At 48.6% G+C, this 67,616-nt stretch overlaps 5 protein-coding genes across 5 annotated transcripts; all 5 read left to right on the top strand.

Moving 5' to 3' along the window:
* Window positions 1-24,924: 24,924 nt before the first annotated feature.
* LOC149353099 (polyadenylate-binding protein-interacting protein 1-like) lies at window positions 24,925-26,409 on the top strand. The gene has a single exon (XM_089577289.1). The coding sequence runs from the start codon at window positions 24,925-24,927 to the stop codon at window positions 26,116-26,118; it is 1,194 nt and encodes a 397-aa protein (XP_089433415.1). The 3' UTR covers window positions 26,119-26,409.
* Window positions 26,410-34,559: 8,150 nt separating this feature from the next.
* Window positions 34,560-35,775, top strand: LOC149353098 (polyadenylate-binding protein-interacting protein 1-like). Its single transcript, XM_089577288.1, has one exon. It carries the CDS (start codon window positions 34,560-34,562, stop codon window positions 35,751-35,753), a length of 1,194 nt encoding a protein of 397 aa, XP_089433414.1. The 3' UTR covers window positions 35,754-35,775.
* An 8,426-nt stretch (window positions 35,776-44,201) lies between these two features.
* Window positions 44,202-45,531, top strand: LOC149353097 (polyadenylate-binding protein-interacting protein 1-like). The gene has a single exon (XM_089577287.1). The coding sequence runs from the start codon at window positions 44,202-44,204 to the stop codon at window positions 45,393-45,395; it is 1,194 nt and encodes a 397-aa protein (XP_089433413.1). The 3' UTR covers window positions 45,396-45,531.
* An 8,305-nt stretch (window positions 45,532-53,836) lies between these two features.
* On the top strand, window positions 53,837-55,163 carry LOC149353096 (polyadenylate-binding protein-interacting protein 1-like). Its single transcript, XM_089577286.1, has one exon. It carries the CDS (start codon window positions 53,837-53,839, stop codon window positions 55,028-55,030), a length of 1,194 nt encoding a protein of 397 aa, XP_089433412.1. The 3' UTR covers window positions 55,031-55,163.
* Window positions 55,164-63,479: 8,316 nt separating this feature from the next.
* On the top strand, window positions 63,480-64,752 carry LOC149353095 (polyadenylate-binding protein-interacting protein 1-like). Its single transcript, XM_089577285.1, has one exon. It carries the CDS (start codon window positions 63,480-63,482, stop codon window positions 64,671-64,673), a length of 1,194 nt encoding a protein of 397 aa, XP_089433411.1. The 3' UTR covers window positions 64,674-64,752.
* The last annotated feature ends 2,864 nt before the right edge of the window (window positions 64,753-67,616 follow it).

Genomic DNA, 67,616 nt, shown 5'->3' with positions numbered 1-67,616 from the left:
AGAGCCACGGACGCGGGAAATATTCAAATGAAACCTGTAAAACACGTAATTGATTTACTAGCACCTTGTCTTACCCATATTTTCAATATTTGTTTGTTGGCGGGAATTTTTCCGCAAAGCATGTCAATTGTAAAAGTAAAAGTTGTATTTAAAAAGGGTAACAGAAATGATTTGTCCAACTACCGTCCTATATCGATCCTGTGTTTTCTAAGGGTTTGGAGAAAATAATTTTGAAACGCCTGACTTCTTTCACTGACCGCTTTAACTTGATCAGCTCCTCACAGTATGGTTTTCGCAAAAACAAACCTACTGAGCTCTCACTACTGGCCCAAAAGGAATTCATTTTAGGAAAATTTGAATGCAGAAATATGGTACTTATTCCTCGATAAAATCTATTAAAACAGGTGTACCGCAGGGAAGCATACTGGGACCGTTTCTGTTCATCCTTTATATCAATGAGGTAGACCGCATGGATGAAACAGCCCATCATATAATCTGTGCTGATGATACGAGTTTGTTGTTTTCAGGTGAATCATGTGCAGATTTAGCTAGCCGAGCAAATAGCGCACTGTCCAAAATTTATGCATTATGCAAATTTATGCAAAAAGAGCCCCAGGTGACCGAATTTAACCCCGAGCCCTCCACTCTGGCGTCTCTCATAGCACATAGAGGTGCAGCTTTGGGACGCTAAACCTTCCAATACTAAGCCCATGCCACTTCCCCTTGTCTGTTTCCACGCTTCTCAATCAAGTACGGTACGATTAGCCTCGTTAGCGATGCTCATGATAAGAGATGACCATGTTAGGTTTTGCGCTACATCACCATCATCAGCTCAACTACGGCCACTTTAGGGCAAACGCCTCTCTCATATCTCTCCAATGAACACTGTCCTCTGCCAGCTGCGGCCATCTTATCCCCGCAAACTTCTTAATCTCATCCGCCGACATTGCTTTCTACCGCCACTTGCTACGCTTGCCTTGTCTTGGAACCCACTCCGTTACCCTTAAGGACTAGCGGTTATCTTGCCTTCGCACTGCATGCCCTGCCCAAGCCAATTTCTTCCTCCTGATTTTGACTAGGATGTCATTAACCCGCGCTTGTTCCCTGACCCACTCTGCCCTCTTCCTGTCTCTTAACGTTACGCCTATTACTTTATCCCTTACTTAGGTTGAACCTTTTTCGTTATCGTCCACGTTTCTGCCCCATACGTGAGTACCGGCATAGTCCTTCAATGCTTTTGTACCGGTAAGATACAGCTGTTTTAATACTTTTCTCTTGAGGGGTACTGGTAAACTACTATTCATGATCTGAGAGAACCTGCCAAATGCGCTCGGACCCACCCCATTCTTATTCTTCTAGTTATTTCCCGCCCATGATTCGGATCAGCGGACACTACTTGCCCTAAGTAGGCGTATTCTCTTACCACTTCTAGCACCTCGCTACCAATTGTAAACTGCTGTTCCGTTAAGAGGCTGTTGAACATTACTTTGGTTTTCTGCATATTAATTTTTAGACCCCCGCTCTGCTCTGCCGGTCTAACTCATCGATCATGCTTTGTAGTTCTTTTCCTGAGTGACTTAGCAAGGCAATGTGATCAGCGCATCACATATTACTAAGGTATTCTTCATTAACTCTTATCCCCATTTGCTCCCAATCCAAGCGTCTGAATACTTCCTCAAGTAATACTTCCTGAATCAAGAAATGTGACAACAATAAGAAATTCAATGTGCAAACAAGCAGGAACCAAAACTACACAGCGCGGTGGGCAATCTCAAGTCCAGCCATCGCAACATCCTCTCCGAGAACTGGATGTGTTTAGTGCCCACTCTGACCGTCGTGGGCACTCAAAACAAGCGTTTGTGTTTGTTGCCGACTCAAAGGTTGCACAAGTCTTCCCATTCATTCTTTCATTGAAAACTTACTTATGGTAGCAAAAAGTAGTCTGAATAGGCGCCGACGCCATGCTGCATATGAAAGTAACCAACATTTGTACCACTTGTCGGCATGCAAAATCAAGTTACCGGAGAGACAAAGTTTTGGGCGTCTACACAGGGGACTTGAGAAGAGGGTGCCAGACATGGACCTTCGGGCAGCTGTTCCGCCGACAGATCGGTGTCCAAAATCTTTACGTGCGAGCGGCGAAGCAGAGCCGCGTGGCTTTGAAATAGCAGTATGACTGCACACAGTCGTTCCTAGAGGTTCTTCTCTCTAGCAGTATTCTTGCTCAAAACCACAAGTTTGCTAATTACCAATGCGCACGTCATGTTAGTGCCGAGAAGAACGCCTCTGCTTTCTTTTTTAATGATGTGAGGTAGCAACCTGGTTCAGTTGCTCTAATCTCTTCGTGTCTATGCTAACCCTTCGAACCAATCATTAAACTTGGAACACAGAATCTTTTCATGCCTTTTGCATCTCAAGCACCGCGCAAAATAGCCCGAGGACTATCAGACAGACTTTAAAAAAGACTGGACTCACGATGTATCAGGAAAAATGAATAAACGAACATAAACGGGACTGGGAATCGAAGCAAAAAAAAAACTGCTATTTCCACACCTCCACACAGCCGAACGACGGAGTTGACGTATGCGATTGTGGGACATGCTTCCTGAGGCGGGAGGCGCTGTAGTCGCTGAATGCGCTTGAGGTGGTTGGTAATCACGCCTTCCCCGCCGACCCCGGATCCATGACGCATCATGCATGCATCCATGGCGTCGTCACGCGTTCCCAACCAGAGCGGCGATCACGCGTCCCGCTCGCTGGCTGCCGGCACGGTGTGCGTCTCGCCCTGTGCGCCTTGGCTTCACGCATGAGCTCGGCAGCTGCAGGAGCCAGGAGCAGATCGGGAAGCAACGTCCCGCTAGCAAGCATTTATTTTTATGTTACAAGTATTGCGAGAAAAAAAATGCCGAAGATTACGTTACTTCCTAATGCGAAATTTGAACGCAGCTCATCAGCTGTTTCAGCTTTTCGATATATTGAACCAAAGAATTCGAGCAAGACATGTATGTGCAATTACAGACAACTTGTTATTTTTCGCACATATTCCTTCTTCAATAAACACTACACTAACAGTTCTTGATTGTCATAAAGGAAGATTTGTGGTCGGAGAAATAGATGGATATATGCTCGACTTGCTGCACCAATGCCTGGTTCTCATACCGAGGTCTGCGCAAGTATTCCGCGAGGTTGTCACAGCTGTGGGAGCCGTTACGAGCGAGAGGAACGGGATGTTCTCACGCATAAGTGGTAAGAAATTCCTGTTTGTATTTATATCTACATTAAAGTCCCCACCCATCCTGCCACCCTGGCAGGTGCCAGTTAATGGCTGATCACGAGAGTTCGCTCACCGTTGTCAGCGCTAACGCATGCAGCCCACATCTCCCTCTCATCACCCCACGTACCTTTAAGGGCGATTCAGGCGTCCGCTGACCCAGGGAGCCAGTTATGCTTACTTCCTTTCCTTAAAATGGCACAAGGTTGTCAACAGTGCCAATGCATGCAGTCCATATCTGTCACTGCCACGTAGCTTAAAGCAAGATTGAGGTGTCCACTGTTCCAAGAGGGAAGTTATGCGTCTTTCCTCTGCTTTCCATGCTCCCGCTCCATTGGTTTCGCAGCTTAAAGCGCGACTAAGGTGTCCACTGCTATAGTTACAACGGCGACGGCGACGCCGCGAAACGCAGAAACGGGCGCCAAAGAGCTATGCTAAAAAAAAACAAAAAAAAAAAACAAAGTACCTAAAGTTGAGCGGCTCAGCGTATACAAGACGTTGACAAGGACGGCAACATGCGAACGTCGCTGTAACGACTTGCCGTCGCATGCGAGCGCCCATTTTTCGTGAGGCAGCCTCGCCTCAATCATGGGCGTCGCATGCAAAAGCGGCAGGGGGAGCGAGCAGGGAGCATACGAGACACGACCGTCCTTTCCGGAAAGCCTCTGTGGCCTGTATTTTTCAACTAATGAAGTGAATTTAGTATATGAGAGCGCTATCCCCCGGTCCACTGTCCAAGAACCTATACAAATACATTCACCCCCGGAAACAAGCCGCTGCCTCACCACGTCACGGGAATGGTACGCCTTGTTGCTGTATAGATTGCGCCTTCCGCTCTGTCGTTGCAGCAATGATGTCTTCGAAATTTGCGACTTGCGGCATCCACGTGCCACGGTATTACGCTTTTGAAACGGTGCATATAATCGCGGGCCGCACGTCGCCGTTTATCTAGGGCTCTCGTCGCTGCAGCGTCGCCAGTCAGCACTCTCCCGGCACGCCGGCTCGGAACTATTCACGACAGACCCTCCGTGTCCAGTGCCTTTGGGCGCGTATAATTAAGGTGGTACCGCGAAAAAAAGCAACGAATGCGTTAGCGGCACTGATTCGCGTCGGGGCGCCAGACGTCGGGTCCTTACTTGCCCATATGCAAACGTTAACGCTCAGTGACAAGTTGAAAGCGCAGTTACGGACTTTCTCCTCCCCTCATAGTTTCCACAGTGTAGAATAGGGCAGTTTAGTCGCAAAAGCACAGGCAAACATCTTTTCTGCTTCCCTAAGGCAACATTAGCTATGCGCATCCAATGGCCCTCTCCTTTGTGGCCCGCTGCCAGGCTCCTGTAATGAGATCCCTAACGCCAGATACATTCTCTGGCATTGTAAGCCCGTCAGCCAAATCCTAAAAGCATCAGAATCTAAAAAGCTCGCGCGCTTTCCCAGCAAAATTTAAATGGAGTGAAATAGGCTGGCGAGCTTCTTCCCGCCCGCGCCGCGGTGCTCGCTGCTTCAGAGCAGGTGGAAGAGTGAAGGTCACGTGACAAGTGCGTAACAGAATGACATGAACTGGTAGGTATTACAGCGCGCGATCTTCGAAAGGCGTCGAAAGCGATACGGCTATCACTAACGGCCAGCTACAAATATATAATTACAACCAGGCGCCGAACTGTGATAGTTAAAAGGTTAACTGGTAAAAATTACTTATTGAACTCACTAGTTAGCATGATTCAACTCTTTATTGATGTCCGCCAACAACGGTATTGTAATGGCTCAGAAGCCGCCTATCAGAAAGGCTTTTTTAGAGCGCAGCTCTTTGGTTTCGCGTCGTCGTCGGCGTTGTCGTCGGCCTCGTAACCAGCTCCGCCCCCCTTTCATCCCCCCAGCGCTAGCAGCGACCGACTGATACCGCTGGATGCCGCTGACGCCGCTAGAGAGTCAAGATAACGTGACTGCATAGAACACCGTCGCCGCCATGCAGAAAGAGGAAGAAAGGGTCCCCCCCCCCCCCCCTGTTCTTGTGTGGCGGATAGGGTGCTCTTCAGTTGCCGACGCGCCGGTTATTTCACGTAGGCTCCGGCACGTCGACGAATACGTGACCACCTTCGCACGGCTAGACCTGGTTCTTAGCGCTGCGGAAGCGAGGGTATCATATTGTTTGTGTCGGCATCGGCGGCGTTGTCCCTGAAACCAACTCCGCAGCTGGGGTTGACACTATCGAAAAGGTGAAACAGCTTATTTGCTGCGCTCAAATTTCGCATTAGGAAGTAACGTAATCGTCGGTATTTTTTTTTTAATTCTGGTTCATCTTCGCTGAAAGAGCCTGTATAGTGAGCCACGATGAAAAACGCGTCCAGTTAACAACGATGGTCGAACTCAAATTCGGGGAAATTTCCTGTCAAATAGATAACACATTGGCATGGCCTGAAGCGCGTACGCCAAAACAACCGTGGCCAAAACTGCAAAAGAGCTCGTTGTTGGGCTGTCTGGCGCATAAGGGTAAATACCAAACAGATACATGCGCTTCAAAAGAGCCAAATGCGCCGATTCAAATGGACCGATTCTCAAAGTAGTTCGTGCGTCCAAGTATGTGAGACTGGTTCGAGATTTACGGGAGGACTTAAGTTTCATAAGCTGTCGTCGCAGGCCAGCCCCGGTGGCACTCACGAACTAACCTTACAAACAGCCTGAAAGAACCGAAGTCTTGCGAAGAGATCCATGAACCCGTCCCCTGAATTTACAAACTCAGTCTGACTTTAAAATAACCTAAGCATTCTCTGACGAGCAGACGCAGCTAGCAAGTAACTACATGACAGGCTCCTGTTCTTTTTTTTTTTTTCTGCAGCAAGAAATAACAAGAAGTACGGAGTTGAATAGGTGCTTGCCTGTCTCCGGCGTTGCGTTTTTTCTTTACATGAAAAACTTCCAAAAGTTTACGTGCCGTCTTTCTTTTTTTGTTTAATTTTCGCTGCAGCAAAGAAATCAGTTTACGCGTGCAGGCGCGAGCGAACGGTCACACTCATGGAAAGCGCATCGCTTGTTTTCGAGGACGTCGTTGAGCGAGTTAATGCGGAGCTGAAGGGAAAAGAAGATATGCCATATCTAACCGCCATTTTTTTTTTTTTGTGACGCTATGGCTCAACTTGCGCGCAAATATTTGGTGGCACTCTTATCTTCGGAAGATTCGATTCGGCCACTGATACTTGCGCCTCGGCTGGCAATGGGCAACACATGCGAGTGGATGATAAAGCAGCTCTGGAACGGCGCGAACGCTGGCTGCTTGAAAGTGTGCAAAAAATAACAATTAATAGCTTACGAGGATAGCTATTAATTGTTATTTTTTGCATATTATCGAATGAGACGCTTTATCGAATGAGACGCTTTCCGCGACGCTCGTAACCAGGACGGGAGAAAGGCAGAAATCACAAACATAGAACAATGGGCGGAGGAACTCGATCCGCAGGGATGCTAATTAAGTATGTGACTAAAACGCTCGACGACAACGCGGAACTTGAAGTACTAGACAGCCGCCTTCTTCATATGTGGGAGGCCAAAGCTAGTATGGAAAAGCGATTAAAGAGACAAAAGTGGAATCGCAATCTCTGAAGACGCCTAGCGCGCCACAACAAAGAGATTGAAGCATATGCACTTAGACTCTGCGATCAGAACTGGGAAACAACGTGTGGCCATCTTGAGGGCAATATCGGCCTCGCCAAAACATGGAACCTCCTTCGGCACCTCCTCGATCCAGAAGGCAGTAAATTAACACAGCGACAAAATTTATAGAAATTAGGTTATAAATTTGAAGGTTCGGACCAGGAACTCCTCGATACAATTCGTTGTCGATATATAGGCTCCACCACCAAAACTTCCTTACCGCGCTATGAGGGTAAATCCAACAGCGAACTAGACGCCGCTATTCACGAATTCGAGGTTCGAGCAGAAATACTAAAACTGAAAACCAAATCAGCCCCCGGACCCGATGGTGTAACCAACAAAATGCTAAGAAACCTAGGTGACAAATCTATAACAGCTCTGACCAATTTTATGCAAGAATGCTGGGAGAAGGGTGAGACTCCCAAACAGTGGAAAACCGCTAAGGTAATTTTCATACCTAAGCCAGGGAAACCGCTCAATCTAGAAAAACTAAGGCCTATATCCCTCACATCTTGTGTTGGAAAACTGATGGAACATGTCATACAAACGCGACTAAACAATTTCATGGAAGACAACGACTTATACCCCCATTCGATGATATGTTTTAGATCGCATTTGTCCACGCAAGATGTCATGATACAGCTCAAACATGACATATTAGACACTAAGTCGATCGATGCGAAAGTAATAGTGGGACTTGACCTCACTAAAGCTTTCGATAATGTAAAACACGAGGCGATACTAGAAAACCTGGCTCTTTTAAACGTCGGGGAGCGAACATACAACTACATAGCAAATTTCTTTTCGGGCAGGATAGCGCGCATCCACTTTGGTGAAAGTCAGTCTCAAGACATACAATTGGGCAGCATAGGCACCCCTCAGGGTTCGGTACTTCCCCTCTTCTCTTCAACGTGGCCATGATACGGCTCCCGAAGAGGCTGGAGGGGATAGATGGCTTGAATTTCTGCATGTATGCGGACGACATCACCATGTGGATGACCCGTGGACACGACGCACACATCGAAAGTACGCGACAGAAGGCCATAAATGAAGTAGAAAACTATGTCAGCCGTAGGGGTTTGCAATGCTCGCCGCAGAAGTCTGAACTTCTTTTTTATCGACTTTTGCATCAAAGACAAACTAGAACCATCCCTAACATCAAATTACAAACTCAAGGGGCGGAGATTCCTCATGTTGAAAAAAATCAGAATTTTAGGAATGATTATACAAAGCAACTGGTATAACGGTGATGCAATAACTAAGATGGAAAACTGCGCGCAACAAACGATGCGACTCATACAGCGGATTGCCAACAGGAGACACGGCATGAAAGAGCAGAATCTCCTACGGCTGGTACAGGCGTTCGTAGTTAGCCGTATCTCGTATGCTGCCCCCTTCCTTGATCTTAAAGTTTCAGAAAAGGAAAAGATAAATGGAATTATCAGGCGGTGCACGAAACAAGCTCTAGGATTGCCCATCCGTACATCCACTCACCGCCTCCTAGAGCTAGGCATGCATAATACCCTGGAAGAAATTACGGAAGCAGTGAGAACGTCCCAAACCGAACGCTTAGCCGAGACCACAACCGGCAGGGTCATTCTAGAAAAACTCAATCTGAGCCGAGATAGCAGAACAACCGCCAAAGTTGACATGCTCGGAGAAATTCGGGACAATATAGTTGTACCCCCATTACCCAGAAATATGCATCCTATTCATCACTCAGTGCGCCGGGCCAAACGGGCAGAGGCGCTAGAGAAACGCTTCCGCTCCCACAAAGACGAGGACGTGGTCTACGTGGATGCCGCTGAGTATGGTAAGAACACGATGACCGTCGCGGTCGTCAATAATAAACAACTCCTCAAAATAAGTGCCTCCTTACTCTCGGGTAACCCAGAGACTGCAGAAGAAGCTGCCATAGCACTGGCTTGTGTAGGAAGCGAGGTACATCATCAGTGACTCCAAAGTTGTCATTCTAAATATCAGCAGGGGCCGGGTCTCCCCTCTAACGAATACAATCCTAAGCCATCATGTAATAGACAGGAAAATTACACTAGTCTGGACACCAACACATGCATCCCTGCCTGGTAATGAGACGGCCCACAAGTTCGCCCGAGGCTTTTCCTTCCGGGCGGATCCGAGTGAGGTGGTCTTTACAGACAGGGATCGCATGGTGACCTACAGAGAAATTACACAGCACTATCGTTCGCAACGAGCTAGACTTCCTCCAGCGGATAGATCCTTGTCCAGATACCAAGCCATCAACTGGCGCCGGTTACAAACTTACACCTTTCCAAACCCGGCCCTCTGGAGTCTTATGTACCCAGGGCAATTTTCAGACAAATGCGCAAACAGCGAACTTAAGGCCACCTTGGACCACATACTATGGGAATGTCCTCATGCCTCCCGGGAGGGACGACATATAAACACGAAAGATCAATGGGAGACCTTACTACTGAGCTCCGACTCGGCGACTCAGCTACAACTTGTCCGACTGGCCGAAGCCGCCGCCGAGAGTCAAGACCTTTCGGCCGTCGTCTAGGCGGGTAGCCCTCTGGCTACCCTCTGTCTGTTGGACATTAAAAGTTTTCCTATCCTATCCTTACGAGGATAGAGGGGCGGGCTAATGGTATGCACCTTTTCTAACAGTTGTTATAATTATTACCTATGAGGTCAGTGACATTGTTGTTCTTCGATGTCAAAAGTTTTGTGCCACTGTCTGTAAAGAAAGAAAAGTAAATTGAGGTCAGTGACATTGTTGTTCTTCGATGTCAAAAGTTTTGTGCCACTGTCTGTAAAGAAAGAAAATGACTGAGCATGATTTGGCTTACTGTGTTTAAAAATGGAATTATTGATTTGCTTTTTATTCCGATCGTTGCATATGCCGGACCGACTGCATTATTAAAAAATATTCTTAAAAACGTTGTGTATAATTCTTCCATATTTCCACTGCAAATATTTACCGGAAACTAGAACTCCCAAAACTTCAAATGTTTGTTCACTGAAATAGCTGTCCTTAAACATTATTGAAATTCTGCATTTAAACAGCGGGATAGACTTCCGTATAACAAAAAAGAAAAAAATATTTACACTTTATTTGTACAACAGTTTTTGTGCGCTTTGTGTTAAAAAATAAATGAACGATATAGACGTTGTACCATAACTCATGCTTTGAATGTTAACGGTTACGTGAGCAATATTCATATATAATTCATATATATTTATAACACAATATTACAACTTGAATGATAGTACCAGCCATGAAGCGCTAAAGGAACTGTAGGAGCACGGCAGCACCACTATACCTCGACAATCACTCCGACTTATACTCGTATAACTACCTACCTGCAGAACGTAGAATTATGTGAAATAAGACAGCCGCTAACACGGTGAACGTACAAAGTAGGGGGCTATCTGACGCATCACAGACGAAAAATCTTTGCAGTCCTACGTCAAAAATCACCTCTCGCCCTATGAGAGCTCAAAAGGGACATTCGGGAAGATGTACAAAGGCTTTTTTTTTTTTTTGGGGGGGGGGGAGGCATTTCAGGCATACCGCAGCTTTATTGAGAGCCCCTTTCAGAGCCCCTTTCAAAAAAATTTACGCCGCGGTTACGGCAGTGTAACGCTGAATTGCGTCCCGGACATCACGCTTGTCCAGCAGCAGGGTCTGTTATCGCCGGCTTTCATATCGTATATGAGGGAGGGAACGCTACGTAGCCGTTCTATTCCGGAGCATGCCGTCAGCTCCCTCGCATCGTACAACTGGGTTGTTGTCGTGACTATTCTTTATTAAGGACACTGTCTTCTGAAACAAGGCTGAATGATGGGCCTGTCTGTATGCAATGTTGGCGAGTATTTTTGCCAGCCAAAAAAAAAAAAAAACTGGTAGGGTTTTGACGTAGTTAAGCTGAGTTGACGCGCGAAAGCATGTGTTCAGCCTGGTTGGCTCATGGTTTTGCTTATAGCTGGGTCGTCGACACGTCTGGCGACATTAGACTCAGGTTAAGCTGATCTGATCTGTTTTCGCCGCAGATGGAAGTTGATGAAGACGACGACGTGCAGTGCACAGCGCGAGAGTGTGTCGCAGTTTAACAGGAGGCGTGATGGGCTGCGGCGATGGCATAGTCCTCTCGTGAACTGGCCAGCGAAGCTCATCTGTTCGCTCCGCCGCGGGCTCGGATCCCAGTCGCGGCAATATTTTTTTTATCTATGCTATAGTACTCTTCGCACAAGCCCACAAACATCTCAAGATCTTGCTCGGGGTTTACCCATCGGAACAGCGCTTTCGTACTAAAATCCAAGTTGTGCCGTATTTGCACAGAGTGGCGTACAATACAAAAAAATAAAAGAGTGGTCATATGCCAAGGCATTAACGCGGTTTTTTCTGCGCCAGCAAGACTTTCATGTCTATGCGCACGAACTACCCCTGGCGGAAGGAACAAACGCTGCACTACAAGACGTAGACTGCGAAACTGTAGTAATCTGTAAGATTCCGCAGACTTGCGGAAAATTTTACATAGAACAGACGGGTGACTGTGGAAAAACAGTTGCGCAAGCACCGGACAAAAACTTGGCCCGGAGAGGACGGCAGTTTTGCACGACCTTGTGGCAGATATCCCATGAAATGTTCCCCGCGTTTTGAGGACGTTTCTATTTTAGGCCATGGAAAAACAAGAAAGGCCGGTGAAATCTTTGAGGCCTCCCAGATAGCGAAACGTGGCGATGCTTGTATCAGTTCCTCATCTCCAGCGCTCATATCTAAGGACTTGTTATTTGTTTTTTGAATGACTGTGTAGATTACATGGCCTGGCTTGGCGCGCGCGTGGCTGTTACTGAGCGGTCTGTGTTCAATAAAAATTTCAGCACGTTCTGGCGAGTGCCCCGCCATGAAAGGCGGGCACGCGCAGGCCATCTCACATGTGTGCCTCCTCTCGCAGCTCTGCGTGATGCGGACATCAATGCGTCGAGGATCTCGTGGTCGTTGTTGTTGTTGACTTAGCAAAAGAGGGCACATGGCCATGCACACTGGGGAATCGGCCAAGATTCAGGAGGCGAATATAGCTATGTGAGCCACTACAAAAGCCCCTAACACTCTTTCTTCCCATGTTCCTCTTTTTTACTGCTCTGTCCCATTTTTGCATGCATTCGCTGTTTCTGATGCTCCGTCTCCACAGTGCTCTGTCAACTAATAACCCATTTCTTCTTGAGCACTCCGCGCTTAGATCCCCCTCCACATTGCTTTGCCGTCTCTCCCTAGGTCGTCCTCTGGTGCTCTTCCTACCAAGGTCTAGCTTCATCACCTTCCTTCCAATGCATGCGTCGTTCTTTCTTTACTTTACCAAACCATCGCAGCCCTCCTTCTAGGCAGATGTCAATGTAAAAAAAAAAAGGACATTCATGGAGGTAAGGAAAAATGGCCTAGGAAATGGTAAAAAATGGCCTAGGAAGAAATTGCCCTAAAGCTCCCAAGGCATCATAACCCACGGTTCCGACGGCTGAGGTTGCCATCGAAAGATCAGCCATGTCAGTTCCGATTGCTATGGCTGGCAATCGGAGCTGGCAATCTCGTTCTGACTGCTGGAGTTGTAGCCTTCAATACAACGGGTAACATCCTGTCCTTCGTCTCCTCATCTTTTTGTGCGTGCACTTGTAGCGCGACGTCGTTTTCAAAAATTCAAAAGCATGAGACAACGTTGCTTATTGAATTAAGAAGTGTAAGCGGGCGTCACCAAACGTCACGTAGCCACAATAAAATTAAGCGTATCGCGAAACTAAAGATATTGGTGCGTGTGGCGGAGTGCAGTGCAACAGCTATCAACGTACAGTTGCAACTTGTGGAAATCACTTTGCGGTATTTTAAGCAGTCGCTGTTGATACCCTGCCTTGGAATTGGTCTTTTGGCGTGGCACGGGTCTTCTGAGTAAATTAATAGCAGCAGCTGCACGGTATATATGCTATTTTGATTTATGTTTCCATGCAGAAGCTATAGGCGAGTAAACCGGGCGAACGGCGTGGAAATTTCCACTCGACCTCTACAGATGGACGTCAGAGGACAATTCTGAAGCGAAGAACAGGAGGCTCGGAAGCATGCGCTCTCACAGCCTCCCAACAGCGTGGACACCATCGACGCCTTACGTTCTGAAGAACCAACCATGACCGTGAAGATGGCTCATGGACGAGTCGGTGCTTCGTTGACATGCAACTCTGTATCCAGGGCTAATGTGCGCAAAAATATAAACTTTTCTGCATGCTGTTTGGCATAAAATCCGGCTAACTCTCTTTTGACTTTCTTGTACAAAAGTGTTCCCGCGACATTTTTTTTTCACTAGGGGCCATTTTTCCTACAGGCCGTTTCTTAGGGAGCATTTTTTTCCCGGGGACATTTCTTCCTTTTACTGGAACGTTTTTTCCTACATCCGTTTTGTTGAGCTGACGTCAAAGTTAAAAGGTTTTTGTCACGAAAAAAAAAATTTTACCGCAGCTAAACCAAGTAGACGTGCGAAAGTATGTGTTCATCCCTTACAAAAAAGTTTTAGACAGTCTATGGAGTGTCTATAGACTTCTGTCTATAAAGTCTATAGATTGTCTATAGACAAATCCTAGACAACAGTTTATAGGCAATACCAATACCATAGACAGTCTATAGACAATATATAGATGTATGGCCATACACTTTTAGCAGACTTTTGTCTATACACGGTTTATAGACTATGAATAGACAAAAAAAACAATATCTATAGGAAGTCAATAGAGTCAATAAGAAGTCTATAGACCGTCTATAGACCATTTTTATAAGTCTGGTTGGCTCATGGTTTTGCTTTGGTGGGTCGACGGCACGTGTGGCGACGAATTTAGACTCAGGTTGAGTTGATCTGATCTGTTCCCGCCGCAGATGGAAATTGATGAAGACGACGAGGATCAATGCACAGCGCGAGAGCGCGGCAGTTCAATTAACGCGAGGCGTGATCAGCTGCGACGGTAGCCCAGCGCTTTCGCGCATTGGCCAGCGAAGCTGATCTGTTCGCGCCGCCGCGCGTTAGAAACCCAGTCACGGCGATGTTTATGTCATTTCTGCACCCTCAAGTTCATGCAAAACCCAAGATTCTCGTTAGGGTTTCACCCCGTGAAGCAGTGTTTTCGCATTGAAAACATGTCTCCAGTAATGCAGCCAATATAACTGAGACAAAACCCAGGAGATGTTGCTATTCTTAAACTGCTACAGGCGATGAAACATGGTTTCACCATCAAGTTCCAGAGACCACACAAGAGTTCATGCAATGCAAGCACAACGGGACACCAACCCTAAGAAAATTTCGTAAGCAGCAGTCAGCTGAAAAGATCAGAGCAACGGTTTTTTTTATTATTATTATTGCGAAAGCAATACTACGCCAGGTCTAACCGCTCGGCGCGTGGTCCGTGGCCCGTGACCCCCCTGCTTTCAAAAACGAATTGGCCAACATGGGTGGCACATTCTCTACCGTTGGCTGCGATAGAAACAGCCACCGGCCAGTGCAGTGGTGGATCATTTAACCGCTGCGCTACTGCGATGGTAGTGGTATGAGGACTCGCCGCATCTATGAATATTAAGTAGAGAATGAGCAATTCTGCATTTATGGACGTTAACCCACTACAGCTATCGAGTCATAACCTTAAGACGAAGTTTAAGTGTCCTCTCCAACTGAAGAATGAACACCTGCTTTCGCACATCTACTCGGTTTAACTATGTTAAGCCCGTACTACTTTTTTTTATACAGAAGACGTTTTATTACTACTCGTAGAATTCATGCCACAGAAGACAGTTAATGTGGACACCTGTGCTTCAATAATGAAGGAATTACGTCAGACAAAGAGAAACGCCGTGTAAAGTTATCGGCAGGTGTCTTCACGTCAATGCACCAGCTCTGAACTCTCGTCAGTCATAAGCTGCTATTAGAAAATGCGGCTCCATGGAGATTAACCACCTACCATACAGTCCACACCTGGTTTCCAGTAATTACTTTGTTTCGTAATCTGAATACATTTCTGCGCAGGCAACGATTTCCTGACGATAATGCAGTCAAAGAGGAGGTAATAGGGTTCTTGCAGCAGCAGGAAGTCTCCTTCTATTCTGAGCGCATGCGATCAGTACTGGCGAAGTGGAATAAGCGTGTTCAAGTGAACGGGAATGACACTGAAAATCAGTAAGTTGAATTTTCTCAAAATTTTTCGTTCTAATATTTAGTTCGATAACTTATTGAACACCTTTGTGCCTAAACGCTTGATAACTGATCTTGACAACATCCAAACCTGGTGCGAAAAATTACACGTCTTTAAAAATTAAGAAATCATCTCTTATCTTCCATCACAGACAGTCTCACCCGATGCGCAAATATACTCTCTCTGGCTCCGACCTCAGCTCGGTAACTTCTTACAGATATTCGGGAATAAACTTATCTGCCGATTTTTCTTGGCCCGATCACACAACGAAACTGACCAATGAAGCTAACCGCGTCCTCGACTATTTACCGCAACCTTCGATTAGCCCCTCCTTCCGTAAAATTCCTTGCATACTGCACCTTCAGCAAACAAGGGAGTGGAAAGAGGTGCTCCTCGCTACGGTATGCATGATGGAAGTCAACAGTCATCGAAACCTAGGAGCGTAGCGGATGTCCTTTTTTTGTAATTTGTAGTTTTTTTCATCAGTGGGAGATTAAAAGTTCAGGGGGCACTTGACTGTCTAAAGTGCGTAGAGGCGAAAACGTTTTCCGCACCACTTTGACTGCCTCTGTGGCAATGGTGACGTCACCACTGGATGACGTCACACATAATTAAGTACTAATTACTAACTAATGACAAATTAACAATTAATGGCCAATTACTGATTAATGACGCTTAAACTTCGCCTTTAGGAGTGAAACGCGACAGCGTGTTGTAGCGTTGCCAGGGGGTCCACGGAACGCCACCGCCCGTTCGGCGCGATGCCTTGCCCTTTGAACGCAACGCTTTTCGAGGAAAGGAAATGGCGCAGCAATAGACGATATGCGAAATGCGCAGCGCCATCTCTCGGCGCTCCGAGAACTAAGTCCTCCGTGTTGGTTCGGTACAGAAAACGAAACCGCGGCCCTGCGGTGGGTTAAAACGGCTGCGCTTCGTTTGAAAAGTGGAATGACGATGCGCTCTTACGCTATGCTGTCCACTATGCAAAGAAACTACGATGCGTGCCAGAACTAGGTGCGTTCCAGCTTTTCGCTTTTCTATTTTTTCTTTACTCTGTCCCAACGTTTTAGTAGCTGCAAATGCCATGTGAGGTATCGTGTGTCAGCAAGCCATTCAGTGCACAGCTTGCGCTTTCTGCGCTGATTTTTCACAAAGCTTTCTAGGTGATTTGCGTTTACATTAAGATACGAACCACATCCTTTGTTGCCTCTGATCAAAATTAGAAGATGATATAGTGCATTTATTAACTCTCCGGTTGGGCGTGAATATATGTAGACGCATATTTGAACAACGTAATAGAGAAGATAATTTTTTTGAGAGAGCCTACGCCTGTGTTCCTCAAGCGTGTATTCCAGTCGCGAAGAAGCACGTTCATTAATTTGCAGGTAAATCGCGGCCATGGGCACTCAGTGCGCTCCATCTAAAAACCTCGATTGCTCATGCCGTGGCGTACTAGGCGCACTCGAAGAACCACACGCACATTACTGCTTTTGTTACGTGTTCAATTATGTTTTTCCCGTGTTCTATTAGTTTTGGAAGGGCTAGCAATCTCTCTGGACCATGGGGTTGTTGCAAGGTCCCACACATTGTTTTCTTATAATGTCGTACGTGATCGCGCCCGCATATGCTATGCGCGTTAACGCGTCTTTGTGAGGCAATACATCCTACGTACAAAAACTGAGGAGCGAATGCTTTATTTTTTGAGGATTCCGATACATGCGATATCTCCGACGGCGAAAGTCTGAAAAAAAAAAGCTACTTTATTGTGAAGGCGGGACGCATTTCCAAGCTAGAAAGTACGTGCAACATTGTACTGAAAACTCTTCAGGCCATCAGATTTTATCGTTGTGGCAAGCTGCAACAGCTTGCTTCGCAACAAAGAAATTTGTGTAGGTTTGGGAGGAAGCGAATTAAGTGTCGGAGGCAACCGAACATGCGAATTTCACCCCCGCATACACAGCTTGACCAGCGTATCGAGTCCGTGCAGGCACCTACAGGAATCACATTACGCAGCTGGTCGAGGGTCCTGTGTGAATATACGGCTCGAGATCTCCGAACGTGTTGCCCGTTACAACGGCTCAAGCCATGACCCCCGCGAGGCTGGGGTCCACAATGTCTATATCGCACTTGAAGAGTCGGGTCGGACATGGTTCGAAAGCCATGAAGTCTAGTTCACATGCCGGGAGGCCTTCTGCCGAAATCTGATAGCCACTTTCCAGAATGCAGACCGCCGAGAGTGAGCAGAAGCTGCGTTACACTCGCGCAACCAGCGCCCGAACGACAGTGTACGCATGTACTACGAGGACATGACCCGCCTTTTTAAACGCGCGGATGCCAACATGGCGGAAGACAAGAAGCTTCGCCCCCTCATGCGGGGTGTCAAGCAAGAGCTTTTCGCGGGACTCGTGCGCAGCCCACCGCGCACTGTGGCAGAGTTTCTCACCGAGGCGGCCACTATGGAGAAGACGCTTGAACAGCGAGCCCGCCAGTATACGATCACGCCGTCAACACCTTTGGGCCTGATCCCATCTGTATGCCTCTCGGTAGCGACGCGACCTTTCTACGCGAGCTGGTCGTCTGTCGTCAGAGAGGAACTGCAGGCCTTCCAGATGCCGTCCGATACGTTATCTTCCCCGCCATTGAGTGAAGTCGTCCGGGACGAGGTGCGCCTGGCAGGAAAACAGCATCCAATTTCTGAGGTTCCTCGCCGACTTGATGCAAGGCCCATGTATGCGTCCGTCCTACGTCAGGCCTCTGGGTACGACTTCAATGCCGCGACTCCAGCAGTGCTCCCGCCGAGCTCCCCTCGTGGCCACGCTCCACCAGCCTACAGCGACCGCGAAAGAGTGAAGTGTGGCGTGCCCCGGATCGCCGACCCCTCTGCTATATCACTGTGGCGAGGCGGGTCACCTCTACAGGGCGTGCCCATACCGCCGCGTGGGGCTGCGTGGTTTCGCGCCGGACGACCCGTGTCCACAGAACGGGGAACGACCACATGAGATAGCATCTCACCTGCCGTCGCGCGAGAATCACATCACGTCAGGCCATCGGGAGGCTCTATCCCCGTCACCGAGGCGCTACCGTTCTCCAAGCCTCCGTCAAGCCGAAGGCTACTCCGGACACCTTTCTCTAGTCGGCGCCGGGCAGCTGATTCCAGCGGCCTCTGGAGGCAAGGCTGCTGATGCCAGGACTTGTGAAGATCCTCCTACGCCACTAGCACGCGACGATGTTTCTCTGGCGCCTTCCTGCATGACTTCGCTGTGTTGCCTCAAGTGTGCGCCCTGAAGACAGGCCCTCAAGACCAGGCTCCACCATGCCCTGCCCTTCCGTCCGTCAGAATCAATCCGGACTTGGCGCCTGAGCAGAAGACTCTTCTCTCGGCGCTTCTAACCAACATCGCGGATTGTCTTGCCACAAGCTCCAGGGTCGGTCGTACGCCTGTCATAAAGCATCGCATCAGCACCGACGAGACCACACCACCCGTATGCCAGCGCCCATACCGCGTTTTCTCGACGGAACGCGAAGCCATTCAAAAGGCAAGTCGACGAAATGCTCGCCGACGTTGTCATTCAAGCGTCGACAAGCTCATGGGCACCACCGGTGGTCCTCGTCAAAAAGAAAGACAACACCTTGAGATTTTGTGTCGATTACCGTAAACTGAGCAACGGGACCAAAAAAGATGTTTACCTGCTCCCTAAGATTGATGATGCACTGGACAGACTATGTGATGCCAGGTTCTTTTCTTCCTTAGATCTCAAATAGATAGAGGTGGACGAGCGAGACCGCGAGAAAACTGCTTTTGTGACGCCTGATGGCCTATACGAATTTAAGGTGCTCCCGTTCGGACTATACTCAGCGCCGGTAACTTTCCAACGCATGATGGACACTGTCTTGTCTGGGCTCAAGTGGCAGACGTGCCTCGTATACCTGGACGATGTCGTCATTTTCTCGCCCACCTTCGAGCAACACTTGGAGCAGCTGCGCACAGTGCTCCGGGCGCTCCAATGTGCGCAACTTACGGTCAAGCCTGAGAAATGCTATTTCGGTTTTGAGGAATTTTGCTTTCTCGGGCATGTCAGCGCGCGCGGTATTCTCCCAGATCCCGCCAAGACCGCTGCTGTCTCCAGTTTCCCACGCTCCGCTGACAAAAAGACTCGAACGGTTTTTGGGGCTGTGTTCTTGCTATCGACGATCCGTCCAACATTTCTCCAGAATAACTGAACCCTTAAAGGCGCACTGAAGAGGAATCTGAACTCGTCTTTTCACCGCGGGAAATCGATATATGCGTTCCGAGAAGTCTTAGAAACTTCGAATTATTGTCTTGTACGGCCGATTTCCCTAATTTAAATCGGATTAGACATCCCGGCTCCCGCCTTTATTTGAACTCGCCGCAGACGGTAGGAGGAGTCAACTAACGCGTGGAGTGCCTTTCAGGAAGTCACGTGGTGACCTCGTTTTCGCTTTTATTTTGTTTTTTTTTAGGTTTTCGTGAATAAATAGATATAGTAAGAGGCTACATAGCCGCAAGTTAGGCCCGCGGAAATGAAAAATACGCGTGGACTCTGCTTTCGCCGATCGGTATACCGATGTATCCTTCCGCCGATGGCAAAGCGACAAGCCGCCACGGGACTGGCTGAAAGGTTGGTTACTCCTCCTACGGTCTGCGGCGAGTTCGAAAAAAGGCGGGAGCCGGGACGTTTAACCCGATTTAAATTATGGAAATCGGCCGCATAGGACAATAATTCGAAGTTTCTAAGAATGCTCGGAACGTGTAGATAGAGTTCCCGCGGTAAAAAGACGACTTCAGATTCCTCTTTAATGCACTTTTAACAGCGCTGACCAGAGACGACACACCCTTCTTGCGGGGAAGCGACAAAGAGGATGCTTTCGTGGAGATCCGCCGCCGCCTGCAACGTCCACCGATACTCGCCCATTTCGATGACGCCGCAGCAACCGACATACACACCGATGCCAGCAACGTAGGCCTTGGGCCGGTCCTGGTACAGTGGCAGGACGATGCCGAACGAATCATCGCTTACGCAAGCCGTGCACTTTCGCGCTCAGAATGCAGATATTCAAAGACTGAGAAAGAATATCTTGCGGTACTCTGGGCCATCAGTAAGTACCGCCCATACCTCTACGGAAGACTCTTTCGCGTCGTCAGTGACCACCACTCGTTACGATGGTAGGCCAGCCTAAAAGACCCATCTGGGCGAGTTGGCGAGGTGGCGCCTCCGTTTACAGGAGTACGACGTAACGGTCGCGTACAAGTCGGAGCGGAAGCACGAAGATGCGGGTTGTTTATCACGCTCGCCAGTGGACCTGGCTTCCCCGAAAATCATTGAAGACTTCCCTCTCCTTGGTGCTATTAGCGCAACCGATATGGTGCAGCTTCCAAGGGTAGACTCAGAGTTAGCGCCGCTCATCGCGTACCTGGAAGGCTGCGATGGTGCCCGTGTTCCTCGTGTTTTGCTTCGTGGGCTGCAATCTTTTCCTCTGCAAAACGGCGTCCTCTACAAGCGCAACTTTTAGAGCAACACCGTAACATTTCTGCTCGTAGTCCCGACACAGCTGCGACCCGATATCGTGAGCGCTTGCCACACAAACCATCTGCCGGCCACCTGGGAACCAGTCGTACATTAGCAAGTATTCGGCAGAGGTACTACTGGCCCAGATTACTTCCATCAGTGCGGACATACGTCAAAACCTGTCGCGACTGCCAACAAGACTCCACCCTTCAAACCCGCCGGATTTCTTCACCCCATAGCGCCTCCGAAGACGCCTTTCCAACAAATACGAATGGACCTACTCGGCCCTTTCCCGAAGTCATCCACTGGAAAACGTTGGATTGCTGTCGTGATCGGTTATTTGACGCGGTACGCTGAGACAACGGCACTTGCAAACGGAACTGCTGTCGAAGTAGCCACTTTTTTTCTACACAACATCGTGTTGTGTCATGGCGCCGCTGCGGTTATCATTGCTGACCGTGGAGCTGCTTTCACGGCCCGCTTGACTCAGGCAGGCCTAGATCTGACCAACAGCAGCCATAGGCGTACTACGGCGTACCACCCACAAAGGCGGTCCTAAGGGGGGGTCCCAAGGAAATGCCCCAAACGTGGACACCTGCTGCGGCGTCACCCCGCGGTTGACAAAAGAGCGAGGCGCGGTTGAATGGCAGACGCTTGGCAGACGCTCGTCTCCGCAGGTGGCAGCAGGCGATGAGACATGTCATCCTGACAGATGCACACACACAAAGTCGCAGGGTCAATACTGCTGCCTTGGGTGCCGTTTAAGGGGAACTCCGGAAAACACGTCGTGGCAGTTAGGCAGAAGTGGTGGTACGTGGAATCCAAGAGTCGAATACGTCCCTCGTGTTCGGTTCCACCTGTCAGGAGGTTGCATGGGAGCGCGTGCATGAAGAAAGACCACTTTCGCAGAAACACGCACTGCATCTGGGCGTGGCCTAAGTGGAGACAGGTGTGACGGGAACACACAAAGAGAGTTGGGGGGGGGGGGGGGTTAGAAACACAACAGCGGCAAGCCGCCACGGGACTGGCTGAAAGGTTGGTCGGCTCCTCCCACCGTTTGGTGGGAATTAAAAAAAAATTGGCAGAGGCTTAGCTTGGTTAAGCCCGGAAGGTTGCGAAAGCAAATTACGAGCAAGTTTAGCGACTACAGCAGTGAAAGGCGAAAGCCTGAGTGCTGCACGGAACGCCGGAATTAGCTTAAAGTGCTATTGAGGTGTCCACTAAACCACAGAGTTGGTAAGGCGCCTTTCCTTTCCTCCAAATCAACGCGGTCTACAACGCTGTCTATGTCAGAGCGCATCAATGAACGCCGGAATTAGCTTAAAGCGCTATTGAGGTGTCCAGTAAACCACAGAGTTGGTAAGGCGCCTTTCCTTTCCTCCAAATCAACGCAGTGTACAACTCTGTCTATGTCAGAGCGCATCAATGAACGCCACAACAGAGGTCAAGCTAAAGGTCAAACGTGGAACCGCCGGGAGGACGCTGAAGGCTCAAAACCTAGCGCAGTATTGCTTTCGCAGTAAAAAGAAATGTAATGTCAAGCACCAGAGCATGTTCACCAAATGCGCAACCGATGTTTTTTACTCGCTTCCACTGTCCTGTCGCAAGGCCTACATAGGTCAAACAGGTCAATGCGTCAACGACCGTATGAGGCAGCACCGCACTTCGCTACAGCCAGGCAACACAGCAAATCTGCCAAGACATTGCAGCCACTGCAAAGACTGCACCCTTCTGTTCCAAAATGTCAGAATCATCGGCCGCGGCAAAACGCAGACAGAACGAGAAATCTTGGAAGCCTTCAAAATGAAGCAGTTAGGTACTGGATGCGTCAGCGACAGCTCTGTCAGGTTCACGGCAAAAGAGTACAGTTTCATGAATGGGACATAGGTTGCCACATGCTATATTTCAACTAGGGGTGTGCGAATATCAAATTCTTCGAATACGAATCGAATACGAATACTTGGCTCCGAATATCGAATCGAATATCGAATAATCAAGGACAGACGCATTTAACCACTACAAAACATTTATTTGAGCACCCAAGAACATCACAGTTCAACTATCGATGATTAAATGAACACAAAAGGTATGTGTGGGTGCACAAAAAGTATCAGTCCCGAACATTATTCTTAGAAGAGTGGAAATATCAGAGAAGATGGCTGGTACACAGCATTGATTAAGGCTAGCTTGCCATCAGCACGAACGCGCGTTGCTGGGATGAACATAAAAGGTTGTCGTGAAGGAAAACCCGCTGCTCCACATGGCCAGGTAGTAGTAGTTCTCTTCTAACTGAAACGACTCCTCCAGCCACAGAAAATGCCCTCTCACTTGGCACTGAACTGGCATGTATTGCGAGGTACTTCGTGCACAGTTCTTACTATACCAGCTTCGCAGGTGTAGCCACAAAGAAGCTCACCAGCGCAGTCAGCTACGGCATGGCCCTTGGAGGAAGGAATGCGCATTGCTGTGGGCGCCGCCTTGTTGTTATGTCTCTGTCAATAGGGCTTGCGGATCGAAATGAACGCCGGTGCTCACAATCAATATTCGGCTAGATACGATATTCGCGTCGGGTCGAATATTCTAGACAACTCGAATACCTGGATTTCGAATCGAATACGAATACTAAAAATATAATATTCGAATTATATTCGAAAATATCGAATATTCGCACACCTATACTTTCAACGCTTGATCAATTTTGTTCTTGTTGTTTTTATCTCGCGCATGTGCACCCTGTTCTGTTGTTGGCGATAAATGTAGAATATTTCAGTTGTGTTTCCAGCGTTGTCCTGTGTACTTCTCCTGCTTGTGAACGCGTCCTTTCCGCTGGTTTCCCACTTACAATGCACCAACTGGCCAAACAAGCTACGCTTCTTGAATACTTGGCTGATTGTTTGTCAGTTTTAGTCTCCCTTGAAACTTCACAAAAGATTTTTTGAGCCGTTTCCTGCGATTTTTTGTCTCATCTGCTTTTAAAGAGGTCCGTTTTGTTTGTTTTCCTGGCCATGCAGGTATTCATTCAAACGAGGTTGCTGATTACTTAGCAAGGTCATCTCTTGGCGGGTCAGTGACACATCCCGTCCCGAATTTCAGTCTGCTGGTGATTTCCAGGTTTCAGTGCTTGTAAGGCTGTGTAAGGTATCAATGACGCGGTTGCGATGCAGTATTCCCAGTTGAAATTTGTATCTGTGCAGTTGTGTGTGGTCACCAACAAACCTATGTGGCTGATGAGGGGACGTTGAATCTTCAGACCATTTCCTCCTATATTGTCAAATGTTCGCACTTCAGAGAAAGATTTACCTGGAGGTCCCTCTCTCTAGATTTGGGCTCCTGTTATCGCTGCCAGTGTTATTATCGTTCGTTGCGAGCTCAAAAGGATTTGCTTGGGTGCAATTTGTGGGGTTCTCCATGATTACATAATTGCAACTGGTAGGTCTATTTGCTAACTCTTTCAAAATTCTTCAAGCTTTTCTTTTTTTTTCTTCAAAATATTTTTTGTTATTTAACTTTAAATAATCTTCTGTCGTTTTTCATCGATACATTTTTCAGAATTCCCGCTTGGCTCTGATATTTTTGTCGTAATCGCCTACGCAAATTTCCTTGTTTATTACACTACACCGTGGCCAATCTCCCCATGTGGGTATGTGCCACGTCTTGAAAGGAAGAAGAAGAGGATGTGCCATGGTTTAAGAGGAAGAAGAAGAAAACTGCCTTTCGAGGTTAGGACTCCCTTTGTCTCTACCAGTTCTGCTCTAGTTTGGTGCGAGCGCCACGGGATTCTCGTTAAGCACTATTTGCGGCTACCTTCATGATTACATTATTGCAAGTGGTCGCTTACCGTGTTAACTCCATATAAAATTCCACCGCATGTCCCAAAAGCGTAATTTATTTTATTCTTCGCATATCTAATTTGTTTATTTTATTTAAAAATTTCACCAATTAATATATTTTCTAATTTCAGTCATTCTACCATTCTACTTAGTATTTTTTTCCGCACATATACTACGTTGGCATTCACCACCGTACCTTGGCCAATCCCCCCGCGTGGGTATGTATCATGATTACTGTGGAGAAGAAGAAGAAGAAGAAGAAGAATGTGATTGTTTGCGTGTTCTTCCCTTTGCAGGGCTTTTGCCGTTGGTCTTGGGGCGGCTGTCGACGTGTTCTCCTGGTCAGGGGAACTCCCTGTGGTAGGCCAGCCTTCCCCTGGGCGCCTTTTTCCGAGGTGACATCGCAAGGCCCCCCCCCCCCCCCCCGCCAAGCTCCGAAGCGCGGGTGAACATGGATTCAAGGAGGAACTCCGGTACCCTGAAGACAGCAAGCGGCGTCGTTCCCGGGCCAGCGGTCACACTGCTACGACAATCACCGAAAGGCGGGTCAGCGTCGGCAGACTGCTCTGACGATAAAAGCATGCCATCATTCGTGCTGAAAAGCACGCTTTCACCAGAGGCCCCGGTGTTCGTACCAAGGCATTTCAGAGTCCCTCTGCCACAGGAAGTTGCAGAGCCCTGCCCACCCTATCCACCTTCACCACAGTCACAGGACGCGAACCAGTATGCAATGCTGGAGCTCATGAGCTTCATTGACGACGTCACGCTGTGTCCTGCTGAGTTCGACTCCAAAATAGAAGACGTCACAAGCATATTGAGTGGCATTACCGACGCTGGCGGTCTCTGTCAGGTGGTCGACACTATCTTCCGACAGGGACTGAAAGAGGCTAACTTCAGGTATAGCGCGGCACGCCTGTGCAACCATCTTGGGAGCAACCTTCACATTCGAGGCGTGGAGGAGGACTTTACAAACATGCTTCTAGACCGGTGTCACAAAGAGTGCGTCAAGCGAAACGACTTGGGGTCCGGTGATTTTGACGACGCCTACCTGCGCGGGTTGCTGCTGTTCATTGCTGAACTGTTCTCTCAGATGGTGTTTCTGCGGAAGGCCCACTCCTACAAGGTGAAGCACCTGGCCGCCTCCATTCCCAACATGATGCACGCGCTTCTGCAGTCGCTCACCAAGGAGAACATCAAATGCACCATCCAGGTGCTGAAACTTACTGGCGCCTGCCTGGAGGACTATGAGAAGGTGGGCTCACCCGAAACCGACTGTTGTGCCCTCGACAGTGTGTTTGAGAAGCTCTGCGAGATCTCTCACAAGAAGGACATTGACCCGACCGCGGCGCCGATGGTCAAGAATGTCCTCGAACTTCGTGAGAGGAACTGGGGCCGCTCTTCGTCGTCCTCGAGCTCCGCATCGGCTGGCCAGGCGGATGACAGCCTTCCCATTACTTGTGGTCCCGACGGCGTGCCGGTCTCCAGTGAAGAGGAGACGTTTATCCAAGAGGTCCTCCTCACAGAACGGATGGGGAACATCGAAATGTCTGATGGAAGCGGTTACGCCAACAACTGCTGCAATGACGACATGGACGATGAGATTGCGGCAGCCTACGAAGAATTCCTCAAGGAATCGGGACAGTGAAGCTCTCTCCATCTCGGCAAGAGAGGGGACCAGAGTGGGTTGGCCGAGAGGTGCGAAGATGGGGAAGTGCAGGACAGTACCCAGTGTTTTCTTAACTGTATTTTTTTCCTCCCTATGTTTGTGTGAATTGGGGTTGGGGGGGAAAGTGTGGTGCCACTTTGTGCTTTTCCTTTTTTCTAAACAAGCTTTCTGCATCTCTTTCGCTTTGTCCACGTCACTCTTTGCCCACAGCGCCGGGATTTGAAGGCGCAGGCTCCTTTCCCAAGCAATGCAACCCTGGGAAGCCGAGCACCAGGCCGGGGCATAGCTTGTACCCATTATGATAAAACCGGTGGGTACCCGGCCGGCGGCGGGAGTCGAACCCACCACCTCCCGAAGCCGAGGCGGGTGCTCTGCCACGAGACCACGGCTGCGGTTCGTCCCTTCGGGTAGGGTCGTCACCAGGTTGAACAACCCGGATGCTGCCCAGACTGCGGTGCAGGCCATCTCACCTCTCTTCAAAATGATTTCTGACGTCCGGCAGTTCGGCTGAGGAGGCTTTGTGTGCAGATCGTCTGATCAAGCCTGTATTATAGATTTGCTGAGGTGTTCCTCCTTTGGAAATCACTCGGTGAGCGCTCCTATTTCCCCGCACTTGGCACGCTCTGAGTGTCTAGTGAGGGGTGTCGATTCCCGAGTTAGTCCTTCGGAGGCGTGCTTGAGAAAAGTTGCTAAGGTTTAGCTTTGGTTAAACATGGTAGGTTGCGTAAGCATCCATAGCGTTCCATTCGGGATCATCACCGGTTGTAGACGATTCGGTTTCGATAGAGGCGCGGTGCGCCCGTCTAGCAGCGTCTTGAGCGCGCCGCTTAGCAAGGCGCTGTTCGCGTTCTTCATCTGTGTCCGAAGCCCGTTGTCATTTCCTGGCTTCGGCAAGCCGACGTAGCCTCCCTTTCTGTTTTTCAGGCGGCATAACGATGGAGCCGGCAAGCGAGCGAACGCATCTTATACCCGCCGCCGCGGTGGCTCAGTGGCTATGGTGCTCGGCTGCTGGCCTGAAAGACGCGGGTTCGATCCCGGCCGCGGCGGCTGAATTTCTTTGGAGGAGAAATTCGAGGCCCGTGTACTGTGCGATGTCAGTGCACGTTAAAGAACCCCAGGTGGTCGAAATTTCCGGAGCCCTCCACTACGGCGTCTCTCATAGCCTTATAACCCTGTCACACTAGCAAATTTAATGTCATTCCAATCGATTGACATTAGCACCTAATGTCATTAATCGACTGCTACACGGAAACATGCAATGTCATTAGGTTCGAATGACATTCGCCATCGAATGAGTTAGGGGAACTCATTCGCATTCGATCTCGAACCGAATGCGAACTCTGGACACCAGATACGCAGCAGGAACAAGCGACGCGAAAAAATAATGTGCACACTGCCAAACCTAGAAAGTGCATTTATTTAGTTCTGCTAAAAAAAAGTTAATGTTGGTGTGAATCTGTTCACACCAGGCTGTCGTGGATAGCTATTACTCTCGATCTCAGCAGCCTACAGCAGCGGCCGAGCGCGAAGCAGCGTCTTTCCCGCCACCGTCGGTCATTTTGGGATGCGTGATTCTTGCTGGCTGGCGTGCCATGTTTGTTAAGCTCGAAGGTACTTAAAGACGTAACTGAGCAGTTCACCTTTTGGAAGTCATTTCCAAGCTCCGCGCGTGTCCGCGCGCCGCCATGTCAGCCATTTTGTTTGTTTACATTTATCGGATTTGTGGTTGACTTTGTACTTGGCTTGGCTTTTGATGGCTAAAGCGGTGCAGAATGGCCGCAAATAATAATAAATACGGCACACAAATGTTCTCACCCGCTTTTGAAACACTGCACAACAATTTCAAACATCTTTTATGCGCGCTGATGACGTTCGGTCGGACTATTGTTTTTTCTCTGATCGTCGATGCCATCATTTTCGAATGACATTACTTTTCTCCGTGTAGCACGGAAAGAGACCGAATGACATTCGATGCATCGAATGCCATTAGGTTCGAATGACATTAAATTTGCTAGTGTGACAGGGGTATTAGGGACGTTAAACCCCATAAACCAACCAACCAACCAGCACCTTATACCCCCTCTCCCTCGTTCTACAGCCTCCTCTCCACACTCCGCAGCTGGCGAGAGCGCGGCGAGGGCAGCGCCTCGCGCCGCCCTTCAAGATCAAACGTGCCTCGCGGCCGCCCCGACGCGAAGAGCTGAAACCGGTCGTAATATTGCTTTCGCAATAAAAATGTGGTAGTCCGACGTCAATCAAATTTAAATTAGGGAAATTGGTCGCACAGGGCAATAATTATAAGTTTCCAAGAACGCTCGATACGTGTAGATCGAGTAATAATGGCGAGCTGGATCGGTTCTTCCGATCGGTTACACTTCTGTAGGATGAATAATCGGAGTGAACATATCTAATGGCGGGATTTTGAATAGTTTCTATGCTTTCAGAGAGGTATTCCTCATGTGAGTCCCAAATGGCGGCTGCATATTCTAATTTGGGGCGCATTATGTGCTGTAGGCTAGTAATTTTACATGTGCTGGGGCAAACTTCATTGAGCGTTGAAGAGTGCCAAGGGATCGGCTGGATGCTGCAGTGGTGTGGTTGATGTGTGTTGACCACGTAAGAGCGTCAGACAGGTGTAATCTGAGATATTTCTAAGCTTTAGTAGCATGTAAACGAGAACCACAGATACAGTAGCTATCTGGTATTAAGTTGGAGCGTCTATGGAAGTGCATGAACTTACACTTAGCAATATTTTAAACACATTTACCATTTTACACACCATATTTCTACACCTAGTAAGTCACGTTGTAAGCTAATACTGTCTTACAACATTACCAGTTATACAACAGGTCGGTAGTTATTGGAGTGCAATTCGTACGTGATCATCGAGGTATCGTGGTCCTGCCGTGCCCCTACAGTTACTTTTGAGCATCATGACTGGCACTATTATTCAAATTTAAATATTTGAGATAAATACATATGTTTTGTTAGTGTGTTTTATGGGAGTTTGACGTCACAAAGGGACTCGGGTTATGACGGACGTCGAAATAAAGGGCTCCGGAAATTTCAACCACCGGTGGTTATTTAACGAGCTCTGACATCGCAGAATATACGGGCCGCTAGAATTTTTCTTAGATCAAAATTCGACCGCCGCGTAAATATATATGAATTATATAGGTTAATGGTTACGTGAGCAACATTCATATATAAATCATAAATAGATATGCATTACATATGAATATTGTTCACGTAACCGTTAGCATTAGAAGCGGGAGTAATGGTGTAACATCTTATCGTTCGCCATCAATTTTTCATCAACAAAGTGCAGGAACATTGTTGTACAAGTACAGTGTAAATAAAAAATCGTGTTTTTTATTTATTTTTTTTGGTACACGGAGGTCCGCCCCCCCCCCCCTTCCCCCCCTAAAGCCAATCGCTGGGACCGCCACTGACCACCCACAGACAAATGGCTTGGTGGAACGCCTTAACAGAACCCTGGCCGACATGCCCTCCATATATGTGGATGTGGAGAAAAAAAGGCCGGACCGTAACATTTCTGCTCGTAGTCGCGACACACCTGCGACCCGATATCGTGAGCGCTTGCCACACAAACCATCTGCCGGCCACCTGGGAACCAGTCGTACATTAGCAAGTATTCGACAGAGGTACTACTGGCCCAGATTACTTCTATCAGTGCGGACATACGTCAAAACCTGTCGCGACTGCCAACAAGACTCCATCCTTCAAACCCGCCGGATTTCTTCACCCCATAGCGCCTCCGAAGACACCTTTCCAGCAAATAGGAATGGACCTACTCGGCCCTTTCCCGAAGTCATCCACTGGAAATTTGGATTGCTGTCGTGATCGGTTATTTGACGCGGTACGCTGAGACAACGGCACTTGCAAACCGAACTGCTGTCGAAGTATCCACTTTTTTCTACACAACATCGTGCTGTGTCATGGCGCCGCTGCGGTTATCATTGCTGACCTTGGAGCTGCTTTCACGGCACGCTTGACTCAGGCAGTCCTAGATCTGACCTACAGCAGCCATAGGCGTACTACGGCGTACCACCCACAAAGGCGGTCCTAAGGGGCGACCGCCCCCCCCCCCCTCCCCCGCCCCTTCTTAAAGCCTTTGCACATTTTCCCGATTTCCCGAACGTCCGTTTTCGGGCTTTCACAGGGCGAGATGTCATTTTTGACGTAGAAATGGAAAGCTTTTTCGTCTGTGATGCGTCAAGTAGTCCCCTAATTTGTACGTTCGCCGTGTTAGCCGCTGCCTTATTTCACTGAGTTCTACGTTCTACAGGTTTATTTATTTATTTATTTATTTATTTATTTATTTATTTATTTATTTATTTTAGTACCTCAGAGACCCCAAACAACGGGCATTACATGAGGGGTGGAGTGTGCAGAAATATCAACAAAAAACGAACATATTCTGTGCCATGGCAACATCAAGGTTCAAAATACAAATAAAACTGGTAAACAGCTCAGAAAATCAAAATGCAGAACGCTCAAATGCTTTCGAAAAGAAAGGAAAAACAAGACATTAATAAAAGACAGGAAGAAGCGCTTCAATAACGGATTAGAGAACAGTAAAAACCGCATAGTAAAACAAAGTGCAATAGGTCAACGTTAGAGAGGAAAGGTACACGAAAACCTAAAATGTGTTTAATGATTTAAGCTTATCTTTGAATGCAAGCTTATCTATTATTAGAGCGGCATTGGGAAGGCCGCTCCAATCTTTTGCTGTTCGGATGAAGAACGACTGGGCAAATGGTTGTGTTTTTGGGCAAGGGTATGACACCTGTTGACTTTTTGTGAAGAGTTGAAAACAGGGAGTAGACGCTTAAGGGGAATGAATAGTAGAAACGATGAAAAAGGGCTAAACTGGCTAGTTTTTGATGGTGCTTTAAAGGTGCACTGAAGAGGAATATGAACTCGTCTTCTTGCCGCTGAAAATCGACCTACACGTTCCCAGCATTCTTAGAAACTTCGATTTATTTCCCTCTGTTGCCTATTTCCCTAATTAAATCGAATTAACGGCCGGCTCCCGCTTTTTTTTTAATACCCCGCATACGATGGAAGGAGTCGACCAACGCATGGAATGCCTTTCTGGCAGTCGCGTGGCGACCTTGATTTCGCTGTTATTTTGTTTCTTTTAGGTTTCCGTGAACAAATAGGTCTAGTCAGAGACTACATAGCTGCAAATTAGGCCCACGGAAATAAAAATATGCGTGGACTCTTCGCTTTCGCCGATCACTACGTATCAATCCGCCGATAGCAGAGCGGTGATATGTTTTGCCGGGCTAGTAGCGTGTCCCACCAGGCATCGGGTCCAGGAGCACCGCCGCAGTGCCGAAGGAGGAAGGAACGTGGGCCGGGTGCTCCAAGGTCGTTCACCGCTTCGTCGTCTTCCTCGGCTGAGGCTCCTGGGTACTCGGAAGTGGCCCGTCAGGCCAGGTGGATTCCATATCTTGTTTCGAGGAAATGCCAAGGGCGAACACCTGCAGCGTCGTCACCTCGCTTCGGCCGCTGAGGCCCTTGAATACTCGGAAGTGTCCAGAAGGGCATGTTGTCGGTCTAGTCGTTTCCGGCCAGGTGGATTCCATATCTTGTTCGAAGGATATGCCCCAAAGGCGGACACCTGCTGCGGCGTCACCCCGCGGTTGACAAAAGAGCGAGGCGCGGTTGAACGGCAGACGCTTGGCAGACGCTCGTCTCCGCAGGTGGCAGCAGGCGATGAGACATGTCACCCTGACAGATGCACACACACAAAGTCGCAGGGTCAATACTGCTGCCTTGGGTGCAGTTTAAGGGGAACTCCTGAAAACACGTTGTGGCAGTTAGGCAGAAGTGGTGGTACGTGGAATCCAAGAGTCGAATGCGTCCCTCGTGTTCGGTTCCACCGTCAGGAGGTTGCATGGGAGCGCGTGCATGAAGAAAGACCACTTTCGCAGAAACACGCACTGCATCTGGGCATGGCCTAAGTGGAGACAGGTGTGACGGGAACACACAAAGAGAGATGGGGTGGGGGGGGGGGTAGAAACATAACAGCGGCAAGCCGCCACGGGACTGGCTGAAAGGTTGGTCGGCTCCTCCCACCGTTTGGTGGGAATTAAAAAAAAATTGGCAGAGGCTTAGCTTGATTAAGCCCGGAAGGTTGCGAAAGCAAATTACGAGCAAGTTTAGCGACTACAGTAGTGAAAGGCGAAAGCCTGAGTGCTGCACGGAACGCCGGAATTAGCTTAAAGTGCTATTGAGGTGTCCACTAAACCACAGAGTTGGTAAGGCGCCTTTCCTTTCCTCCAAATCAACGCAGTGTACAACTCTGTCTATGTCTGAGCGCATCAATGAACGCCACAACAGAGGTCAAGTTAAAGGTCAAACGTGGAACCGCCGGGACGACGCTGAAGGCTCAAAATCTAGCGCAGTATTGCTTTCGCAGTAAAAAGAAATGTAATGTCAAGCACCAGAGCATGTTCACCAAATGCACAACCGATGTTTTTTACTCGCTTCCACTGTCCTGTCGCAAGGCCTACATGGGTCAAACAGGTCAATGCGTCAACGACCGTATGAGGCAGCACCGCACTTCGCTACAGCCAGGCAACACAGCAAATCTGCCAAGACATTGCAGCCACTGCAAAGACTGCACCCTTCTGTTCCAAAATGTCAGAATCATCGGCCGCGGCAAAACGCAGACAGAACGAGAAATCTTGGAAGCCTTGAAAATGAAGCCGTTAGGTTCTGGATGCGTCAGCGACAGCTCTGTCAGGTTCACGGCAAAAGAGTACAGTTTCATGAATGGGACATAGGTTGCCACATGCTATCTTTCAACGCTTGATCAATTTTGTTCTTGTTGTTTTGATCTCGCGCATGTGCACCCTGTTCTGTTGTTGGCGATAAATGTAGAATATTTCAGTTGTGTTTTCAGCGTTGTCCTGTGTACTTCTCCTGCTTGTGAACGCGTCCTTTCCGCTGGTTTCCCACTTACAATGCACCAACTGGCCCAACAAGCTACGCTTCTTGAATACTTGGCTGATTGTTTGTCAGTTTTAGTCTCCCTTGAAACTTCACAAAAGATTTTTTGAGCCGTTTCCTGCGATTTTTTGTCTCATCTGCTTTAAAAGAGGTCCGTTTTGTTTGTTTTCCTGGCCTTGCAGGTATTCATTAAACGAGGTTGCTGATTACTTAGCAAGGTCAGCTCTTGGCGGGTCAGTGACACATCCCGTCCCGAATTTCAGTCTGCTGGTGATTTCCAGGTTTCAGTGCTTGTAAGGCTGTGTAAGGTATCAATGACGCGGTTGCGATGCACTATTCCCAGTTGAAATTTGTATCTGTGCAGTTGTGTGTGGTCACCAACAAACTTATGTGGCTGATGAGGGGACGTTGAATCTTAAGACCATTTCCTCCTATATTGTCAAATGTTCGCACTTCAGAGAAAGATTTACCTGGAGGTCCCTCTCTCTAGGTTTGGGCTCCTGTTATCGCTGCCAGTGTTATTATCGTTCGTTGTGAGCTCAAAAGGATTTGCTTGGGTGCAATTTGTGGGGTTCTCCATGATTACATAATTGCAACTGGTAGGTCTATTTGCTAACTCTTTCAAAATTCTTGAAGCTTTTCTTTTTTTTCTTCAAAATATTTTTTGTTATTTAACTTTAAATAATCTTCTGTCGTTTTTCATCGATAATTTTTCAAAATTCCCGCTTGGCTCTGATATTTTTGTCGTAATCGCCTACGCAAATTTCCTTGTTTATTACACTACACCGTGGCCAATCTCCCCATGTGGGTATGTGCCACGTCTTGAAAGGAAGAAGAAGAAGAAGAGGATGTGCCATGGTTTAAGAGGAAGAAGAAAACTGCCTTTCGAGGTTAGGACTCCCTTTGTCTCTACCAGTTCTGCTCTAGTTTGGTGCGAGCGCCACGGGATTCTCGTTAAGCACTATTTGCGGCTACCTTCATGATTACATTATTGCAAGTGGTCGCTTACCGTGTTAACTCCATATAAAATTCCACCGCATGTCCCAAAAGCGTAATTTATTTTATTCTTCGCATATCTAATTTGTTTATTTTATTTTAAAATTTCACCAATTAATATATTTTCTAATTTCAGTCATTCTACCATTCTACTTAGTTTTTTTTTCCGCACATATACTACGTTGGCATTCACCACCGTACGTTGGCCAATCCCCCCGCGTGGGTATGTATCATGATTACTGTGGAGAAGAAGAAGAAGAAGAATGTGATTGTTTGCGTGTTCTTCCCTTTGCAGGGCTTTTGCCGTTGGTCTTGGGGCGGCTGTCGACGTCTTCTCCTGGTCAGGGGAACTCCCTGTGGTAGGCCAGCCTTCCCCTGGGCGCCTTTTTCCGAGGTGACATCGCAAGGCCCCCCCGCCAAGCTCCGAATCGCGGGTGAACATGGATTCAAGGAGGAACTCCGGTACCCCGAAGACAGCAAGCGGCGTCGTTCCCGGGCCAGCGGTCACACTGCTACGACAATCACCGAAAGGCGGGTCAGCGTCGGCAGACTGCTCTGACGATAAAAGCATGCCATCATTCGTGCTGAAAAGCACGCTTTCACCAGAGGCCCCGGTGTTCGTACCAAGGCATTTCAGAGTCCCTCTGCCACAGGAAGTTGCAGAGCCCTGCCCACCCTATCCACCTTCACCACAGTCACAGGACGCGAACCAGTATGCAATGCTGGAGCTCATGAGCTTCATTGACGACGTCACGCTGTGTCCTGCTGAGTTCGACTCCAAAATAGAAGACGTCACAAGCATATTGAGTGGCATTACCGACGCTGGCGGTCTCTGTCAGGTGGTCGACACTATCTTCCAACAGGGACTGAAAGAGGCTAACTTCAGGTATAGCGCGGCACGCCTGTGCAACCATCTTGGGAGCAACCTTCACATTCGAGGCGTGGAGGAGGACTTTACAAACATGCTTCTAGACCGGTGTCACAAAGAGTGCGTCAAGCGAAACGACTTGGGGTCCGGTGATTTTGACGACGCCTACCTGCGCGGGTTGCTGCTGTTCATTGCTGAACTGTTCTCTCAGATGGTGTTTCTGCGGAAGGCCCACTCCTACAAGGTGAAGCACCTGGCCGCCTCCATTCCCAACATGATGCACGCGCTTCTGCAGTCGCTCACCAAGGAGAACATCAAATGCACCATCCAGGTGCTGAAACTTACTGGCGCCTGCCTGGAGGACTATGAGAAGGTGGGCTCACCCGAAACCGACTGTTGTGCCCTCGACAGTGTGTTTGAGAAGCTCTGCGAGATCTCTCACAAGAAGGACATTGACCCGACCGCGGCGCTGATGGTCAAGAATGTCCTCGAACTTCGTGAGAGGAACTGGGGCCGCTCTTCGTCGTCTTCGAGCACCGCATCGGCTGGCCAGGCGGATGACAGCCTTCCCATTACTTGTGGTCCCGACGGCGTGCCGGTCTCCAGTGAAGAGGAGAGGTTTATCCAAGAGGTCCTCCTCACAGAACGGATGGGGAACATCGAAATGTCTGATGGAAGCGGTTACGCCAACAACTGCTGCAATGACGACATGGACGATGAGATTGCGGCAGCCTACGAAGAATTCCTCAAGGAATCGGGACAGTGAAGCTCTCTCCATCTCGGCAAGAGAGGGGACCAGAGTGGGTTGGCCGAGAGGTGCGAAGAGGGGAAAGTGCAGGACAGTACCCAGTGTTTTCTTAACTGTATTTTTTTCCTCCCTATGTTTGTGTGAATTGGGGTTGGGGGGGAAAGTGTGGTGCCACTTTGTGCTTTTCCTTTTTTCTAAACAAGCTTTCTGCATCTCTTTCGCTTTGTCCACGTGACTCTTTGCCCACAGCGCCGGGATTTGAAGGCGCAGGCTCCTTTCCCAAGCAATGCAACCCTGCGAAGCCGAGCACCAGGCCGGGCATAGCTTGTACCCATTATGAGAAAACCGGTGGGTACCCGGCCGGCGGCGGGAGTCGAACCCACCACCTCCCGAAGCCGAGGCGGGTGCTCTGCCACGAGACCACGGCTGCGGTTCGTCCCTTCGGGTAGGGTCGTCACCAGGTTGAACAACCCGGATGCTGCCCAGACTGCGGTGCAGGCCATCTCACCTCTCTTCAAAATGATTTCTGACGTCCGGCAGTTCGGCTGAGGAGGCTTTGTGTGCAGATCGTCTGATCAAGCCTGTATTATAGATTTGCTGAGGTGTTCCTCCTTTGGAAATCACTCGGTGAGCGCTCCTATTTCCCCGCACTTGGCACGCTCTGAGTGTCTAGTGAGGGGTGTCGATTCCCGAGTTAGTCCTTCGGAGGCGTGCTTGAGAAAAGTTGCTAAGGTTTAGCTTTGGTTAAACATGGTAGGTTGCGTAAGCATCCATAGCGTTCCATTCGGGATCATCACCGGTTGTAGACGATTCGGTTTCGATAGAGGCGCGGTGCGCCCGTCTAGCAGCGTCTTGAGCGCGCCGCTTAGCAAGGCGCTGTTCGCGTTCTTCATCTGTGTCCGAAGCCCGTTGTCATTTCCTGGCTTCGGCAAGCCGACGTAGCCTCCCTTTCTGTTTTTCAGGCGGCATAACGATGGAGCCGGCAAGCGAGCGAACGCATCTTATACCCGCCGCCGCGGTGGCTCAGTGGCTATGGTGCTCGGCTGCTGGCCTGAAAGACGCGGGTTCGATCCCGGCCGCGGCGGCTGAATTTCTTTGGAGGAGAAATTCGAGGCCCGTGTACTGTGCGATGTCAGTGCACGTTAAAGAACCCCAGGTGGTCGAAATTTCCGGAGCCCTCCACTACGGCGTCTCTCATAGCCTTATAACCCTGTCACACTAGCAAATTTAATGTCATTCCAATCGATTGACATTAGCACCTAATGTCATTAATCGACTGCTACACGGGAACATGCAATGTCATTAGGTTCGAATGACATTCGCCATCGAATGAGTTAGGGGAACTCATTCGCATTCGATCTCGAACCGAATGCGAACTCTGGACACCAGATACGCAGCAGGAACAAGCGACGCGAAAAAATAATGTGCACACTGCCAAACCTAGAAAGTGCATTTATTTAGTTCTGCTAAAAAAAAGTTAATGTTGGTGTGAATCTGTTCACACCAGGCTGTCGTGGATAGCTATTACTCTCGATCTCAGCAGCCTACAGCAGCGGCCGAGCGCGAAGCAGCGTCTTTCCCGCGACCGTCGGTCATTTTGGGATGCGTGATTCTTGCTGGCTGGCGTGCCATGTTTGTTAAGCTCGAAGGTACTTAAAGACGTAACTGAGCAGTTCACCTTTTGGAAGTCATTTCCAAGCTCCGCGCGTGTCCGCGCGCCGCCATGTCAGCCATTTTGTTTGTTTACATTTATCGGATTTGTGGTTGACTTTGTACTTGGCTTGGCTTTTGATGGCTAAAGCGGTGCAGAATGGCCGCAAATAATAATAAATACGGCCCACAAATGTTCTCACCCGCTTTTGAAACACTGCACAACAATTTCAAACATCTTTTATGCGCGCTGATGACGTTCGGTCGGACTATTGTTTTTTCTCTGATCGTCGATGCCATCATTTTCGAATGACATTACTTTTCTCCGTGTAGCACGGAAAGAGACCGAATGACATTCGATGCATCGAATGCCATTAGGTTCGAATGACATTAAATTTGCTAGTGTGACAGGGGTATTAGGGACGCTAAACCCCATAAACCAACCAACCAACCAGCACCTTATACCCCCTCTCCCTCGTTCTACAGCCTCCTCTCCACACTCCGCAGCTGGCGAGAGCGCGGCGAGGGCAGCGCCTCGCGCCGCCCTTCAAGATCAAACGTGCCTCGCGGCCGCCCCGACGCGAAGAGCTGAAACCGGTCGTAATATTGCTTTCGCAATAAAAATGTGGTAGTCCGACGTCAATCAAATTTAAATTAGGGAAATTGGTCGCACAGGGCAATAATTATAAGTTTCCAAGAACGCTCGATACGTGTAGATCGAGTAATAATGGCAAGCTGGATCGGTTCTTCCGATCGGTTACACTTCTGTAGGATGAATAATCGGAGTGAACATATCTAATGGCGGGATTTTGAATAGTTTCTATGCTTTCAGAGAGGTATTCCTCATGTGAGTCCCAAATGGCGGCTGCATATTCTAATTTGGGGCGCATTATGTGCTGTAGGCTAGTAATTTTACATGTGCTGGGGCAAACTTCATTGAGCGTTGAAGAGTGCCAAGGGATCGGCTGGATGCTGCAGTGGTGTGGTTGATGTGTGTTGACCACGTAAGAGCGTCAGACAGGTGTAATCTGAGATATTTCTAAGCTTTAGTAGCATGTAAACGAGAACCACAGATACAGTAGCTATCTGGTATTAAGTTGGAGCGTCTATGGAAGTGCATGAACTTACACTTAGCAATATTTTAAACACATTTACCATTTTACACACCATATTTCTACACCTAGTAAGTCACGTTGTAAGCTAATACTGTCTTACAACATTACCAGTTATACAACAGGTCGGTAGTTATTGGAGTGCAATTCGTACGTGATCATCGAGGTATCGTGGTCCTGCCGTGCCCCTACAGTTACTGTTGAGCGTCATGACTGGCACTATTATTCAAATTTAAATATTTGAGATAAATACATATGTTTTGTTAGTGTGTTTTATGGGAGTTTGACGTCACAAAGGGACTCGGGTTATGACGGACGTCGAAATAAAGGGCTCCGGAAATTTCAACCACCGGTGGTTATTTAACGAGCTCTGACATCGCAGAGTATACGGGCCGCTAGAATTTTTCTTAGATCAAAATTCGACCGCCGCGTAAATATATATGAATTATATAGGTTAATGGTTACGTGAGCAACATTCATATATAAATCATAAATAGATATGCATTACATATGAATATTGTTCACGTAACCGTTAGCATTAGAAGCGTGAGTAATGGTGTAACATCTTATCGTTCGCCATCAATTTTTCATCAACAAAGTGCAGGAAAATTGTTGTACAAGTACAGTGTAAATAAAAAATCGTTGTTTTTATTTATTTTTTTTGGTACACGGAGGTCCGCCCCACCCCCCCTTCCCCCCCTGAAGCCAATCGCTGGGACCGCCACTGACCATCCACAGACAAATGGCTTAGTGGAACGCCTTAACAGAACCCTGGCCGACATGCCCTCCATATATGTGGATGTGGAGAAAAAAAGGCCGGACCGTAACATTTCTGCTCGTAGTCCCGACACACCTGCGACCCGATATCGTGAGCGCTTGCCACACAAACCATCTGCCGGCCACCTGGGAACCAGTCGTACATTAGCAAGTATTCGACAGAGGTACTACTGGCCCAGATTACTTCTATCAGTGCGGACATACGTCAAAACCTGTCGCGACTGCCAACAAGACTCCATCCTTCAAACCCGCCGGATTTCTTCACCCCATAGCGCCTCCGAAGACACCTTTCCAACAAATAGGAATGGACCTACTCGGCCCTTTCCCGAAGTCATCCACTGGAAATTTGGATTGCTGTCGTGATCGGTTATTTGACGCGGTACGCTGAGACAACGGCACTTGCAAACGGAACTGCTGTCGAAGTAGCCACTTTTTTCTACACAACATCGTGCTGTGTCATGGCGCCGCTGCGGTTATCATTGCTGACCGTGGAGCTGCTTTCACGGCACGCTTGACTCAGGCAGTCCTAGATCTGACCTACAGCAGCCATAGGCGTACTACGGCGTACCACCCACAAAGGCGGTCCTAAGGGGCGACCGCCCCCCCCCCCCCTCCCCCGCCCCTTCTTAAAGCCTTTGCACATTTTCCCGATTTCCCGAACGTCCGTTTTCGGGCTTTCACAGGGCGAGATGTCATTTTTGACGTAGAAATGGAAAGCTTTTTCGTCTGTGATGCGTCAAGTAGTCCCCTAATTTGTACGTTCGCCGTGTTAGCCGCTGCCTTATTTCACTGAGTTCTACGTTCTACAGGTTTATTTATTTATTTATTTATTTATTTATTTATTTATTTATTTATTTATTTATTTATTTTAGTACCTCAGAGACCCCAAACAACGGGCATTACATGAGGGGTGGAGTGTGCAGAAATATCAACAAAAAACGAACATATTCTGTGCCATGGCAACATCAAGGTTCAAAATACAAATAAAACTGGTAAACAGCTCAGAAAATCAAAATGCAGAACGCTCAAATGCTTTCGAAAAGAAAGGAAAAACAAGACATTAATAAAAGACAGGAAGAAGCGCTTCAATAACGGATTAGAGAACAGTAAAAACCGCATAGTAAAACAAAGTGCAATAGGTCAACGTTAGAGAGGAAAGGTACACGAAAACCTAAAATGTGTTTAATGATTTAAGCTTATCTTTGAATGCAAGCTTATCTATTATTAGAGCGGCATTGGGAAGGCCGCTCCAATCTTTTGCTGTTCGGATGAAGAACGACTGGGCAAATGGTTGTGTTTTTGGGCAAGGGTATGACACCTGTTGACTTTTTGTGAAGAGTTGAAAACAGGGAGTAGACGCTTAAGGGAAATGAATAGTAGAAACGATGAAAAAGGGCTAAACTGGCTAGTTTTTGATGGTGCTTTAAAGGTGCACTGAAGAGGAATATGAACTCGTCTTCTTGCCGCTGAAAATCGACCTACACGTTCCCAGCATTCTTAGAAACTTCGATTTATTTCCCTCTGTTGCCTATTTCCCTAATTAAATCGAATTAACGGCCGGCTCCCGCTTTTTTTTTAATACCCCGCATACGATGGAAGGAGTCGACCAACGCATGGAATGCCTTTCTGGCAGTCGCGTGGCGACCTTGATTTCGCTGTTATTTTGTTTCTTTTAGGTTTCCGTGAACAAATAGGTCTAGTCAGAGACTACATAGCTGCAAATTAGGCCCACGGAAATAAAAATATGCGTGGACTCTTCGCTTTCGCCGATCACTACGTATCAATCCGCCGATAGCAGAGCGGTGATATGTTTTGCCGGGCTAGTAGCGTGTCCCACCAGGCATCGGGTCCAGGAGCACCGCCGCAGTGCCGAAGGAGGAAGGAACGTGGGCCGGGTGCTCCAAGGTCGTTCACCGCTTCGTCGTCTTCCTCGGCTGAGGCTCCTGGGTACTCGGAAGTGGCCCGTCAGGCCAGGTGGATTCCATATCTTGTTTCGAGGAAATGCCAAGGGCGAACACCTGCAGCGTCGTCACCTCGCTTCGGCCGCTGAGGCCCTTGAATACTCGGAAGTGTCCAGAAGGGCATGTTGTCGGTCTAGTCGTTTCCGGCCAGGTGGATTCCATATCTTGTTCGAAGGATATGCCCCAAAGGCGGACACCTGCTGCGGCGTCACCCCGCGGTTGACAAAAGAGCGAGGCGCGGTTGAACGGCAGACGCTTGGCAGACGCTCGTCTCCGCAGGTGGCAGCAGGCGATGAGACATGTCACCCTGACAGATGCACACACACAAAGTCGCAGGGTCAATACTGCTGCCTTGGGTGCAGTTTAAGGGGAACTCCTGAAAACACGTTGTGGCAGTTAGGCAGAAGTGGTGGTACGTGGAATCCAAGAGTCGAATGCGTCCCTCGTGTTCGGTTCCACCGTCAGGAGGTTGCATGGGAGCGCGTGCATGAAGAAAGACCACTTTCGCAGAAACACGCACTGCATCTGGGCATGGCCTAAGTGGAGACAGGTGTGACGGGAACACACAAAGAGAGATGGGGTGGGGGGGGGTAGAAACATAACAGCGGCAAGCCGCCACGGGACTGGCTGAAAGGTTGGTCGGCTCCTCCCACCGTTTGGTGGGAATTAAAAAAAAATTGGCAGAGGCTTAGCTTGATTAAGCCCGGAAGGTTGCGAAAGCAAATTACGAGCAAGTTTAGCGACTACAGTAGTGAAAGGCGAAAGCCTGAGTGCTGCACGGAACGCCGGAATTAGCTTAAAGTGCTATTGAGGTGTCCACTAAACCACAGAGTTGGTAAGGCGCCTTTCCTTTCCTCCAAATCAACGCAGTGTACAACTCTGTCTATGTCTGAGCGCATCAATGAACGCCACAACAGAGGTCAAGTTAAAGGTCAAACGTGGAACCGCCGGGACGACGCTGAAGGCTCAAAATCTAGCGCAGTATTGCTTTCGCAGTAAAAAGAAATGTAATGTCAAGCACCAGAGCATGTTCACCAAATGCACAACCGATGTTTTTTACTCGCTTCCACTGTCCTGTCGCAAGGCCTACATGGGTCAAACAGGTCAATGCGTCAACGACCGTATGAGGCAGCACCGCACTTCGCTACAGCCAGGCAACACAGCAAATCTGCCAAGACATTGCAGCCACTGCAAAGACTGCACCCTTCTGTTCCAAAATGTCAGAATCATCGGCCGCGGCAAAACGCAGACAGAACGAGAAATCTTGGAAGCCTTGAAAATGAAGCCGTTAGGTTCTGGATGCGTCAGCGACAGCTCTGTCAGGTTCACGGCAAAAGAGTACAGTTTCATGAATGGGACATAGGTTGCCACATGCTATCTTTCAACGCTTGATCAATTTTGTTCTTGTTGTTTTGATCTCGCGCATGTGCACCCTGTTCTGTTGTTGGCGATAAATGTAGAATATTTCAGTTGTGTTTTCAGCGTTGTCCTGTGTACTTCTCCTGCTTGTGAACGCGTCCTTTCCGCTGGTTTCCCACTTACAATGCACCAACTGGCCCAACAAGCTACGCTTCTTGAATACTTGGCTGATTGTTTGTCAGTTTTAGTCTCCCTTGAAACTTCACAAAAGATTTTTTGAGCCGTTTCCTGCGATTTTTTGTCTCATCTGCTTTAAAAGAGGTCCGTTTTGTTTGTTTTCCTGGCCTTGCAGGTATTCATTAAACGAGGTTGCTGATTACTTAGCAAGGTCAGCTCTTGGCGGGTCAGTGACACATCCCGTCCCGAATTTCAGTCTGCTGGTGATTTCCAGGTTTCAGTGCTTGTAAGGCTGTGTAAGGTATCAATGACGCGGTTGCGATGCACTATTCCCAGTTGAAATTTGTATCTGTGCAGTTGTGTGTGGTCACCAACAAACTTATGTGGCTGATGAGGGGACGTTGAATCTTAAGACCATTTCCTCCTATATTGTCAAATGTTCGCACTTCAGAGAAAGATTTACCTGGAGGTCCCTCTCTCTAGGTTTGGGCTCCTGTTATCGCTGCCAGTGTTATTATCGTTCGTTGTGAGCTCAAAAGGATTTGCTTGGGTGCAATTTGTGGGGTTCTCCATGATTACATAATTGCAACTGGTAGGTCTATTTGCTAACTCTTTCAAAATTCTTGAAGCTTTTCTTTTTTTTTCTTCAAAATATTTTTTGTTATTTAACTTTAAATAATCTTCTGTCGTTTTTCATCGATAATTTTTCAAAATTCCCGCTTGGCTCTGATATTTTTGTCGTAATCGCCTACGCAAATTTCCTTGTTTATTACACTACACCGTGGCCAATCTCCCCATGTGGGTATGTGCCACGTCTTGAAAGGAAGAAGAAGAAGAAGAGGATGTGCCATGGTTTAAGAGGAAGAAGAAAACTGCCTTTCGAGGTTAGGACTCCCTTTGTCTCTACCAGTTCTGCTCTAGTTTGGTGCGAGCGCCACGGGATTCTCGTTAAGCACTATTTGCGGCTACCTTCATGATTACATTATTGCAAGTGGTCGCTTACCGTGTTAACTCCATATAAAATTCCACCGCATGTCCCAAAAGCGTAATTTATTTTATTCTTCGCATATCTAATTTGTTTATTTTATTTTAAAATTTCACCAATTAATATATTTTCTAATTTCAGTCATTCTACCATTCTACTTAGTTTTTTTTTCCGCACATATACTACGTTGGCATTCACCACCGTACGTTGGCCAATCCCCCCGCGTGGGTATGTATCATGATTACTGTGGAGAAGAAGAAGAAGAAGAATGTGATTGTTTGCGTGTTCTTCCCTTTGCAGGGCTTTTGCCGTTGGTCTTGGGGCGGCTGTCGACGTCTTCTCCTGGTCAGGGGAACTCCCTGTGGTAGGCCAGCCTTCCCCTGGGCGCCTTTTTCCGAGGTGACATCGCAAGGCCCCCCCGCCAAGCTCCGAATCGCGGGTGAACATGGATTCAAGGAGGAACTCCGGTACCCCGAAGACAGCAAGCGGCGTCGTTCCCGGGCCAGCGGTCACACTGCTACGACAATCACCGAAAGGCGGGTCAGCGTCGGCAGACTGCTCTGACGATAAAAGCATGCCATCATTCGTGCTGAAAAGCACGCTTTCACCAGAGGCCCCGGTGTTCGTACCAAGGCATTTCAGAGTCCCTCTGCCACAGGAAGTTGCAGAGCCCTGCCCACCCTATCCACCTTCACCACAGTCACAGGACGCGAACCAGTATGCAATGCTGGAGCTCATGAGCTTCATTGACGACGTCACGCTGTGTCCTGCTGAGTTCGACTCCAAAATAGAAGACGTCACAAGCATATTGAGTGGCATTACCGACGCTGGCGGTCTCTGTCAGGTGGTCGACACTATCTTCCAACAGGGACTGAAAGAGGCTAACTTCAGGTATAGCGCGGCACGCCTGTGCAACCATCTTGGGAGCAACCTTCACATTCGAGGCGTGGAGGAGGACTTTACAAACATGCTTCTAGACCGGTGTCACAAAGAGTGCGTCAAGCGAAACGACTTGGGGTCCGGTGATTTTGACGACGCCTACCTGCGCGGGTTGCTGCTGTTCATTGCTGAACTGTTCTCTCAGATGGTGTTTCTGCGGAAGGCCCACTCCTACAAGGTGAAGCACCTGGCCGCCTCCATTCCCAACATGATGCACGCGCTTCTGCAGTCGCTCACCAAGGAGAACATCAAATGCACCATCCAGGTGCTGAAACTTACTGGCGCCTGCCTGGAGGACTATGAGAAGGTGGGCTCACCCGAAACCGACTGTTGTGCCCTCGACAGTGTGTTTGAGAAGCTCTGCGAGATCTCTCACAAGAAGGACATTGACCCGACCGCGGCGCTGATGGTCAAGAATGTCCTCGAACTTCGTGAGAGGAACTGGGGCCGCTCTTCGTCGTCTTCGAGCACCGCATCGGCTGGCCAGGCGGATGACAGCCTTCCCATTACTTGTGGTCCCGACGGCGTGCCGGTCTCCAGTGAAGAGGAGAGGTTTATCCAAGAGGTCCTCCTCACAGAACGGATGGGGAACATCGAAATGTCTGATGGAAGCGGTTACGCCAACAACTGCTGCAATGACGACATGGACGATGAGATTGCGGCAGCCTACGAAGAATTCCTCAAGGAATCGGGACAGTGAAGCTCTCTCCATCTCGGCAAGAGAGGGGACCAGAGTGGGTTGGCCGAGAGGTGCGAAGATGGGGAAGTGCAGGACAGTACCCAGTGTTTTCTTAACTGTATTTTTTTCCTCCCTATGTTTGTGTGAATTGGGGTTGGGGGGGAAAGTGTGGTGCCACTTTGTGCTTTTCCTTTTTTCTAAACAAGCTTTCTGCATCTCTTTCGCTTTGTCCACGTGACTCTTTGCCCACAGCGCCGGGATTTGAAGGCGCAGGCTCCTTTCCCAAGCAATGCAACCCTGCGAAGCCGAGCACCAGGCCGGGGCATAGCTTGTACCCATTATGAGAAAACCGGTGGGTACCCGGCCGGCGGCGGGAGTCGAACCCACCACCTCCCGAAGCCGAGGCGGGTGCTCTGCCACGAGACCACGGCTGCGGTTCGTCCCTTCGGGTAGGGTCGTCACCAGGTTGAACAACCCGGATGCTGCCCAGACTGCGGTGCAGGCCATCTCACCTCTCTTCAAAATGATTTCTGACGTCCGGCAGTTCGGCTGAGGAGGCTTTGTGTGCAGATCGTCTGATCAAGCCTGTATTATAGATTTGCTGAGGTGTTCCTCCTTTGGAAATCACTCGGTGAGCGCTCCTATTTCCCCGCACTTGGCACGCTCTGAGTGTCTAGTGAGGGGTGTCGATTCCCGAGTTAGTCCTTCGGAGGCGTGCTTGAGAAAAGTTGCTAAGGTTTAGCTTTGGTTAAACATGGTAGGTTGCGTAAGCATCCATAGCGTTCCATTCGGGATCATCACCGGTTGTAGACGATTCGGTTTCGATAGAGGCGCGGTGCGCCCGTCTAGCAGCGTCTTGAGCGCGCCGCTTAGCAAGGCGCTGTTCGCGTTCTTCATCTGTGTCCGAAGCCCGTTGTCATTTCCTGGCTTCGGCAAGCCGACGTAGCCTCCCTTTCTGTTTTTCAGGCGGCATAACGATGGAGCCGGCAAGCGAGCGAACGCATCTGATACCCGCCGCCGCGGTGGCTCAGTGGCTATGGTGCTCGGCTGCTGGCCTGAAAGACGCGGGTTCGATCCCGGCCGCGGCGGCTGAATTTCTTTGCAGGAGAAATTCGAGGCCCGTGTACTGTGCGATGTCAGTGCACGTTAAAGAACCCCAGGTGGTCGAAATTTCCGGAGCCCTCCACTACGGCGTCTCTCATAGCCTTATAACCCTGTCACACTAGCAAATTTAATGTCATTCCAATCGATTGACATTAGCACCTAATGTCATTAATCGACTGCTACACGGGAACATGCAATGTCATTAGGTTCGAATGACATTCGCCATCGAATGAGTTAGGGGAACTCATTCGCATTCGATCTCGAACCGAATGCGAACTCTGGACACCAGATACGCAGCAGGAACAAGCGACGCGAAAAAATAATGTGCACACTGCCAAACCTAGAAAGTGCATTTATTTAGTTCTGCTAAAAAAAAGTTAATGTTGGTGTGAATCTGTTCACACCAGGCTGTCGTGGATAGCTATTACTCTCGATCTCAGCAGCCTACAGCAGCGGCCGAGCGCGAAGCAGCGTCTTTCCCGCGACCGTCGGTCATTTTGGGATGCGTGATTCTTGCTGGCTGGCGTGCCATGTTTGTTAAGCTCGAAGGTACTTAAAGACGTAACTGAGCAGTTCACCTTTTGGAAGTCATTTCCAAGCTCCGCGCGTGTCCGCGCGCCGCCATGTCAGCCATTTTGTTTGTTTACATTTATCGGATTTGTGGTTGACTTTGTACTTGGCTTGGCTTTTGATGGCTAAAGCGGTGCAGAATGGCCGCAAATAATAATAAATACGGCCCACAAATGTTCTCACCCGCTTTTGAAACACTGCACAACAATTTCAAACATCTTTTATGCGCGCTGATGACGTTCGGTCGGACTATTGTTTTTTCTCTGATCGTCGATGCCATCATTTTCGAATGACATTACTTTTCTCCGTGTAGCACGGAAAGAGACCGAATGACATTCGATGCATCGAATGCCATTAGGTTCGAATGACATTAAATTTGCTAGTGTGACAGGGGTATTAGGGACGCTAAACCCCATAAACCAACCAACCAACCAGCACCTTATACCCCCTCTCCCTCGTTCTACAGCCTCCTCTCCACACTCCGCAGCTGGCGAGAGCGCGGCGAGGGCAGCGCCTCGCGCCGCCCTTCAAGATCAAACGTGCCTCGCGGCCGCCCCGACGCGAAGAGCTGAAACCGGTCGTAATATTGCTTTCGCAATAAAAATGTGGTAGTCCGACGTCAATCAAATTTAAATTAGGGAAATTGGTCGCACAGGGCAATAATTATAAGTTTCCAAGAACGCTCGATACGTGTAGATCGAGTAATAATGGCAAGCTGGATCGGTTCTTCCGATCGGTTACACTTCTGTAGGATGAATAATCGGAGTGAACATATCTAATGGCGGGATTTTGAATAGTTTCTATGCTTTCAGAGAGGTATTCCTCATGTGAGTCCCAAATGGCGGCTGCATATTCTAATTTGGGGCGCATTATGTGCTGTAGGCTAGTAATTTTACATGTGCTGGGGCAAACTTCATTGAGCGTTGAAGAGTGCCAAGGGATCGGCTGGATGCTGCAGTGGTGTGGTTGATGTGTGTTGACCACGTAAGAGCGTCAGACAGGTGTAATCTGAGATATTTCTAAGCTTTAGTAGCATGTAAACGAGAACCACAGATACAGTAGCTATCTGGTATTAAGTTGGAGCGTCTATGGAAGTGCATGAACTTACACTTAGCAATATTTTAAACACATTTACCATTTTACACACCATATTTCTACACCTAGTAAGTCACGTTGTAAGCTAATACTGTCTTACAACATTACCAGTTATACAACAGGTCGGTAGTTATTGGAGTGCAATTCGTACGTGATCATCGAGGTATCGTGGTCCTGCCGTGCCCCTACAGTTACTGTTGAGCGTCATGACTGGCACTATTATTCAAATTTAAATATTTGAGATAAATACATATGTTTTGTTAGTGTGTTTTATGGGAGTTTGACGTCACAAAGGGACTCGGGTTATGACGGACGTCGAAATAAAGGGCTCCGGAAATTTCAACCACCGGTGGTTATTTAACGAGCTCTGACATCGCAGAGTATACGGGCCGCTAGAATTTTTCTTAGATCAAAATTCGACCGCCGCGTAAATATATATGAATTATATAGGTTAATGGTTACGTGAGCAACATTCATATATAAATCATAAATAGATATGCATTACATATGAATATTGTTCACGTAACCGTTAGCATTAGAAGCGTGAGTAATGGTGTAACATCTTATCGTTCGCCATCAATTTTTCATCAACAAAGTGCAGGAAAATTGTTGTACAAGTACAGTGTAAATAAAAAATCGTTGTTTTTATTTATTTTTTTTGGTACACGGAGGTCCGCCCCACCCCCCCTTCCCCCCCTAAAGCCAATCGCTGGGACCGCCACTGACCATCCACAGACAAATGGCTTAGTGGAACGCCTTAACAGAACCCTGGCCGACATGCCCTCCATATATGTGGATGTGGAGAAAAAAAGGCCGGACCGTAACATTTCTGCTCGTAGTCCCGACACACCTGCGACCCGATATCGTGAGCGCTTGCCACACAAACCATCTGCCGGCCACCTGGGAACCAGTCGTACATTAGCAAGTATTCGACAGAGGTACTACTGGCCCAGATTACTTCTATCAGTGCGGACATACGTCAAAACCTGTCGCGACTGCCAACAAGACTCCATCCTTCAAACCCGCCGGATTTCTTCACCCCATAGCGCCTCCGAAGACACCTTTCCAACAAATAGGAATGGACCTACTCGGCCCTTTCCCGAAGTCATCCACTGGAAATTTGGATTGCTGTCGTGATCGGTTATTTGACGCGGTACGCTGAGACAACGGCACTTGCAAACGGAACTGCTGTCGAAGTAGCCACTTTTTTCTACACAACATCGTGCTGTGTCATGGCGCCGCTGCGGTTATCATTGCTGACCGTGGAGCTGCTTTCACGGCACGCTTGACTCAGGCAGTCCTAGATCTGACCTACAGCAGCCATAGGCGTACTACGGCGTACCACCCACAAAGGCGGTCCTAAGGGGCGACCGCCCCCCCCCCCCCTCCCCCGCCCCTTCTTAAAGCCTTTGCACATTTTCCCGATTTCCCGAACGTCCGTTTTCGGGCTTTCACAGGGCGAGATGTCATTTTTGACGTAGAAATGGAAAGCTTTTTCGTCTGTGATCCGTCAAGTAGTCCCCTAATTTGAACGTTCGCCGTGTTAGCCGCTGCCTTATTTCACTGAGTTCTACGTTCTACAGGTTTGTTTATTTATTTATTTATTTATTTATTTATTTATTTATTTTAGTACCTCAGAGACCCCAAACAACGGGCATTACATGAGGGGTGGAGTGTGCAGAAATATCAACAAAAAACGAACATATTCTGTGCCATGGCAACATCAAGGTTCAAAATACAAATAAAACTGGTAAACAGCTCAGAAAATCAAAATGCAGAACGCTCAAATGCTTTCGAAAAGAAAGGAAAAACAAGACATTAATAAAAGACAGGAAGAAGCGCTTCAATAACGGATTAGAGAACAGTAAAAACCGCATAGTAAAACAAAGTGCAATAGGTCAACGTTAGAGAGGAAAGGTACACGAAAACCTAAAATGTGTTTAATGATTTAAGCTTATCTTTGAATGCAAGCTTATCTATTATTAGAGCGGCATTGGGAAGGCCGCTCCAATCTTTTGCTGTTCGGATGAAGAACGACTGGGCAAATGGTTGTGTTTTTGGGCAAGGGTATGACACCTGTTGACTTTTTGTGAAGAGTTGAAAACAGGGAGTAGACGCTTAAGGGAAATGAATAGTAGAAACGATGAAAAAGGGCTAAACTGGCTAGTTTTTGATGGTGCTTTAAAGGTGCACTGAAGAGGAATATGAACTCGTCTTCTTGCCGCTGAAAATCGACCTACACGTTCCCAGCATTCTTAGAAACTTCGATTTATTTCCCTCTGTTGCCTATTTCCCTAATTAAATCGAATTAACGGCCGGCTCCCGCTTTTTTTTTAATACCCCGCATACGATGGAAGGAGTCGACCAACGCATGGAATGCCTTTCTGGCAGTCGCGTGGCGACCTTGATTTCGCTGTTATTTTGTTTCTTTTAGGTTTCCGTGAACAAATAGGTCTAGTCAGAGACTACATAGCTGCAAATTAGGCCCACGGAAATAAAAATATGCGTGGACTCTTCGCTTTCGCCGATCACTACGTATCACTCCGCCGATAGCAGAGCGGTGATATGTTTTGCCGGGCTAGTAGCGTGTCCCACCAGGCATCGGGTCCAGGAGCACCGCCGCAGTGCCGAAGGAGGAAGGAACGTGGGCCGGGTGCTCCAAGGTCGTTCACCGCTTCGTCGTCTTCCTCGGCTGAGGCCCCTGGGTACTCGGAAGTGGCCCGTCAGGCCAGGTGGATTCCATATCTTGTTTCGAGGAAACGCCAAGGGCGAACACCTGCAGCGTCGTCACCTCGCTTCAGCCGCTGAGGCCCTTGAATACTCGGAAGTGTCCAGAAGGGCATGTTGTCGGTCTAGTCGTTTCCGGCCAGGTGGATTCCATATCTTGTTCCAAGGAAATGCCCCAAAGGCGGACACCTGCTGCGGCGTCACCCCGCGGTTGACAAAAGAGCGAGGCGCGGTTGAACAGCAGACGCTTGGCAGACGCTCGTCTCCGCAGGTGGCAGCAGGCGATGAGACATGTCACCCTGACAGATGCACACACACAAAGTCGCAGGGTCAATACTGCTGCCTTGGGTGCCGTTTAAGGGGAACTCCGGAAAACACGTCGTGGCAGTTAGGCAGAAGTGGTGGTACGTGGAATCCAAGAGTCGAATGCGTCCCTCGTGTTCGGTTCCACCTGTCAGGAGGTTGCATGGGAGCGCGTGCATGAAGAAAGACCACTTTCGCAGAAACACGCACTGCATCTGGGCATGGCCTAAGTGGAGACAGGTGTGACGGGAACACACAAAGAGAGTTGGGGTGGGGGGGGGGTAGAAACACAACAGCGGCAAGCCGCCACGGGACTGGCTGAAAGGTTGGTCGGCTCCTCCCACCGTTTGGTGGGAATTAAAAAAAAATTGGCAGAGGCTTAGCTTGGTTAAGCCCGGAAGGTTGCGAAAGCAAATTACGAGCAAGTTTAGCGACTACAGTAGTGAAAGGCGAAAGCCTGAGTGCTGCACGGAACGCCGGAATTAGCTTAAAGTGCTATTGAGGTGTCCACTAAACCACAGAGTTGGTAAGGCGCCTTTCCTTTCCTCCAAATCAACGCAGTGTACAACTCTGTCTATGTCTGAGCGCATCAATGAACGCCACAACAGAGGTCAAGTTAAAGGTCAAACGTGGAACCGCCGGGACGACGCTGAAGGCTCAAAATCTAGCGCAGTATTGCTTTCGCAGTAAAAATAAATGTAATGTCAAGCACCAGAGCATGTTCACCAAATGCACAACCGATGTTTTTTACTCGCTTCCACTGTCCTGTCGCAAGGCCTACATAGGTCAAACAGGTCAATGCGTCAACGACCGTATGAGGCAGCACCGCACTTCGCTACAGCCAGGCAACACAGCAAATCTGCCAAGACATTGCAGCCACTGCAAAGACTGCACCCTTCTGTTCCAAAATGTCAGAATCATCGGCCGCGGCAAAACGCAGACAGAACGAGAAATCTTGGAAGCCTTCAAAATGAAGCAGTTAGGTTCTGGATGCGTCAGCGACAGCTCTGTCAGGTTCACGGCAAAAGAGTACAGTTTCATGAATGGGACATAGGTTGCCACATGCTATCTTTCAACGCTTGATCAATTTTGTTCTTGTTGTTTTGATCTCGCGCATGTGCACCCTGTTCTGTTGTTGGCGATAAATGTAGAATATTTCAGTTGTGTTTTCAGCGTTGTCCTGTGTACTTCTCCTGCTTGTGAACGCGTCCTTTCCGCTGGTTTCCCACTTACAATGCACCAACTGGCCCAACAAGCTACGCTTCTTGAATACTTGGCTGATTGTTTGTCAGTTTTAGTCTCCCTTGAAACTTCACAAAAGATTTTTTGAGCCGTTTCCTGCGATTTTTTGTCTCATCTGCTTTAAAAGAGGTCCGTTTTGTTTGTTTTCCTGGCTTTGCAGGTATTCATTAAACGAGGTTGCTGATTACTTAGCAAGGTCAGCTCTTGGCGGGTCAGTGACACATCCCGTCCCGAATTTCAGTCTGCTGGTGATTTCCAGGTTTCAGTGCTTGTAAGGCTGTGTAAGGTATCAATGACGCGGTTGTGATGCACTATTCCCAGTTGAAATTTGTATCTGTGCAGTTGTGTGTGGTCACCAACAAACTTATGTGGCTGATGAGGGGACGTTGAATCTTAAGACCATTTCCTCCTATATTCTCAAATGTTCGCACTTCAGAGAAAGATTTACCTGGAGGTCCCTCTCTCTAGGTTTGGGCTCCTGTTATCGCTGCCAGTGTTATTATCGTTCGTTGCGAGCTCAAAAGGATTTGCTTGGGTGCAGTTTGTGGGGTTCTCCATGATTACATAATTGCTACTGGTAGGTCTATTTGCTAACTCTTTCAAAATTCTTGAAGCTTTTCTTTTTTTTCTTCAAAATATTTTTTGTTATTTAACTTTAAATAATCTTCTGTCGTTTTTCATCGATACATTTTTCAAAATTCCCGCTTGGCTCTGATATTTTTGTCGTAATCGCCTACGCAAATTTCCTTGTTTATTACACTACACCGTGGCCAATCTCCCCATGTGGGTATGTGCCACGTCTTGAAAGGAAGAAGAAGAAGAAGAGGATGTGCCATGGTTTAAGAGGAAGAAGAAGAAAACTGCCTTTCGAGGTTAGGACTCCCTTTGTCTCTACCAGTTCTGCTCTAGTTTGGTGCGAGCGCCACGGGATTCTCGTTAAGCACTATTTGCGGCTACCTTCATGATTACATTATTGCAAGTGGTCGCTTACCGTGTTAACTCCATATAAAATTCCACCGCATGTCCCAAAAGCGTAATTTATTTTATTCTTCGCATATCTAATTTGTTTATTTTATTTTAAAATTTCACCAATTAATATATTTTCTAATTTCAGTCATTCTACCATTCTACTTAGTTTCTTTTTCCGCACATATACTACGTTGGCATTCACCACCGTACGTTGGCCAATCCCCCCGCGTGGGTATGTATCATGATTACTGTGGAGAAGAAGAAGAAGAAGAAGAATGTGATTGTTTGCGTGTTCTTCCCTTTGCAGGGCTTTTGCCGTTGGTCTTGGGGCGGCTGTCGACGTCTTCTCCTGGTCAGGGGAACTCCCTGTGGTAGGCCAGCCTTCCCCTGGGCGCCTTTTTCCGAGGTGACATCGCAAGGCCCCCCCGCCAAGCTCCGAATCGCGGGTGAACATGGATTCAAGGAGGAACTCCGGTACCCCGAAGACAGCAAGCGGCGTCGTTCCCGGGCCAGCGGTCACACTGCTACGACAATCACCGAAAGGCGGGTCAGCGTCGGCAGACTGCTCTGACGATAAAAGCATGCCATCATTCGTGCTGAAAAGCACGCTTTCACCAGAGGCCCCGGTGTTCGTACCAAGGCATTTCAGAGTCCCTCTGCCACAGGAAGTTGCAGAGCCCTGCCCACCCTATCCACCTTCACCACAGTCACAGGACGCGAACCAGTATGCAATGCTGGAGCTCATGAGCTTCATTGACGACGTCACGCTGTGTCCTGCTGAGTTCGACTCCAAAATAGAAGACGTCACAAGCATATTGAGTGGCATTACCGACGCTGGCGGTCTCTGTCAGGTGGTCGACACTATCTTCCAACAGGGACTGAAAGAGGCTAACTTCAGGTATAGCGCGGCACGCCTGTGCAACCATCTTGGGAGCAACCTTCACATTCGAGGCGTGGAGGAGGACTTTACAAACATGCTTCTAGACCGGTGTCACAAAGAGTGCGTCAAGCGAAACGACTTGGGGTCCGGTGATTTTGACGACGCCTACCTGCGCGGGTTGCTGCTGTTCATTGCTGAACTGTTCTCTCAGATGGTGTTTCTGCGGAAGGCCCACTCCTACAAGGTGAAGCACCTGGCCGCCTCCATTCCCAACATGATGCACGCGCTTCTGCAGTCGCTCACCAAGGAGAACATCAAATGCACCATCCAGGTGCTGAAACTTACTGGCGCCTGCCTGGAGGACTATGAGAAGGTGGGCTCACCCGAAACCGACTGTTGTGCCCTCGACAGTGTGTTTGAGAAGCTCTGCGAGATCTCTCACAAGAAGGACATTGACCCGACCGCGGCGCCGATGGTCAAGAATGTCCTCGAACTTCGTGAGAGGAACTGGGGCCGCTCTTCGTCGTCCTCGAGCTCCGCATCGGCTGGCCAGGCGGATGACAGCCTTCCCATTACTTGTGGTCCCGACGGCGTGCCGGTCTCCAGTGAAGAGGAGACGTTTATCCAAGAGGTCCTCCTCACAGAACGGATGGGGAACATCGAAATGTCTGATGGAAGCGGTTACGCCAACAACTGCTGCAATGACGACATGGACGATGAGATTGCGGCAGCCTACGAAGAATTCCTCAAGGAATCGGGACAGTGAAGCTCTCTCCATCTCGGCAAGAGAGGGGACCAGAGTGGGTTGGCCGAGAGGTGCGAAGATGGGGAAGTGCAGGACAGTACCCAGTGTTTTCTTAACTGTATTTTTTTCCTCCCTATGTTTGTGTGAATTGGGGTTGGGGGGGAAAGTGTGGTGCCACTTTGTGCTTTTCCTTTTTTCTAAACAAGCTTTCTGCATCTATTTCGCTTTGTCCACGTGACTCTTTGCCCACAGCGCCGGGATTTGAAGGCGCAGGCTCCTTTCCCAAGCAATGCAACCCTGGGAAGCCGAGCACCAGGCCGGGGCATAGCTTGTACCCATTATGAGAAAACCGGTGGGTACCCGGCCGGCGGCGGGAGTCGAACCCACCACCTCCCGAAGCCGAGGCGGGTGCTCTGCCACGAGACCACGGCTGCGGTTCGTCCCTTCGGGTAGGGTCGTCACCAGGTTGAACAACCCGGATGCTGCCCAGACTGCGGTGCAGGCCATCTCACCTCTCTTCAAAATGATTTCTGACGTCCGGCAGTTCGGCTGAGGAGGCTTTGTGTGCAGATCGTCTGATCAAGCCTGTATTATAGATTTGCTGAGGTGTTCCTCCTTTGGAAATCACTCGGTGAGCGCTCCTATTTCCCCGCACTTGGCACGCTCTGAGTGTCTAGTGAGGGGTGTCGATTCCCGAGTTAGTCCTTCGGAGGCGTGCTTGAGAAAAGTTGCTAAGGTTTAGCTTTGGTTAAACATGGTAGGTTGCGTAAGCATTCATAGCGTTCCATTCGGGATCATCACCGGTTGTAGACGATTCGGTTTCGATAGAGGCGCGGTGCGCCCGTCTAGCAGCGTCTTGAGCGCGCCGCTTAGCAAGGCGCTGTTCGCGTTCTTCATCTGTGTCCGAAGCCCGTTGTCATTTCCTGGCTTCGGCAAGCCGACGTAGCCTCCCTTTCTGTTTTTCAGGCGGCATAACGATGGAGCCGGCAAGCGAGCGAACGCATCTTATACCCGCCGCCGCGGTGGCTCAGTGGCTATGGTGCTCGGCTGCTGGCCTGAAAGACGCGGGTTCGATCCCGGCCGCGGCGGCTGAATTTCTTTGGAGGAGAAATTCGAGGCCCGTGTACTGTGCGATGTCAGTGCACGTTAAAGAACCCCAGGTGGTCGAAATTTCCGGAGCCCTCCACTACGGCGTCTCTCATAGCCTTATAACCCTGTCACACTAGCAAATTTAATGTCATTCCAATCGATTGACATTAGCACCTAATGTCATTAATCGACTGCTACACGGAAACATGCAATGTCATTAGGTTCGAATGACATTCGCCATCGAATGAGTTAGGGGAACTCATTCGCATTCGATCTCGAACCGAATGCGAACTCTGGACACCAGATACGCAGCAGGAACAAGCGACGCGAAAAAATAATGTGCACACTGCCAAACCTAGAAAGTGCATTTATTTAGTTCTGCTAAAAAAAAGTTAATGTTGGTGTGAATCTGTTCACACCAGGCTGTCGTGGATAGCTATTACTCTCGATCTCAGCAGCCTACAGCAGCGGCCGAGCGCGAAGCAGCGTCTTTCCCGCCACCGTCGGTCATTTTGGGATGCGTGATTCTTGCTGGCTGGCGTGCCATGTTTGTTAAGCTCGAAGGTACTTAAAGACGTAACTGAGCAGTTCACCTTTTGGAAGTCATTTCCAAGCTCCGCGCGTGTCCGCGCGCCGCCATGTCAGCCATTTTGTTTGTTTACATTTATCGGATTTGTGGTTGACTTTGTACTTGGCTTGGCTTTTGATGGCTAAAGCGGTGCAGAATGGCCGCAAATAATAATAAATACGGCACACAAATGTTCTCACCCGCTTTTGAAACACTGCACAACAATTTCAAACATCTTTTATGCGCGCTGATGACGTTCGGTCGGACTATTGTTTTTTCTCTGATCGTCGATGCCATCATTTTCGAATGACATTACTTTTCTCCGTGTAGCACGGAAAGAGACCGAATGACATTCGATGCATCGAATGCCATTAGGTTCGAATGACATTAAATTTGCTAGTGTGACAGGGGTATTAGGGACGTTAAACCCCATAAACCAACCAACCAACCAGCACCTTATACCCCCTCTCCCTCGTTCTACAGCCTCCTCTCCACACTCCGCAGCTGGCGAGAGCGCGGCGAGGGCAGCGCCTCGCGCCGCCCTTCAAGATCAAACGTGCCTCGCGGCCGCCCCGACGCGAAGAGCTGAAACCGGTCGTAATATTGCTTTCGCAATAAAAATGTGGTAGTCCGACGTCAATCAAATTTAAATTAGGGAAATTGGTCGCACAGGGCAATAATTATAAGTTTCCAAGAACGCTCGATACGTGTAGATCGAGTAATAATGGCGAGCTGGATCGGTTCTTCCGATCGGTTACACTTCTGTAGGATGAATAATCGGAGTGAACATATCTAATGGCGGGATTTTGAATAGTTTCTATGCTTTCAGAGAGGTATTCCTCATGTGAGTCCCAAATGGCGGCTGCATATTCTAATTTGGGGCGCATTATGTGCTGTAGGCTAGTAATTTTACATGTGCTGGGGCAAACTTCATTGAGCGTTGAAGAGTGCCAAGGGATCGGCTGGATGCTGCAGTGGTGTGGTTGATGTGTGTTGACCACGTAAGAGCGTCAGACAGGTGTAATCTGAGATATTTCTAAGCTTTAGTAGCATGTAAACGAGAACCACAGATACAGTAGCTATCTGGTATTAAGTTGGAGCGTCTATGGAAGTGCATGAACTTACACTTAGCAATATTTTAAACACATTTACCATTTTACACACCATATTTCTACACCTAGTAAGTCACGTTGTAAGCTAATACTGTCTTACAACATTACCAGTTATACAACAGGTCGGTAGTTATTGGAGTGCAATTCGTACGTGATCATCGAGGTATCGTGGTCCTGCCGTGCCCCTACAGTTACTTTTGAGCATCATGACTGGCACTATTATTCAAATTTAAATATTTGAGATAAATACATATGTTTTGTTAGTGTGTTTTATGGGAGTTTGACGTCACAAAGGGACTCGGGTTATGACGGACGTCGAAATAAAGGGCTCCGGAAATTTCAACCACCGGTGGTTATTTAACGAGCTCTGACATCGCAGAATATACGGGCCGCTAGAATTTTTCTTAGATCAAAATTCGACCGCCGCGTAAATATATATGAATTATATAGGTTAATGGTTACGTGAGCAACATTCATATATAAATCATAAATAGATATGCATTACATATGAATATTGTTCACGTAACCGTTAGCATTAGAAGCGGGAGTAATGGTGTAACATCTTATCGTTCGCCATCAATTTTTCATCAACAAAGTGCAGGAACATTGTTGTACAAGTACAGTGTAAATAAAAAATCGTGTTTTTTATTTATTTTTTTTGGTACACGGAGGTCCGCCCCCCCCCCCTTCCCCCCCTAAAGCCAATCGCTGGGACCGCCACTGACCACCCACAGACAAATGGCTTGGTGGAACGCCTTAACAGAACCCTGGCCGACATGCCCTCCATATATGTGGATGTGGAGAAAAAAAGGCCGGACCGTAACATTTCTGCTCGTAGTCGCGACACACCTGCGACCCGATATCGTGAGCGCTTGCCACACAAACCATCTGCCGGCCACCTGGGAACCAGTCGTACATTAGCAAGTATTCGACAGAGGTACTACTGGCCCAGATTACTTCTATCAGTGCGGACATACGTCAAAACCTGTCGCGACTGCCAACAAGACTCCATCCTTCAAACCCGCCGGATTTCTTCACCCCATAGCGCCTCCGAAGACACCTTTCCAGCAAATAGGAATGGACCTACTCGGCCCTTTCCCGAAGTCATCCACTGGAAATTTGGATTGCTGTCGTGATCGGTTATTTGACGCGGTACGCTGAGACAACGGCACTTGCAAACCGAACTGCTGTCGAAGTATCCACTTTTTTCTACACAACATCGTGCTGTGTCATGGCGCCGCTGCGGTTATCATTGCTGACCGTGGAGCTGCTTTCACGGCACGCTTGACTCAGGCAGTCCTAGATCTGACCTACAGCAGCCATAGGCGTACTACGGCGTACCACCCACAAAGGCGGTCCTAAGGGGCGACCGCCCCCCCCCCCCTCCCCCGCCCCTTCTTAAAGCCTTTGCACATTTTCCCGATTTCCCGAACGTCCGTTTTCGGGCTTTCACAGGGCGAGATGTCATTTTTGACGTAGAAATGGAAAGCTTTTTCGTCTGTGATGCGTCAAGTAGTCCCCTAATTTGTACGTTCGCCGTGTTAGCCGCTGCCTTATTTCACTGAGTTCTACGTTCTACAGGTTTATTTATTTATTTATTTATTTATTTATTTATTTATTTATTTATTTATTTATTTATTTTAGTACCTCAGAGACCCCAAACAACGGGCATTACATGAGGGGTGGAGTGTGCAGAAATATCAACAAAAAACGAACATATTCTGTGCCATGGCAACATCAAGGTTCAAAATACAAATAAAACTGGTAAACAGCTCAGAAAATCAAAATGCAGAACGCTCAAATGCTTTCGAAAAGAAAGGAAAAACAAGACATTAATAAAAGACAGGAAGAAGCGCTTCAATAACGGATTAGAGAACAGTAAAAACCGCATAGTAAAACAAAGTGCAATAGGTCAACGTTAGAGAGGAAAGGTACACGAAAACCTAAAATGTGTTTAATGATTTAAGCTTATCTTTGAATGCAAGCTTATCTATTATTAGAGCGGCATTGGGAAGGCCGCTCCAATCTTTTGCTGTTCGGATGAAGAACGACTGGGCAAATGGTTGTGTTTTTGGGCAAGGGTATGACACCTGTTGACTTTTTGTGAAGAGTTGAAAACAGGGAGTAGACGCTTAAGGGGAATGAATAGTAGAAACGATGAAAAAGGGCTAAACTGGCTAGTTTTTGATGGTGCTTTAAAGGTGCACTGAAGAGGAATATGAACTCGTCTTCTTGCCGCTGAAAATCGACCTACACGTTCCCAGCATTCTTAGAAACTTCGATTTATTTCCCTCTGTTGCCTATTTCCCTAATTAAATCGAATTAACGGCCGGCTCCCGCTTTTTTTTTAATACCCCGCATACGATGGAAGGAGTCGACCAACGCATGGAATGCCTTTCTGGCAGTCGCGTGGCGACCTTGATTTCGCTGTTATTTTGTTTCTTTTAGGTTTCCGTGAACAAATAGGTCTAGTCAGAGACTACATAGCTGCAAATTAGGCCCACGGAAATAAAAATATGCGTGGACTCTTCGCTTTCGCCGATCACTACGTATCAATCCGCCGATAGCAGAGCGGTGATATGTTTTGCCGGGCTAGTAGCGTGTCCCACCAGGCATCGGGTCCAGGAGCACCGCCGCAGTGCCGAAGGAGGAAGGAACGTGGGCCGGGTGCTCCAAGGTCGTTCACCGCTTCGTCGTCTTCCTCGGCTGAGGCTCCTGGGTACTCGGAAGTGGCCCGTCAGGCCAGGTGGATTCCATATCTTGTTTCGAGGAAATGCCAAGGGCGAACACCTGCAGCGTCGTCACCTCGCTTCGGCCGCTGAGGCCCTTGAATACTCGGAAGTGTCCAGAAGGGCATGTTGTCGGTCTAGTCGTTTCCGGCCAGGTGGATTCCATATCTTGTTCGAAGGATATGCCCCAAAGGCGGACACCTGCTGCGGCGTCACCCCGCGGTTGACAAAAGAGCGAGGCGCGGTTGAACGGCAGACGCTTGGCAGACGCTCGTCTCCGCAGGTGGCAGCAGGCGATGAGACATGTCACCCTGACAGATGCACACACACAAAGTCGCAGGGTCAATACTGCTGCCTTGGGTGCAGTTTAAGGGGAACTCCTGAAAACACGTTGTGGCAGTTAGGCAGAAGTGGTGGTACGTGGAATCCAAGAGTCGAATGCGTCCCTCGTGTTCGGTTCCACCGTCAGGAGGTTGCATGGGAGCGCGTGCATGAAGAAAGACCACTTTCGCAGAAACACGCACTGCATCTGGGCATGGCCTAAGTGGAGACAGGTGTGACGGGAACACACAAAGAGAGATGGGGTGGGGGGGGGGGGTAGAAACATAACAGCGGCAAGCCGCCACGGGACTGGCTGAAAGGTTGGTCGGCTCCTCCCACCGTTTGGTGGGAATTAAAAAAAAATTGGCAGAGGCTTAGCTTGATTAAGCCCGGAAGGTTGCGAAAGCAAATTACGAGCAAGTTTAGCGACTACAGTAGTGAAAGGCGAAAGCCTGAGTGCTGCACGGAACGCCGGAATTAGCTTAAAGTGCTATTGAGGTGTCCACTAAACCACAGAGTTGGTAAGGCGCCTTTCCTTTCCTCCAAATCAACGCAGTGTACAACTCTGTCTATGTCTGAGCGCATCAATGAACGCCACAACAGAGGTCAAGTTAAAGGTCAAACGTGGAACCGCCGGGACGACGCTGAAGGCTCAAAATCTAGCGCAGTATTGCTTTCGCAGTAAAAAGAAATGTAATGTCAAGCACCAGAGCATGTTCACCAAATGCACAACCGATGTTTTTTACTCGCTTCCACTGTCCTGTCGCAAGGCCTACATGGGTCAAACAGGTCAATGCGTCAACGACCGTATGAGGCAGCACCGCACTTCGCTACAGCCAGGCAACACAGCAAATCTGCCAAGACATTGCAGCCACTGCAAAGACTGCACCCTTCTGTTCCAAAATGTCAGAATCATCGGCCGCGGCAAAACGCAGACAGAACGAGAAATCTTGGAAGCCTTGAAAATGAAGCCGTTAGGTTCTGGATGCGTCAGCGACAGCTCTGTCAGGTTCACGGCAAAAGAGTACAGTTTCATGAATGGGACATAGGTTGCCACATGCTATCTTTCAACGCTTGATCAATTTTGTTCTTGTTGTTTTGATCTCGCGCATGTGCACCCTGTTCTGTTGTTGGCGATAAATGTAGAATATTTCAGTTGTGTTTTCAGCGTTGTCCTGTGTACTTCTCCTGCTTGTGAACGCGTCCTTTCCGCTGGTTTCCCACTTACAATGCACCAACTGGCCCAACAAGCTACGCTTCTTGAATACTTGGCTGATTGTTTGTCAGTTTTAGTCTCCCTTGAAACTTCACAAAAGATTTTTTGAGCCGTTTCCTGCGATTTTTTGTCTCATCTGCTTTAAAAGAGGTCCGTTTTGTTTGTTTTCCTGGCCTTGCAGGTATTCATTAAACGAGGTTGCTGATTACTTAGCAAGGTCAGCTCTTGGCGGGTCAGTGACACATCCCGTCCCGAATTTCAGTCTGCTGGTGATTTCCAGGTTTCAGTGCTTGTAAGGCTGTGTAAGGTATCAATGACGCGGTTGCGATGCACTATTCCCAGTTGAAATTTGTATCTGTGCAGTTGTGTGTGGTCACCAACAAACTTATGTGGCTGATGAGGGGACGTTGAATCTTAAGACCATTTCCTCCTATATTGTCAAATGTTCGCACTTCAGAGAAAGATTTACCTGGAGGTCCCTCTCTCTAGGTTTGGGCTCCTGTTATCGCTGCCAGTGTTATTATCGTTCGTTGTGAGCTCAAAAGGATTTGCTTGGGTGCAATTTGTGGGGTTCTCCATGATTACATAATTGCAACTGGTAGGTCTATTTGCTAACTCTTTCAAAATTCTTGAAGCTTTTCTTTTTTTTCTTCAAAATATTTTTTGTTATTTAACTTTAAATAATCTTCTGTCGTTTTTCATCGATAATTTTTCAAAATTCCCGCTTGGCTCTGATATTTTTGTCGTAATCGCCTACGCAAATTTCCTTGTTTATTACACTACACCGTGGCCAATCTCCCCATGTGGGTATGTGCCACGTCTTGAAAGGAAGAAGAAGAAGAAGAGGATGTGCCATGGTTTAAGAGGAAGAAGAAAACTGCCTTTCGAGGTTAGGACTCCCTTTGTCTCTACCAGTTCTGCTCTAGTTTGGTGCGAGCGCCACGGGATTCTCGTTAAGCACTATTTGCGGCTACCTTCATGATTACATTATTGCAAGTGGTCGCTTACCGTGTTAACTCCATATAAAATTCCACCGCATGTCCCAAAAGCGTAATTTATTTTATTCTTCGCATATCTAATTTGTTTATTTTATTTTAAAATTTCACCAATTAATATATTTTCTAATTTCAGTCATTCTACCATTCTACTTAGTTTTTTTTTCCGCACATATACTACGTTGGCATTCACCACCGTACGTTGGCCAATCCCCCCGCGTGGGTATGTATCATGATTACTGTGGAGAAGAAGAAGAAGAAGAATGTGATTGTTTGCGTGTTCTTCCCTTTGCAGGGCTTTTGCCGTTGGTCTTGGGGCGGCTGTCGACGTCTTCTCCTGGTCAGGGGAACTCCCTGTGGTAGGCCAGCCTTCCCCTGGGCGCCTTTTTCCGAGGTGACATCGCAAGGCCCCCCCGCCAAGCTCCGAATCGCGGGTGAACATGGATTCAAGGAGGAACTCCGGTACCCCGAAGACAGCAAGCGGCGTCGTTCCCGGGCCAGCGGTCACACTGCTACGACAATCACCGAAAGGCGGGTCAGCGTCGGCAGACTGCTCTGACGATAAAAGCATGCCATCATTCGTGCTGAAAAGCACGCTTTCACCAGAGGCCCCGGTGTTCGTACCAAGGCATTTCAGAGTCCCTCTGCCACAGGAAGTTGCAGAGCCCTGCCCACCCTATCCACCTTCACCACAGTCACAGGACGCGAACCAGTATGCAATGCTGGAGCTCATGAGCTTCATTGACGACGTCACGCTGTGTCCTGCTGAGTTCGACTCCAAAATAGAAGACGTCACAAGCATATTGAGTGGCATTACCGACGCTGGCGGTCTCTGTCAGGTGGTCGACACTATCTTCCAACAGGGACTGAAAGAGGCTAACTTCAGGTATAGCGCGGCACGCCTGTGCAACCATCTTGGGAGCAACCTTCACATTCGAGGCGTGGAGGAGGACTTTACAAACATGCTTCTAGACCGGTGTCACAAAGAGTGCGTCAAGCGAAACGACTTGGGGTCCGGTGATTTTGACGACGCCTACCTGCGCGGGTTGCTGCTGTTCATTGCTGAACTGTTCTCTCAGATGGTGTTTCTGCGGAAGGCCCACTCCTACAAGGTGAAGCACCTGGCCGCCTCCATTCCCAACATGATGCACGCGCTTCTGCAGTCGCTCACCAAGGAGAACATCAAATGCACCATCCAGGTGCTGAAACTTACTGGCGCCTGCCTGGAGGACTATGAGAAGGTGGGCTCACCCGAAACCGACTGTTGTGCCCTCGACAGTGTGTTTGAGAAGCTCTGCGAGATCTCTCACAAGAAGGACATTGACCCGACCGCGGCGCTGATGGTCAAGAATGTCCTCGAACTTCGTGAGAGGAACTGGGGCCGCTCTTCGTCGTCTTCGAGCACCGCATCGGCTGGCCAGGCGGATGACAGCCTTCCCATTACTTGTGGTCCCGACGGCGTGCCGGTCTCCAGTGAAGAGGAGAGGTTTATCCAAGAGGTCCTCCTCACAGAACGGATGGGGAACATCGAAATGTCTGATGGAAGCGGTTACGCCAACAACTGCTGCAATGACGACATGGACGATGAGATTGCGGCAGCCTACGAAGAATTCCTCAAGGAATCGGGACAGTGAAGCTCTCTCCATCTCGGCAAGAGAGGGGACCAGAGTGGGTTGGCCGAGAGGTGCGAAGATGGGGAAGTGCAGGACAGTACCCAGTGTTTTCTTAACTGTATTTTTTTCCTCCCTATGTTTGTGTGAATTGGGGTTGGGGGGGAAAGTGTGGTGCCACTTTGTGCTTTTCCTTTTTTCTAAACAAGCTTTCTGCATCTCTTTCGCTTTGTCCACGTGACTCTTTGCCCACAGCGCCGGGATTTGAAGGCGCAGGCTCCTTTCCCAAGCAATGCAACCCTGCGAAGCCGAGCACCAGGCCGGGCATAGCTTGTACCCATTATGAGAAAACCGGTGGGTACCCGGCCGGCGGCGGGAGTCGAACCCACCACCTCCCGAAGCCGAGGCGGGTGCTCTGCCACGAGACCACGGCTGCGGTTCGTCCCTTCGGGTAGGGTCGTCACCAGGTTGAACAACCCGGATGCTGCCCAGACTGCGGTGCAGGCCATCTCACCTCTCTTCAAAATGATTTCTGACGTCCGGCAGTTCGGCTGAGGAGGCTTTGTGTGCAGATCGTCTGATCAAGCCTGTATTATAGATTTGCTGAGGTGTTCCTCCTTTGGAAATCACTCGGTGAGCGCTCCTATTTCCCCGCACTTGGCACGCTCTGAGTGTCTAGTGAGGGGTGTCGATTCCCGAGTTAGTCCTTCGGAGGCGTGCTTGAGAAAAGTTGCTAAGGTTTAGCTTTGGTTAAACATGGTAGGTTGCGTAAGCATCCATAGCGTTCCATTCGGGATCATCACCGGTTGTAGACGATTCGGTTTCGATAGAGGCGCGGTGCGCCCGTCTAGCAGCGTCTTGAGCGCGCCGCTTAGCAAGGCGCTGTTCGCGTTCTTCATCTGTGTCCGAAGCCCGTTGTCATTTCCTGGCTTCGGCAAGCCGACGTAGCCTCCCTTTCTGTTTTTCAGGCGGCATAACGATGGAGCCGGCAAGCGAGCGAACGCATCTTATACCCGCCGCCGCGGTGGCTCAGTGGCTATGGTGCTCGGCTGCTGGCCTGAAAGACGCGGGTTCGATCCCGGCCGCGGCGGCTGAATTTCTTTGGAGGAGAAATTCGAGGCCCGTGTACTGTGCGATGTCAGTGCACGTTAAAGAACCCCAGGTGGTCGAAATTTCCGGAGCCCTCCACTACGGCGTCTCTCATAGCCTTATAACCCTGTCACACTAGCAAATTTAATGTCATTCCAATCGATTGACATTAGCACCTAATGTCATTAATCGACTGCTACACGGGAACATGCAATGTCATTAGGTTCGAATGACATTCGCCATCGAATGAGTTAGGGGAACTCATTCGCATTCGATCTCGAACCGAATGCGAACTCTGGACACCAGATACGCAGCAGGAACAAGCGACGCGAAAAAATAATGTGCACACTGCCAAACCTAGAAAGTGCATTTATTTAGTTCTGCTAAAAAAAAGTTAATGTTGGTGTGAATCTGTTCACACCAGGCTGTCGTGGATAGCTATTACTCTCGATCTCAGCAGCCTACAGCAGCGGCCGAGCGCGAAGCAGCGTCTTTCCCGCGACCGTCGGTCATTTTGGGATGCGTGATTCTTGCTGGCTGGCGTGCCATGTTTGTTAAGCTCGAAGGTACTTAAAGACGTAACTGAGCAGTTCACCTTTTGGAAGTCATTTCCAAGCTCCGCGCGTGTCCGCGCGCCGCCATGTCAGCCATTTTGTTTGTTTACATTTATCGGATTTGTGGTTGACTTTGTACTTGGCTTGGCTTTTGATGGCTAAAGCGGTGCAGAATGGCCGCAAATAATAATAAATACGGCCCACAAATGTTCTCACCCGCTTTTGAAACACTGCACAACAATTTCAAACATCTTTTATGCGCGCTGATGACGTTCGGTCGGACTATTGTTTTTTCTCTGATCGTCGATGCCATCATTTTCGAATGACATTACTTTTCTCCGTGTAGCACGGAAAGAGACCGAATGACATTCGATGCATCGAATGCCATTAGGTTCGAATGACATTAAATTTGCTAGTGTGACAGGGGTATTAGGGACGCTAAACCCCATAAACCAACCAACCAACCAGCACCTTATACCCCCTCTCCCTCGTTCTACAGCCTCCTCTCCACACTCCGCAGCTGGCGAGAGCGCGGCGAGGGCAGCGCCTCGCGCCGCCCTTCAAGATCAAACGTGCCTCGCGGCCGCCCCGACGCGAAGAGCTGAAACCGGTCGTAATATTGCTTTCGCAATAAAAATGTGGTAGTCCGACGTCAATCAAATTTAAATTAGGGAAATTGGTCGCACAGGGCAATAATTATAAGTTTCCAAGAACGCTCGATACGTGTAGATCGAGTAATAATGGCAAGCTGGATCGGTTCTTCCGATCGGTTACACTTCTGTAGGATGAATAATCGGAGTGAACATATCTAATGGCGGGATTTTGAATAGTTTCTATGCTTTCAGAGAGGTATTCCTCATGTGAGTCCCAAATGGCGGCTGCATATTCTAATTTGGGGCGCATTATGTGCTGTAGGCTAGTAATTTTACATGTGCTGGGGCAAACTTCATTGAGCGTTGAAGAGTGCCAAGGGATCGGCTGGATGCTGCAGTGGTGTGGTTGATGTGTGTTGACCACGTAAGAGCGTCAGACAGGTGTAATCTGAGATATTTCTAAGCTTTAGTAGCATGTAAACGAGAACCACAGATACAGTAGCTATCTGGTATTAAGTTGGAGCGTCTATGGAAGTGCATGAACTTACACTTAGCAATATTTTAAACACATTTACCATTTTACACACCATATTTCTACACCTAGTAAGTCACGTTGTAAGCTAATACTGTCTTACAACATTACCAGTTATACAACAGGTCGGTAGTTATTGGAGTGCAATTCGTACGTGATCATCGAGGTATCGTGGTCCTGCCGTGCCCCTACAGTTACT

This window comes from Amblyomma mixtum, chromosome 3, assembly GCF_055824585.1.
Source record: "Amblyomma mixtum isolate Tamu chromosome 3, ASM5582458v1, whole genome shotgun sequence".
NCBI lineage: Eukaryota > Metazoa > Arthropoda > Arachnida > Ixodida > Ixodidae > Amblyomma > Amblyomma mixtum.
This window is presented reverse-complemented; position numbering and strand designations above follow the sequence as displayed.

Excerpts from the sequence above, each read along its gene's own strand:
- LOC149353099 (XM_089577289.1), top strand. The coding sequence starts at position 24,925 with ATGGATTCAAGGAGGAACTCCGGTACCCTGAAGACAGCAAGCGGCGTC.
- LOC149353098 (XM_089577288.1), top strand. The coding sequence starts at position 34,560 with ATGGATTCAAGGAGGAACTCCGGTACCCCGAAGACAGCAAGCGGCGTC.
- LOC149353097 (XM_089577287.1), top strand. The coding sequence starts at position 44,202 with ATGGATTCAAGGAGGAACTCCGGTACCCCGAAGACAGCAAGCGGCGTC.
- LOC149353096 (XM_089577286.1), top strand. The coding sequence starts at position 53,837 with ATGGATTCAAGGAGGAACTCCGGTACCCCGAAGACAGCAAGCGGCGTC.
- LOC149353095 (XM_089577285.1), top strand. The coding sequence starts at position 63,480 with ATGGATTCAAGGAGGAACTCCGGTACCCCGAAGACAGCAAGCGGCGTC.